The following is a 72,089-nucleotide window of genomic DNA, read 5'->3' as shown; positions in this document are numbered from 1 at the left end:
ATTATATTTCCCAAAGGAAAAATATTACAAATTATGGCTGGAGGTTGTTTCTTGATCAAGGACTTGGCATTTAAAAGGAAATGCACACAGGCGCACACACACACACACACACACACACACACACACACACACACTCTCAGCAACATGTCACAAAATAAATAAAAATTGCAACAAATCCTAGTAGCTACTTAACATAAGCATCCCCAAAATGGGATAATAATTATGTAGAAATTACACAATGAGATCCAGTGTACTCAAGTGTATACATAGCACAAAAATAAAACTCTAATGTAAACTCTAATGTATCATAAATTTTACTTAATGCTATAATGCCAGCTCTGATAAACACAAGCATATCATTAACCATAGTTTTGCTTGACTTGTTGGATTTAAAAGGGTACTTTGGGGATGACTTGATGGCATGAGTCTTTTTTAAAAATGAGCTGATGCATTCTTTTTCTCTAGATAAATTTCCCTGCAGAGCATCTGAGCACTCAGAATTTCTCACTGACCTTACAGCTGACTTAGAGGACCATGGCAGGTGTTTAATAAATGTCTGCTCCTGATGATGATGGTGACATTAGTATGTCTCTCCTCTTTTACAGGGACTGACTTAACATTTGTTCCCTCTGATCGCTCCACTCTCTTGAAATTCTTAAAGTGACAGTTTCTGAACAACAAAAACAAAAAAGATGAGGAAAATGTATATATCAAATAAATGTAGAGTATCTATAAATAGGTATCTAAGAATTTAATTGGGAAACCCTACCTCCACCAGCAATTATTAGATAAGGGTGTTCTTTGAAAGATGATTCCAATGATTATGTGTCAACCAGAACAGTCTACAAGCACATCCTTCATCCGCTCCACACTGAATCAATAAGTTTGGTGCTCATAAGGACATCTGTGTCTTAGTGCATGTTTGTCTTTACGCATTCCTTAAAATTTTACCCCTTTTTACTTCCTTCTTAGGCTTCAAAATCTTCTAGAAATAGGAGATTAGTATACATGTCTTAGTATACAAGTTTGTATACTAAGCAACGTTTTCCTCATCCCCTGGCGAGTTAACATGGTTATCTTCCATGAAGGACTGTTATATTGTCTACTAATAAATCCTAATTAAATTGCCTTTTACTTACCCATATCTTGCTCAATTTCCAAAGGCTGATATTCCAATTTCAACTTTATTTCAGAACTATTCTTTTTGGCAAAATGTTATACATTTCAATCTTTTCCAGTTTATGTGTAGTCCAAAATTACCCATTTTGCTTGTCTAAATCTTCTGTAGTTATTTTGGCAGCTTTAAAATAGAGAATCAAAATGGTAGGATCATGGGAACTTTGCCAATCCATTCTTGGCTTCTCTAATATACTAAGATTCTTCTTTTAATCATCACAATAAAAAGAGACTGGAAAATGTCCATTGGATTTGACAACTGAGAAGCAATTCATGACTTTGGCAAGAACCTTTTCAATTGGAGCAGTCGAGGCAGAGTCCAGGCTGGGGGATTTGAAGAGCAAATGCACAGTGAAGACAGCAGATTCTAGCAGTTTCGGAAGATAGAATGGGGAAGGCAAGAGATTAGGAGATAACTGGGAAGGGAATCAAGAGTACATTCATAACTTCAGAAAGACTGAATTGGAAAGACTTGGGCTTGCATATACTACATATGAACTTCCGACGGGATGTTATAGATAGAACTAAATGTTGCTATATCTCACTGCCTTATTTCTCTCCCATTTGTTTCTGCTCTTCTTCATGCATCTCTAGATCCGAAAGAATGCATAATCTGACTGGGGTGTACGGATTTCTCCTACCTTTGCCACAGGCCCAGCCTCTGCTGCAGTATGCTTGCTTTCTGAAAGCTTTTCCTCTCTCCCTTCAAACCGACTCATCTGCTAGCTTCAACTGAATGATATTTCTGAACACATGTCTAGTTCCAACAAGTGACAGTGCTCTTCCCCTTCCAGTGGAAGTTTTTGCCTCCTCTTTCCCATGTCATTCTCATCTTGTATTTGCTATCACTCCCTTATCAAATACATGTATGCTTTCTTTGGTGTGAACGTGTAATATGTGTGTGTGCATGCTCACACATGTGCCCTACCAAATTCCCATCATCTTAAAAGCTCACTTCCTATAGTCTTCACACCATAAATGATTTGATAATATTTTGAGCATCCCTTAGCTTTCAGTTCTTGGGGCTGATCGACTACTTTGCTATTTCAAATGCTTTTAACTTGTAGGCTTTTACCAAACATCTACACTTGCCAAACTTGTTGCCAAATCAATGGATAATTCTATCCCTGTGCACATTTTCCTGCCACACACTGCCACACACCAGGACAAAACTGTTTACCTTAGATTATAAGGATTTGGGTCTCACTTTATTTAGACTGCGAGCATCACAAGTTTTCAAAACACAGAGTTGGAGAATGCGATCAAGTTCTATGCAGACCAGTAAACCAGGGATAAGCCATTCTGCCCACATTGCCAGGCTGTGGAGGAGTGTATTGTTGTTCTTGTTGTTTTTAATGAATCTTGAAGAGGTTTCTTAAGCCACTGACTTCAAAACACTATATAAAATAAGATTTCATATTAAAGAAAATATAAATAACCAGTCTTAGAGACTAGAGTATATGACCCAGAACTAGAAATAATGTTGAGAAAACTATGTGAAAAACAAATAGGTTGACAGACATCTCACTTTTTTCCTTCCCACACTGAATCTACTAATCTATAAAACTGCACAGAAGTATTTTTTAATCTTTGAAGCATCCTTCCTTTATTCCTCCTATCTTTTAACTCCATGAAAATTCCTTAAGGATGGCCAATTCTTGAGTATGGCCATACAATCCCAAAACATAGTGAACGGCACATCAAAGTAGCACAGTGTTTCTATTGGTTAATATTTTCTTCAAGGAATCCTGTAGTCTGGAAAGAATTCTTTTAACCTATCAAAATATATTAAAACCCTGGCATGTAAAATGCTAAAGAAATGTTTTCCTGATGATACAATGCCCAGTTTATACCATTTTTTCTGCAAGCAGTTCAGATAGCCAAACTAGCAGTGCAGCATAATCTATGCACTTAATGGGATATTCCAAGGGGGCTCCACCTCTGGAGGTTATATAGCCTTGCTAATTTTTAGCTGATTCCGTTTTGTTCACAAATACTAAGTGGTCAACCTGGTATTATTTAGCACTATATTCTCTTTTTATAATTTAACATATTTTATTTCCCCAATATATCCAAACTATTACCATTTCAACATATGACCAGTATAAAAAATTGAGGTATTTAACTTTCATTTATCATACTGTTTGAAATCCAGCATGCATTTTACACTTAAAGTATATTTCAGCTTGGAGTAGCCACATTTTAAGAGATCACTAGTCACACACATCTAATAACTATCACATTTATTGATCCGCATGTGTCTAAACCAAAAATCCTAGAAGGGCAGGGGCCTTGTCTCTTTCATTTACTGCTTTGCAAGATCCTGGCATGTGATAAATAGTCAAGAAAAATTTGCTGAATTAATTTAATATCATCACATTATTAATTAAAGTTAAAATATATATATGTATATATTCATTCCGTATATAGTCTTTTCAAAAGATCTTGATGATTTTCTAGATTTTTTTTTTTACGAGCTACTACACACAATGCCAAAACTCTTCATAAAAAAAAAAAAAAAAAGTCTTTGGAACTTTGTTACTTGTTAGTCTGGTATTCAATCTGAAAAAATCTAAGTCACTTTATCTTCTGTATCTGTGTTTTCATCACTAAATCCTGCATACACTTCTAAAGTTCAAAACAACCTAGACCCATACCTGTCCCCAATCCCTCTGCATTGCCCCTTTCACCAACCCCAAGCCTACCCTATTGCTCCTGGTCACTCCAGGACTATCATATTCTGGACTTGAGGGCTCTGTAGCAGAAGAGCACCTTGGAGCTCCTAATGAGCAGGATGGCCAGAAGACAAATCCTCTGTTCATCTCTTTGAGCATCTACCTCCTTCAAGAATAGTTCCAACACACTGAAAGAAGCTCCTGAATTATTCTTGGGATTTTTTTTTTTTATTCTTCAGAATGAAAGAATTTCTTAGATATAGAGAGTCTGAAAACACTGATGACATGAAAGGAAAAAACAGCAGAACTCAGCTAAGCAAACCACAGATTTAAAAATACTATCTAGAAGCTGGAGAACTAGTAATTCTAACTGATGATTTGAGGCCTGGGTTTTTTTCCACTTTTATTTTGAAATAATTGATGTCCTATCATGTATAAGTCTAACACATACAGCATGATAGTTTTGTTTGGTTTGTTTTTTTTTACATCTCTTGTGAAATGATTATCCAGTAGATTCCACTGGCAAACATCTTTTCATATAGATACAATAAAAAGAAGTGAAAGAAAAAAAAGGAAAAACATGTTTTCCTCATAGCGTGAACTCTTAGGATTTCCTCTCTTAACTTTCCTGTATATTCTACAACAGTCTCAGCTATCATCACCATGTGGTACATTACATTTCTAGGATTTGGTTTATCTTATAACTTGAATTATATACCTTCTGACCGCATTCCTCCAATCCCCTTTCCCTCATCCTCCACTTCTGGTAACCAAGAGACTGACCTCTTTTTCTATGAGCTTTGTTTTCTTCTGTTTTTAGAATCCACATGTAAGATCATACAGTATTTGTCTTTCTCTGTCTGACTTATTACACTTAGCATAATACCTTCTAGGTCTGTCAATGTCTCAAACAGTAGGATTTCCTTGTTTTTCTATGGCTGAATAAAATTCCACTGTGTGTATATGTATCACAATTCCTTTATCCATTCATCCCTCAATGGACACTTAGGTTGTTTCCATGTCTTAGCTACTATAAATAATGGGGGTGTAGGTATCTTTTTGAGTCAATGTTTTCATTTTCTTTGGATATAGTCCCAGAAGTGGAATTGCTGGATCATACAGTAGTTCTATTTTTGATTTTTTGAGAATCCTCCATCTATTTTCCATAGAAGCTATACCAATTTTCTTTTTTTTTTAAAGATTTTATTTATTCATGTGAGAGAGAGAGAGAGAGAGAGAGGCAGGCAGACACACAGGCAGAGGGAGAAGCAGGCTCCATGCAGGGAGCCCAACATGGGACTAGATCCCAGGTCTCCAAGATCACACCCTGGGCTGAAGGCGGCGCTAAACCACTGGGCCACTGGGGCTGCCCTATACCAATTTTCAATCCCACCCGCAGTGTCCAAGGTTCCCTTTTCTCCACATCCATGCCAGCATTTGTCTCTTATTCTTTTGATGATGGCCATTCTAACAAGTGTGAGGTAATAGCCCATTGTGGTCTTAATTTGCATTTTCCTAATGGCTGGTGATGTTGAGCATCCTTCATGTACCTGTTGGCCTTTCATAAATCCTCTTATGAGAGATGCCTATTTAGGTCATTTGCTTATTTTTTATTTGGGTTTTTTTTTTTTCTTTTCTCACTATTGGGTTATATGAGTTCTTTATACATTTTAGATCTCAATCTTTATCAGATGTATGGTTTGCAAATATTTTTTACAATTCCATAGGCTGTCTTCATTTTGTTGATGGTTTCTTTTGCTGTGCAGAAGCTTTTTAACTTGAGGTAGTCCCATTTGTTCATTTTTTATTTTGTTGCTTTTTCTTTAGATGTCATATCCAAAAAATCATTATCAAGACCCACATCAAGGAGATTTATTTCTTAGGAGCTTCATGATTTGGGGGTCTTATATTTAAGTCTTTAATCCATTTTGATTTTTTTTTTTCAAATGGTGCAAGATATGGGTCCAGCTTCACCCTTTACACATGAAAATCCAATTATCCCAGCACTGATTACTGACGAAACTGTCTTTTCTGCATTGACTATTCTTGGCTTCCTTGTCAAATATTAGTTGACTGCATATGCTTGGGTTTATTTCTGGGCTTGTGATTCTGTTTCATTGCTGCATTTGTCTGTTTTTACGCCAGTACCATATTGTTTGATGACTATAGCTTTATAGTAGAGCTTGAAATCAGGAAGTGTGATACCTCCTGCTGCATTCTTCTTTCTCACAATCTTTGTTGGTTTGGGGTCTTTTATAGCACTATTTTATTCAGTAGTCATCTGAAACCTTATACAGGCATATGTAAACATAATTTTTATCCTACTCAACCCCCCATCTCTCATATCCACATTTCTGAGAATTTTTAATGTGATTAAATATCAAGTTTTTTCATCTCCAGAACAAAATATTATTATATATATATAAAATATTATATTTTCTACACTGAAGGAGTCCATACCTAAGGTTAAATCCTACTATGACACTGGCATTCCAAGAAAAGAGGCCCACATTTCCTTCAAGTTAACACCATCTTTTTCAACTGTAGCTGAACTGTCAGAAGTCACCAACTGGAGTCAGCAGAGGAGTGAGCACAGTAAGCACAGTAGCAAAGACACTGAGACTAGACTTTATTCATCTTCATTATTTATATATAGGTGGTCTCATTATAAATATGGTGTATTGGCTATTTTTTAATTCACATGTATAAACAAAATTAATGTACCACTTCCCCTTCTCTAACACATACCCATAGTTTTTTTCTGTAAGGTGAAAAAGATCCAAATATAAGTAAGATGCATTCCCTGATTTTCTGGAACTCATACTTAGTAAGAAAGGTAGACATATAAAGTAAGGTAATTTGGCTTTGCTAATGGCAGAAGATGTGCATGTCACATCTCCTCAGTTAGACTGCAAATTCCTGAAAATTAGGGCTGGTATCCTATACTTATATTCATACTCTATGCCATGGACACAAAAGGGACTCGATAAATTACCTTTAAATTTATTCATATAGCTCACAAACAATTGCATCTTGCGCTTTCCATTGGTTTGTCTTGCTCTGTGAAAACTGTTTAGTTATTTAAAAAAAAATACTGAAAGATGTGCCTCACTGGGGATATTTTATGTCCACAAGCATTATGTTTTAATTCCACCAACTCTATAATCCAAATGAAATATCTAATATTCATGCACATATTAGATGACACATCCTTAGAGTCTGTCCCCACAAGGAAATTCTTCCCTATGAAGTTTAGAATTTTTCTCTCTTCCAACTGAAGCCTTGTTCCTAATATTTTTCTTTTAATAAGCAACTGAAGTCAGATTTAAGGTACCCACGTAATATGCCCCCCCAAAGAGACTTGGAATTATTAAAATGTTTCACATTATCATGTATAGCTGAATAGTGGCTGCACTAACAAAGGAGACACAGGACTTTTTTGTGTGTTCCACGCAATGAAAGGCATGTCACATTCTGCTTTTTCAATTGAAGCATGCCGCAGCCCAGAGGGTCGGTTACTGTCAGAAATCCGACTTGAGAAAGGCGCTCAGATCACTGGGAAGAATGCTACCTGCCAGGAAATGAATCAAACCTACCAAAAAAATTACTACAATTTGGTCAGAAATATCACTTTGGTGGGCCGCATGTAATTTCTGACTGCAGTAATCATAATAAGGGTATAGTAAAAGAGAACAGAGAAATACGCATGAAGTATAAATGAGAAAAAATTGGTTAAGTTCACTCTTAGGTAAAGGTTATTTTTTCCTTCTCATTCTCACTAGAAATAAGCAGATTCTCAGCTGTGCCCATTTCCTATGCATCAGCCTACACAGCTACCCTAGCAAACCAATAAAAAACAAGCAAAAATAATAAACCACAAAAGAAACTGTGTTCTTTAGCCTGGAAATGAGAAGGGCGAGGCAATTTCATAATGTGTATGAATAGTTGTAAAGTGGAAGCAATCCAGATACGCTCCATCTTCACAAATGAAAGACATATGGGATTCATTTTGTAACAGATGAGATACAGAGAGATCTTCCTATTTTACAGGTTTTTAAAGTAAATATGTTCCTGAGAGAAGTCATGGAAAGTGTTTTAAGGTTTTTTGTTTTTTTTTTTTTAAGAGATAATTCATGCTGGTATTTAGGGGCAAAATTAATACATAGATGAATGGCCTCACACACACAGACTGATGTGATGCCCTGGAAGGAAACTTGGCAGTCAATACAGAGAGGTAGAGTAGAAATGTTCCTAGTATGGGTTCTAGCCATGTCCCATATGGTGGCCACCCCCTGCACAGGTGGCCATTAAGCACTCGAAACATGGCTAGTCTGAACAGAGATGTGCTTGTAAGTGAAAAATAACTTTTTCATAATTGATACATGCTGAGATAATATTCTAGATATATTAGGTTAATAAAACACACTCTTCTTCAACTTCAATCCCTAGACTACTAGGGAATTTAGAATTGCACATGTGAATTGTATTTGCAGCTTGCATTCGATTTCTATTGAGGAGTTCTGCTCGTAAGCTCAGACTGCCTGAGCGCAGATCCTGACCAGAAGCAAGGCATTTACCATTTCTGCAACTCTAAAGTGGGAGGAAGAATAATCCAATCAGATTTAAGCTTTTTTAGAGGATTTCATAAATTAATATATGTAGAATAATATCTGGCATGTAGTAAATGCTCAATAAATCTGTCATTAATGTCCAATGCAGAATAAATACCCTGGGATGTCTTTGCTTCTCTGGTTTGAAAACCTTCAAAGATAGGGAAGTCATATTTCCTTGATACAGTCTATGGCATTTCTAGGCATCTCTGAATGTGAAAAAGTTCAATCGTGGAATAAGTAAAAATCTCTCTTTACAACTTTGAATCTTCTGAGCTTCTTTATATATGATTGTGCCAGAGGCAAAGAGAGAAACTGGTCCAATTCCAACACTGTATTTCTATGAAAATTGTTAAGAGACTTGGGTATTGGAAATGGGATATTATATATTCCCATGGAAGTTCACGTCAAGAGACTTTATGCTGACCCAACAAAATGCTGTTAAGGAACCGATCTTCAGAAATATGATTTGTCCGTACATGCTTACCCAAAGAACCAGCCTCCTCTTCTTAGCAGTATTGCCTCCTTGCAACCAAGGATGCATATGGACCAAGGAGAGTAGACACAGGCTCTCACCTGACCAGACTGCTCAGGCTGATCACAGGAGTGGCCAAGGCTACTGCCAGTCCACCCACACTTTTTTTTTTAATTTTTATTTATTTATGATAGTTAGAGAGAGAGAGGCAGAGACACAGGCAGAGAGAGGGAGAAGCAGGCTCCATGCACCAGGAGCCCGACGTGGGACTCGATCCCGGGTCTCCGGGATCACGCCTTGGGCCAAAGGCAGGCGCCAAACCGCTGCGCCACCCAGGGATCCCCACCCACACTTCTACGTGAAAACTAGTCGTCCCTCTTTCCTGCTCTCTGTGCTAATTTTAAGAGCCAATATTTTGCACATTTGGCAGAACAATTCTGTCGTAATGATAAGCCATTAATGAAAAGGAATATGATGTGGATGTCCTAAATATGCCTGGATCTTCTGAATCTTCCAGTGGCTCCTCAGGAAGCCCACACTTTTACATATGAATGTCTTGAGTTCTTTACAATTCTGAGACATTACCATCTTCATGCAGAAGATCTGTGTCAAATCAAAATGCAGCCTTTCCCAATATTTCCAAGTGACACTTTCACCTCCAGGTAGAAGTAATTCAGCAATACTCTTCCTGTGAGTCACCTCTGTTGTGTGTGGCAACTGGCAGTATGAGTGTGCTCTTGCCTTGGGAGAAATATCAGCTGAGGTGAAAGCTACATTTGTTGACCTGAACTTCAGGCTCTAGGGCAATGTAGTGTATGAGGAGCAGAATAGGCCATGTAGTCCAACAGATTGGGATGGGAATCTTGGCTTGGCGGTTTTACCAGCTGCATTAGCCTCACACCAGGTACAAAGGTCCCTCAGCCCTGTTTCCTAGTATGAACAAATGATACTAAATAAAAAAACCCATGCTGCAGCATTATCATGAAGATTAGACCTACTGAATCTAATGCACCTAGTCTGGTACACAGTAAGTTGTAAATAATCAATAATTAGGAGTCCCTCTTGTTGCCTACCAGTATATTATTAAGCCGTGCCTCAGGGATGCTCAAAGGGCTGTTACTATGGACAGCCCTACCTTCTATCACACCCTGCTCTCCAACAGTTTCTAGAATTCTCAAAAAAAACAGTGCCCTTTCTCATTCAAATCCTTTACCATCAGACCTCCACGAGTAGATGCTAATAAGAAAACTGATTCAATCAAACATTAAAATTAGAATTTACCACCTGAGTTGCTCGGACAGGGAGAGGGCTTTGTGAATTGGCAATCAGAGAAAGCTCAGTGGAAGTATAATTAAAACTGGGTCCTGATTGATAGGTAGAATCTGGATAACTGGAGTTTGGGAGTGGAGAAGGCAGCATTTGGGGTCTTTTTAAGCAGGTGTGGGTCTTGTAGGTGACTTAAAGTGGGCAGACCTTATAGAGGAAAGTGGGTGGGAGGAAGTTAATGGCTGGCCTGAGTATATTTGTCGTACTACCTCAACACTATTTTTTCTGTTCAAGAAGGAAGCCTAGTTTGAGTCGTGTTTTTTAAGGGCCCAACTAGCAGTGTTTGTTTTTACTTTTAGCTAGAAGAGATCTAGAAGAAAGTCCCCCAAATTTTTCCTTATGGAGTTTGTGAAGTCGACAACAGCCTATTCCTCTCTGTGATTGGCCAGAAGACATTCCAGTTTATGGAATGGGTCAAGTCAGGTGAGATTAAGCTGATTAACAATTCTGAATCACAAAAATGAATGGAAGTCAATATGAAATAAATTGAGTTAATTCTGAGGACTAGAAATGGAGATGGAAAAAAATAATTACTTTTTCTCCAAAAGAAAAAAAGCCTGTTGAACTACTCCCACATACATACTTTTTTTTTTTTCCACATACATACTTTTTAATTAAAAAGACTGAGACGGTTGTGTGGTAGCAGAAAGTACAGCTGTAGCAGACAAGCTGGGTTGAAAATCTAGTTTGGCCCCCTTAACTAAGCTACAGTATGACTTAGAATGTGTGGTTTATGTTTTGGTGGGAAACAAATTAAATTGAAGGCACAGTGGCTTTATATGCCATGGCAACTCAATTAAAAGGGATCTGGGTACCTTTGAGCTCTTTGGCAATCTAAATATACGCAGATAATACTTAAGTGTTTTTAACAAGTATAAATGTTAGACATAAAAAAATTAAAACGTAAATTTAAACAGAGTTGAACTTCAGCTACTTGATAGTGCCAATGGTTACATTTATTCATGTTATAAGAAAAAATATCAAAGGATGATAAAGAATGTCTGCTAAGTGCTAGGGCTCAAGCACCAACTGATTACAATAAGCTCGGACAACAGCCCTGGAGCTGGACCCAAGGCCTCCCTGCCATACGTACTAAGTGGTGACTCTCTTAGTGACTAAAACAAGAGATAACTTAAGAGGTGTTAGGGGAGTGGCCTATAGGCCTTCAGGGAGCTTAGAACAGTAACCATTTACCAAGTGGTACAGAGGTACTTCAATATTTTTACTACCAGTAAGGCTGTCTCAGTGTACACTGACTAAATCACCTTGAATACATCTAATGTAAGCATACAGGGTAGAAATCAATAGAGGAGAGCCCAGAAGGAAACTCTGCAAGGAGAGATTAATGCAAGCTTTAGTCTTATTATAATTAAAATCTTCCATTTATATGTGCTACTTGGTATGGTTTTTAAAACACCCACTTGAAAAAAATCCTTAAATACACATTACTACAAAACGATAGTCTAAGACAAGGAGATGGTGCCTAACTGCTATGAAGCTGAGAGCTTTTCTCAACATTATGATTCTTCCAGAAGTAATGAGCTGTTCGCTAATATAACACTACGGTACAAATCTGCACCCAACCTTCATGCAGGCAGGTGGAACATGGCAGAGTTTCTCTCCAGTCCAGGCACTGAAGAGTCATTTGTACATTAGTTACTTAGGATTCTGTTTTTAGCTACAACATATTTAATTACAAGAGGCTCATAATTAAAATATGTCTAGAGAGGCAAAATCAAAAGCAAGCATCGTGTCCCTTGCTACAAAATACCTACATTCTACAATCACAGCCTTTTGTTCTTCATAGGAAACAGTTCCGCATTTTACAGATCCTTAAGTGTAGGTCAAATATCCAAACTTTCCTGATATGGGAACCTCTCCTTTTTTTAACTTCAAAAAATTCTACAGATTACCCCATCACAGCAAAAAGTTGTACTTTTAGAATCCACAAATTGCAAACATACCTAATGACCAAAACCTAGGATGGATAGTGACGCCTTTAAATGTGCTAGGTTTTACTTATCACCAGAGCAGACACACACTCTTAAAATACAGTAGTTCTTATATATCCTGGATAACTTAACTGTCAGATTACAAACCAAGACTTGGACTGAACTCTCTACCTTGCAAGAACTCTGAGTTCCTACCAGCACTGAAACTCTATTCTGCAGCACCTCCAGATCTGGTTTCAGAAGCCTAGCAAAGGACATGGAGAAAGATTTCACGAATATTCTATTTTCCCTTACAAATGAATTCCTTGATCTAGTAGCTATGGAATGCTAATAATAAATCATGGGTGGGTCAACTGAAAAAACTAAGTATTTCTATCTTGTATAACTGGTCCACTCCAGGTAAGATGGCTTAGAATGAAGGCATCATCCTAGGAATTCAATGACTGTAATCCCTACTTGCTCCATAGCCCAGAGCTACATACAAGCTGACCGGGAACTGCACCTAATCCCCTTTGACTTGCTTTCATCAATAGCCATTGTTAACTATTGTAAGTAACCACCCATGAGAATACTAGTAAAAACATCAACAAAATAATCCCAATTAATGGAGAAATTTTAACAGGTGAATAAAATGTTTATCACTGAAGCAAGCATGCCACAGATTTAACATCTGCTAAAACACTGATCCCACTCAAACTCACAATCTCCAAAATTTCTAGAATTAAGAGTTTAAAATCTTTCTACTTTCACAGGTTTAACGTGTTAATTATCACTTAGATATTAATCTTGTTAACAGCTCTATATTAAGGAACTGTGTTATATTTAGGAAGCTGCCTGGTGTTCAAAGTCAATGCAGCTGCTTCTTTTATAGCTATAGACTGGAAAAGTGTCTCCTTTTAAAAATGTAAAGCATTTATGTGTAGTTCATATTCAATAATCCAGAAGTATATCTAAACAGCTCACATAAATAGTTCTGAATACTGTAATACCCGCTAGTTAGTCGGAGACCAATCCTTCACCCTTTGTCTGTAGAGTATCTCTGAAGCTGTGCTGTTAATGGTGCTGTTCTTTTCTCCACCAAGTGGTATAGCTGTTACTACTTAGGATCCTTTAATCTGTTTGTCTTGATCGTGTACTTAATACATTGTACCATTTGTCATTTTGACTCTTAATTCAATAGGACCAGTCAACTATTCTTCATCGTTCTATTCAAACTTCTGAAGCAATGTTATTACTTTCACGCCTAATCTTTATAAAGGTGTGCAGAACAGTGAAACTGCAGTTTGGGCAAGATTGTTTTCCTTTGAAGAAATCACACGACTTCAGCTTCAGTTTGTGAAATGTAATTAAAATGCGCTGATGTGCTTTGGAATTTTTCATGTTTGAACACTCCCTTCCACTAACTTAGCTCCTTTTCATGCTGCTTTGTCAGTCTGTTATTTAAGGACAAACTTTTCTTTTATGGGTATTAATAAAAGAATCATTGCTTCCAAAACAAGAGCTGCAGCAAAGTAGACAAGGTTCTTAATAGCTTTTCTGATAAGGTACATTATAGGAGTAACATCTTTCTTTAATTCTTTGCTTTCTTTCTCTTGAAAGGCACACTAAGCAGAGACCAGAAAGGTGCTTTATTTGCCAATTTATTAACATTAATACTCCAAGGGTGGAATCTGTGTTCGTACTTTTATTGTGATCAGTAATTTTGTTCACCTGCCTCAAACTTCCTGTTTCTTAGCCCTTCAAACTCTTTAACAACCAACCAACTTTGACTAAAACAATGGGGGGGGGGGAGTGGTGGCACAGAGGAATAAGAAACCTTGTAAAGATCATTTCTCAAGTATTGATATAAATAAGGTAGATATGAAGTCTACTTGTTCTGAACCCTCAAAATCTGGACTACCAGACTCCATCAGCAGTAGGCAGTCCTTTCCTAGATGATACATCTCCAAGCACTTGTCATGGATTAATCTCAAAACTTCAGAACTCTGAATGGTTTGCAGGTGTTCAGCAATGCGAGAACTGGTTGGTGCTAACGTGCGAGACTATGCCACAATTTTTAAGTCAGCAGTTATATTTGTGTGTGTTGTTACATGTCAGGGAGATTATCTTCACAATTATTTTTTTACTTAAATTTGAATGAAGAAGAGTCCTTAACTTACAGCAGTTAGGTGGGAAAAAAACCATAATGCTCGGGCATAAGAAGTCAATTACAGGGAATCTGCCCAGTAGGCTCATCTACCCAGAGAAAGCTGAAAAAACTGGTCACATTAAGTTTTAAAAGAAGATTACTGGTATTAATAGCATTGAGGTTTAAAAACAGCAGTCCTTGAAAGTGAAGTCTCAAGACAAGGACTTTATATAGCATTCAACCCACAAATACATGAGCTTTTCACTCACTACTATATAGGACTTCTTGATTTGGTTAGTAATTCTAAGGGGCTTTCAGGAAGCCTTAACCAATGGCTGTAGTATAGACCAGAGTGCAAAAAGGCTTCCCTGGAGATCACTGCCTCCCAGTTACCTAACAAACGCAGACTGTCCTGACAGTGCCTGAAAGATAAATGTATCATCTTGACATCCAAAGACTGTCAAAAGGAAATCCCAGATGCACATGTGCACAACTATACACACACACACACACACCACAGCCTAGCTGACATGCACCCTACCATTTGCACGATGACAGACACCCACAGGTGCAGTCCTGAAAAACACCAACAAGACTCCTCCAGCCAGGCTGTCATTGCAAGAGCACAAATGCACTTAAAGCAGACCACCTGGCAATGAACAGCACACCGAATAATGCTAGCATCTTCCACAGAACACACCCAAGTACTATAATCTTAAACCAAACTCCGCCTTGACCATAGGGAACCAAATAAAATTGTAATTGCTCTTAAGACATACTCAGAATATTTCCAAGAAAACATACCAGACACATCACACACTTTTCCCCTGAAATAAAGTGTTTTTCCCCTTGTATTTAAAAAGATTGAGAGAGCTTAAAGCTCCCTTCCCCAAACATGCACACCCCAAGCTTTCCAACTTCTAGACTCCAAACTCTGCAGACTTGGAAAAAAGGGGAGGTTCATTTGCATATCCGAATAACTTTAATACCTTTCCTTTCGAAAGGAAAGAGGACGGAACACACGGGTGATGCTTTAGGAATTACTTGAGTCCTCTTTCTTGTCCCTCATTCTCACTGTCTGTTCCCAGTTTTGTCTTGGTAAACTGCGAGATGACACCGGCGGACCCGGGAGTCCCATTCTCCCCGGCTCGCCCCCGGCCCCCAACAGGGGCAGTGAAAATGTAAACTGTTGCTGCAGCCTCCTGACACTCCCCTGAGACATCAGAGGAAACTGCAAAACTTCTGGCCTCGCTCAGCCGGTCCCCGGGCACCTGAGCGCCCCCGCCGACCTCCCGGTCAGCACCATGGAGAGGGACCCGCAGCCCACCTGCTCCCGATCAGCACCACGGAGAGCGACCCGCAGTCCACCTGCTCCCGGTCAGCACCACGGAGAGCGACCCGCAGCCCACCTGCTCGCAAAGCCCGCAGGACTCCCCGCGCTCCGAGGCTCCCGGCGCAGGACGGGGACCCCCGGTTCCCTTCACCCGTCAACCCTACAGCAAGCTGGAGAGGGGCGTCCACGGACCCTGCCGGCCCAATCCGACGGCTCGGTCCTGTGGTCGAGGTCTGTGCCCGGCTCTGCTCTCCGCGCGGGGCATCTCCGACCGCCCCGCACCCTTCCCGCAGCCCCGACCCGGCCGGAGGCGACGCAGAAGCTCCGCTTCCAAGTTCCCGCGTCTGGCGGGGAGAAGGGGCGGGAGGCTGCCCCCCGCCCCCCGCGCCCCGCGGCCACCCCTCCCGCGCCGCCTGGAGGGCCACCCCGCCCGGGGCGCAGCGCAGCCGCACTCACCCGCCTCGCCCGCGCCACCGCCGCAGCCGCCGGGAGCCGCCGAGCCCCGAGCTTCCCGAGCGCAGGAAAGATGGTGCTGCGCGTCGGGAGACCACCCATTCCAGCGTCTGGCAACCTCAGCACTGAAGGAAGAGGAGGAGGACGAGGAGGAGGAGGAGGAAGGAACGGCGCAGTCGGACGCCATCTGCTGTACACCTCTGCGCAGCCATTGGCTGGCGGGTGCGTCCCCGGGAGCCGCGGGCGCGGGGCGCGCGGAGCCACCTTGCGCCTCGCCTCCCCCCCCCCCCCGCCCTGCTCCCCCGCCCGCCTCCTCCCCCTGCTCCCCCGCCCGCCTCCCCCTCCCCGCCCGCGCCCCCGCCCGCCCGACCCTCCGCTCCCTCCTCTGCCCCCGGCCGGAGCCGCCAGCGCGCCGGCCTCGACCTCAGCAGCCCCCGGCTCCCCGCGACTGTTCCCCGCAACTTTGAAGCTCCGGGGTGCAGGTGAAGCCGGGTGACGGGGACCTCCCCGCGGGCCTGAGCCCGGGGTCCCCACGTCGCTGATCGCCTTGGACAGGGGCGAGCGCTTTGTGCCTCGGGATCCACGAAGTAATGGGGGGGGGGGAGGAAGAAAGAGTGGGGAGGGGGGGGAGGCGTTACTCATCATTTATAGCCCCCCCCCCCCAGTACCGAGACGCGTGCGAACACGGACACACACACCGTACAGCGCGCGCACGGAGAGCCAGGCCGCCCGGTCCGATGGCCCGGGTTCCTCCGCAGTCCCGGGCACGACACGGCTTTAGTGTTACGGGCAAAAAGACAAAGAAGACCCCAGCGGGATATGCAGAAAAGAGAGACAGGAAGAAATTGGGGTGACTCCCGGGGAACGCCTGAACCCGGGTCCGCACCTGCCTGGACGTCCCCTCGTGGTGGGGCTGTCAGAGGCTGTCAGCTCCTGCAGACTGGAGTCTGGAAGAACCAGCCTCTGTTTTAAAGGGTTTTTTTTTTTTTTTTTTTTTACGCCTGGAGCTTGGGAGGAGGGAGGGCGGGTGCCTCGGAGGCAGGAGGATCTCGGAGGGCAGGTGGGAGAGTTGAGTGGGTCCAGGTGAGCGGGGCGCAGAGCACGTGGGCAGGCCAGGCGCACAGGCTCCTAGTCATTTGCTTACTCTCCGACACTTGTTCCAAACCCTACTGGTTTTTGACACCTTTGATCTAAGAAACTTCTTAGGCTCCTTCGGAGAGAGGAACAAGTTTCTTCAAAAGGGAGAAAGGGGGGAAAGCACGAGGACCACCTATTGCCAATTACAGGATATTTTGCCTGTCATACCTCTTTAAACGTGTGAGCCCAGGGACAGCAGGGATTGTATCTTTCCGATTTTATCCAATGCTTGGCACACCATGGGTGCTTAAAAAGAAGCAAAATAATCATGAGAAAATTAAGGCTTGGTGTCATTGCGCAAATTAGATTAAAGAGATAAATAGAGGAGCTAGGGTTGTCACAGGAAAAGAATCAAAAGAATGTAAGTGCCACTGATAAGGGAACCGTGAATGTTATGGATGTAATGGTGAGGGGTTCTGATCCATCTTGCTGGAATGCATCAGATCCCTTCAGAAAGTGGAAGAGGGAACCCACCCTACTTAATATTTTAAACAGCGATCTCTATTCTCCCAGTGAGCACTGCCGTCACACTCTGGGTTATGCTTTTCTTTTTGACATCACTGTCTTAAAAATAAATCAGCTGCCATCCAGATCCTAGAATATTTCCTCAAATCCAAGACTGTGATTTATTACTCTCAAGAAATAAAATGCCAATTCTGTGAGCCAGGGGAAAGAGAAACGGGTCCATTATGTTTTATTGTAATCTCAATATATACAGATCAATAGCCAATGAGTCTCATTTAAGTAACTTCAGGAACAACAGCCAAAGAAAAACATTTCTGTTTTCCTGAACTGTTACATCCAGCCTTCCCAGATTTCGGTCTTCCCAGAATCAACGAAGCGTTTTCAGACCACATCCCATGTACGCACAGCCATATGGTGGAAAGATCTGTGTTTGCAATCCTTCTGGAAAGAGGCCATCAAGGATGACTTCTGAATATGTCATTTATGGACATCTTTATAGCTATGTATCCCCCTCCCTCTTCGGAAGTAGTGATATGTATATTTTTCTTTAGGCTGGCAATTTGGTTTCAACATGCATTCTAATTTAATGTTAGCCGATTCTCACTAGACCTGCCTGCTCTAAGTCAGTGATCACTTGCAGTACTCATAAGAATACTTTGATTCCTAAGATATGACTTTCCTCCTCTGTCATTAGTGCTTGCCTGTGGTCCCCTGTGTTTTGAATCTAGATATAAGAGATAATAGCTACAAGGCAACTATGTCTTAGACATTGGGCTTCTTAAAATCAAAACCAAGTAATTCAAGAATGAAATCTAAATGATTTCTAAAATACAAACAGCTATGAGCTTTAAACATCGCTAGATTTTGCTAGCTTACTGACTCCTTTCAACTACTAAATACTTTTTATTAAGGTGCTATGCCAACAACAGGTTATTTCAGTATAGTCAAATAATACAAGGTGCCCGAACATTCTCTAACATTCAATTGCATACAAATCTAGTAAAAAGAAAAGGCTGGCATTTCTAACCCAAACTCCCAATTTATGTCTTATATACATATATTACTAATAATATGAGTTTCTTGCCAAGGTAGTCAACTTTAGTCCTTACTAAAAGCACTGCCCTTTAAATCTAGATCAGGTTATAAACATTAAGAGAATAACATAGGCAGGAAAAGAAACATTGTCAGTGAAGACTGATGGGGGCTGAGAGGGAATTTTACAATATAATTGACCAAAGACAAGATTTGGAAGAAGTGGCCATGAAAAATAGGTGACATTATTATATGTAAGGAATAGATCAGTGTTTTAATGTAGAAAAATAAGCTAGAGATTATTAATACCCACAACCCCACACACAGAGATTCCAAAAGCTCCAATCACCTCCAGCTTCCAGTGAATAGGGAACAAAGCAATAGAACAATGGAAGAGGAAAGGGGGTGGGAGGAGAAGGTCTCTTGGGACCAAGTCACTAGTGAGAACCAAGAGGGAGCCACAGAGGAAAGTAACCCTGTACTATCCAAATACTGCTGGGGTTTAAATGTTCATTTTTGTTGTTGTGTGTGTATTTGTCATTATTCTTTCTGAACATGATATTCTCCATACAGCCTAACAAGCTTAGGATGGGAAAGTGCTGTGTAAATAAAAGAGAGAGGCATTGGCATTAAATAACTAAGAGATAAAGAAGGCATATAGATAAAGAAGCCCAAAGTAAAATAGGAGCAAGAAATGCAAGCCTGAACCAACATCTTGGGCCAACTAGCCAGAAGTCCTTGGATCTACACTCACCCAACCATTGAAGCAATGAATTGAGTCAAAAGTTCAGTCACTTTGGTAGGCAACACCAGAGTGGGGTGAGGGGGAGTATCCATGATTGTCAAAATGTACACAATTCATTCAGGCCAATTCCAGGTTGGGTGAGATGCCATGGCAAATCTGAACATTTTTTCAGCCAAAAAAGAGCATTTAATCCTGGCATACAAATGTAAGTTTTGAGCTTGGTCCAGTAATTTGATTTTGATGTGTCAACATCTTAAAATACAATGTAAAGATAATGTATTGAAAAGTAGTGTAGTGGAACTCCACTGGCTTCTGGCCCAGCCCAGTCCTTCTGAGGTGCCAATGCTTTCCCAGCAGACACTCAGCATTCACAAACTTAGTCCTGAACCATTAGCTTTAGTCGTTCATTTAGCAAGATATTTGTTGAATGTCTGCAGCACAACATTCATTATACAGTGATCTAGTAGGCTGGGTCCTTGCCCTCATGGAGTTTATAATCTAATGGGGGGAATCAGACAATAAATAGACACACAAACAATTATAAGCATATAAAATGAGAGTGACAAATTTTATGAAAAAGAAATACAGTAGAAAGGAATTGAAAAAGAAGTATCAGACTCAGTTGAGTTCTCTCAGAGGAAATGATGTTTAGGCTGAGACCCAAAAGATAGTAAGAAGTAATATTATTTATTGAAATTTTTCTAGCTATTAGGCATTGGGTTAAGTCCTTTACATGTATCATTTAAACCTCACAACTAGCCCATGAGGCAGGCATTATTATCAACTCCAGTTTACAAGAGAGGCAGCGGGAGTATAAGCAACTTCTTCATCACACAGCTGGTAAGTAGAAAAGGTAGAATTTGGCCATGCAATCTGTCACATGTACATGTTTAACTGCTAAGATGCATTGAATCTCATATAAGTAGACATCAGCCAAGAAAAGGAGAAGGGGAGAACATGACCAAAGACCTGTGGCTAGAAGACTTTGGTACATAAAGAACCTATGAGGGCCCAAAGCAGATAGAGACTAGTGAGCCTGGGGGGCGGGGGGGAGGGCAGTGATATGATGTGGGGCAGGAGGGAAGCGAAGACCAGAACTTGCAGGTCCTTGCAAGCCAATGGCTGGTTTTAACTCTGTGGAGCAATATGATCTAATTTATTTATTTATTTTTTTTTTTTTATAAATGAAACTCTGTCCATTTTTTTTTTAATTTTATTTATTTATGATAGTCACATAGAGAGAGAGAGAGAGAGAGAGGCAGAGACACAGGGAGAGGGAGAAGCAGGCTCCATGCACCGGGATCCCGACGTGGGATTCGATCCCGGGTCTCCAGGATCGTGCCCTGGGCCAAAGGCAGGCGCCAAACCGCTGCGCCACCCAGGGATCCCCAATATGATCTAATTTAGACTTTTAAAAGATCATCAGCATGCTGTACAGAGACAACAAACAGCAAGACTGGAATAGTTGTGCAGGTAAGAGATGATGGGGTTCTTAATGGAAAGGGAGAGAACAGGCTGATGGATATTTGGAAGACTTTGTTCATCTCCTCATTTCTACTTCTGCCTTCCCAGATCTCCCCAAGTCTGACATGCAGTTTTACCTCAGGATCCAAAATCCTAAATTCTTTATATCAGGTGCTGGATCTTAGGTCTGTTTTATTGTCGTGTGTATTTGTATTGTAGATAGGATGAGTGGCAACGAGCCCCCTCATTTGCCCAGCTCTGGGACCTTTGCTTCTGAGCACTATCATAGAATGCCCCTTCCAGACCCAGTATTATCTGAGTTCTTTGTTCTACTGTTTATCCGCCAACAATATTTATTGACCAAGAAATCAAGAGTATGATGGCCTCTTTATGATGGCATCTTCTTCCCCACTGCTCCCTAACATCACCAAGCCATAGCAGAATCAGGGGAGGCAGTCACACAATCCACACTAAACAAGAGAACTGGGGCAGGCAACTTCAATATATATAAGAAACAACTCCGACTAATTTGAAAATAATAAAACCCCTGGAGTGACAACTTGGATCACATTCATAATGACTTGGTTTGTAAAGACCAGGTGTTATGTAGATTGGAGCTTGTTATTATCCAAAGATTTGGCAACCCTAATCCTCTTCTACTGGGCACAAAGCCATGCAATACTCACAGGCCTAAGTTTGACAAGATGGGCATGAGAGCCTATATCTTCTATTTTGCTGTTTTTCAAGGACACCAGTATATCTAATGGGCAGCAGGTCCCTCTGTAATTAGGAAGGATAGAAAACACTGGAAAATGACCAGATTGTTAATAGATCGCAAGCTACTGTGTTTGTGAGTGTGAGACGTGGTGTAGAACAAATAGAAGAGGTTTTTCTCATTTCTTAATCATGTAAGCTATAATATCCACTTACTTAGATTACAAAAAGTCCCCAATACAATGTAGAAAACAAAATTTATATAAGAGAAAATTTCTTAACTAAAGCTTTCTAGCATGTTCTTCATAGATTCTGAATTATGCGATTTTTCTTGCTGCTTCTACATTGACTTTCCACCTTTCTCTGTATGATATGTTATCTTCCTGAAATACCTTTTGCCACATCACTGTGATTCCCAGGAATCTACTATTCTTTTCATCTTCTCAGTTGGTCTCTTCATAAATATCAGCTCCTCAGAAAAGCCTTCCCTGACCCTCCCCTATAGAAAACGGCATGTTCTATCTCTCTGTATCTCCTTAATCTGCCCGACTGTGCTTCATAGTGTTTATCACAATCTGAAATATAGCTAAATAGTTGTTTCAATGTTTTTATCATCCTCTCATCAACAAATGTCATCTCCATGAGGTCAGAGACTACCCATGGAAACACACACACACACACACACGCACGCACGCACGCACACCATACTTACAATAGTGGCTGATACATGGTAGGGACTTAAAAAACGTTTCACAAGTGAATGAATATGTTAATAAATGAATTACCAGTTTGCTGATTTTGAAATCCTGCCTAATCTGACCCCACTCTATCTTTCCAACCATGGTTGTGGCCACTGCCTGCCTGATAAACACCCTTTCTCTGGTTTCAGGGGTCTCCTCACTTGCCCCTTCACAGTCATCATCTCTGATTCAGCACCTCTGTGTCCCTCCCCAGCCTTGCGGATCTGACCTGCCCTCAAAGTCCCACCTTCTCTATGATATTTTCCTAGATCTAATTTCATTTCACATTCATTTATTTCTTCCCCTTATCAAACTCCTATAATGCTCATTGCCTGTGGCATTCACTTTTTCAATTAACTCTATATCATCTCTTACTATTCTCTGTTGGGTTCATAGCCATTAGCCTCATCCTCTCAACTGCACTGTTACTTCTTTGAGAGTAGAAGCTAAGATAGATACTTTCTATCTTCCCTTTAATGCATAATTTTTGGTACCCACCAGGCACTTGGTAAATACTTGTTGATGGACTAGGTATGTGAAGAATCTGAACAAGAAAGTTAGGTTTCCTTTGGTCATAGGACATTAACAAAAATACTGCCTTACGTTTGTGACAACCAGCACCCTTACTTATCACCTCATGTTTGTAGGAGATGACCTTGCCAGGTGCCAGGAAAGACTGTCCATGCATTGAACAAACACTGACTGAGAATCTGCTTCTTGACAGATACCTTCATGAGTGCTAGGGGGAGTCCTAGAGGAAATGATTATCTGAAAAAACAAGACACCTAAATTGTAATATAACAAGCCTCAGAGACCTCCTGTGGACCTGGTGGAAACCTCAGGAAGGAGCTTCTAGCATCACCTAGTGTGGGATGAGTCAGGAAAAGCTGTCCATGTTGGATCTATCTGCATCTGCCCAAATCCAGAGCCAAGAAAAAAAAAATCCTCCAATCTTGTGACCTGCTGGCTTGAAATAGTGTACCAAGGTAGCCTTTTACAGTATGCTGTGCCCCACTTGGATTGCATTCCAAGCAATCACAGCCCAGGCTCTCTCCTACAACCAACAAAGTAGAGAAGACACAACTCCCATTGCAATGTCTATGCATACTGCAAAATCATTCCTTATGCTCACATGCTCAGGATTCAGACTCCTATTTTTACACTTCATCTTCTCTTAGCTCTTGAGATACCACACAACTCTGGCTTCTCTGCTCTTGTTCAAGCTCATTGCGTTAGAGTACATTAGAGTTTTAGATTGGACTCCCTTTTCCTCTTCATCTGTACTTTCTCCTTACATGAAATATATATATGTTTTTATATATATATAATATATATATATTTTTTTTTTTTTAACTGGGCAGCTCGGGTGGCTCAGTGGTTTAGCGCCACCTTCAGCCCAGGGCTGAAGAAGGTGATCCTGGAGACTTGGGATTGAGTCCCACATCGGGCTCCCTGCATGGAACCTGCTTCTCCCTCGGCCTGTGTCTCTGCCTCTCTCTCTCTCTCTCTCTCTCTCTCTCTGGCTCATGAATAAATAAATAAAATATTAAAAATATATATATATTATTTTTACTGAAAATGCCTAATGCATTTATCTGGCTGTCCTAGTCAGTACAGGCTCAGCTGTGCTAGAATAACAAATGAACCCCCAAACCCAGTGCCTTAACACAAGAAGGTCACCCCTTGTGACCAATACAGATTAGCAGAGAGAATAGTGATTCTGCTTCAACATTCATCAGGGACCCAGACTGAAAAGCACTCTTCCATCTGGAACACTGCTGGTTACTCCGGCAGAAGTAGAGATCACAGAGAACTTAAAATTCCCTCTTCAGTGCTTCAGCCCAAGGTGACATAGCCGGTTGACCAGAGTAGTTACATGACCCTCACCGAAATGCAAAGTAGTCAAAAATATAGAAACGCACATGCATATAGAGTGAACAATAACTCTTCCTGCCATACTAAAACTGAGCATCCTTGGTGCTCCAACTGTACATCCAAGTACTTGCTTTATATCTTTTTTGACATCACCGGTATACTTCAAACTGAGCATTGGTTTTTCCCCCAAAACCTGCTTCTGTTCCAGTCTTAGTATATACAACCATCTGTTAAGCTGTTCAACCCAAGCCCTAAGAATTACTCTTCATTCCTTCTTTCTCTTTATCCACATGGAAATAACTAATTATGTTATTTCTATCCTCAAAATAAACTCTACATGCATCCACTTCTCCTCATCTCCACTACCAAAATAGTGAGCTAAACCATCAGAGTCTTTCAGGGTGGGTGACAGTAACCACTTCCTAACTCGCCTGCTTTCTTACAGTCTTGTCCTTATGCATTTCATTTTCTACAGAGCAGCCAGGGTGATCTTTAAACAGTACATTGATAAAATCTTTTCCTGGCTTAAAAACTTCCAATAATTTCCCAATACTGTTAGGACGAATTCTGAATTTCTTGTCTGGCTCCTACTTTTCCCTTAGAAGCCATCTCTTACTTCTCTGTCATCACTAAGCCACAGCCTTTAATGCCAATTTCAGTGCTGCCTTGGGGCCTTTGAGCCAACTCCGTGCTGTGCCTGGAATGCTCACTCCTGGACCTGCATGGGCTGCTCCTCTCTTGTCATTCAGATCTCAGAATTAATGTCATTTCTTCCAGGAGGCTTTTCTGGGCATCTAAGTAAAGTAACCTCTAGTCATTCTCCATCGCACCCACCTACCTCGTTCGTTGTGTAGTGTTTGTCACTATTTGATATTTTTCTATTTCCATATTTGTTTCTGCATAGGAATATAGGCTTGATGGGAGCCAAACTCTCCCTTCCCATTTACCCTTGTACCCCTCAGTGCCTAGAGGCATCCACAACAGGTGTTCAATAGACATGGACTACAGAAACGCATTCATCAATGCCCTTAGAAACTCTGGCGCCATTGCTAAGTCTCACCTTCATCTTAAGAGTGAGCACTGGCTTCTTTTCCATGTATCCTTTTGATACAAAAGACTCAGGCTGAAATCCTTATTTGAACTGATGGAAACAAATCTAAAGGAATAAAATAGTGAAGTGATCATCTATGCGTTGGTGATTTGCAGTCTTCTCCTTGCCAATCAGAAGGTGGAAGTTAACTACAGAGCCAGCTACTTGTCACATCTAGAGGTCCTTTTGACCCCAGTGATTAAGATGATGTGCCTGATGTGGTGAACTTATATATTACCTTGCCAGAGAACTGTGAAACAGCCCTTTTGTCACACTGAGTTCTCAATTTTGGTGATGGCTTGTCACTGTTCTGGAAGGAGATGGCTCACCTAGAATAGGGGGTGGGAAGTGGGGACAGTGACGGGACAGGAGATAGGACCCATCTGAGGGTCTGTTTCCAAGCCCACTGAAATAAATAGAAAATGAAAGTGCCATAACACACAGGCACACCTTAATTTAATACCACAACATTATAGAACTTTGGTCCAATTTCTAAAGCCCTCAAGGAAAGAAAGATAACCCCTTCCTTAGTTAGTAGTGTCCTCTCACTAAAATAAGGATGCCCAGAGACCAAAAGCAGTTTATCTTCTAGTGTCTGGTTCTTTTTTTTTTTAAGATTTTATTTATTTAGTCATGAGAGACACAGAGAGAGGCAGAGGCAAAGGCAGAGGGAGAAGCAGGCTCCCCATAGGGAGCCAGGGAGGCCCAGGACTTGGGGATCCTGACGGAGCCCAAGGCAGATGCTCAACCACTGAACCACCCAGGCGCCCCCTAGTGTCCAGTTCTACCTGGATAATAGATATCTATGGGTAAATCCACCTAGACTATGGTGTTCTGTTATAGCAGCCTGAGCTAAAACGATATTCATCTTTCCTAAAAGTCTGTGCATTAAAAAAAAAAATTCTATTATCTTGAAACCTTTAGAGTCAGTCAGGGAGAAAGGAGGTCTTCCATATTTCCAGTCTAAATTTCTCAGGATTTAATTTAATTAGAGCTCATACCAAAATGAAGATTTTGACCTCATGAAAAAAAAAAAGCTTCTTATTTCATTCCTATAAAGAGAACTTTTTCAATCTTTAAGGAACCTTATTTCAATGGTATTTGATCTATCCCTGATTATACAATTATTAGCCTTTTGGTGATCTAACCAATGACATTTAAATGGCATTTATGTGCAGGGCTTGAATTATAGAATCCCAAAACTTTTGAGCTGAAAGATACCTCAGAGAAAATATAGTCCAATTCCTGAATTTAAAAGATAAGGGAAGTTGAGCCCTAGATAACTGAGGTGTCTTGTACAAGGTCACAGCTTGTCAAGAAATAGAAGAGGAGAAAACATGTGAGATGGCCTTCTTACCACTCCACCTGTAGTGGAAGAAAAGTATTTAAAAAGATAAAAAGGAAAAGAAATGGTTTTAGATTCTTATACAAAAAAAATAAAAAATAAAATAAAAAACCCACACTGAACGGATGTCTTCCCAACATACTTTATCACACTTCAAGGATGGTATGTCATTAACACAGAAATTCTTCTGAACATAATTTTGAAAAGAGGCTAATTCCCAGATCACTGGGGTGGAGGGGCAGGGGAGGAGGTAGGAGAGAGGTCTTAAGAATACCAGCTTAAATCAGAGGCCCTGGAACCGGTTTCCCCTGCTCCTATCCTATTGGGAGCCTGTTGTAAGAGAAAACTGGAAATTTTCAGCTGCACACAAATTGCTTTATTTAGCAGACAATCTCAAAAAAACAACATGTTCTCTTGTGATTTGAGGCTTTATTATCTAGTTTTCTCTTTGTGGTGTTCCTCCACCAGCAAACACCTGCTAAATGGCCAGAACAGACATGACTACTCTGTTCATGGTCCTGGGCTCTCTAGGTTTCTCGCTCTTCATATTCTCCCTGGGAGTGTCCATCCACTCCCACGGGTACCACCAGATGGGCCCAACCTCAGTCTCCAGCTCTGAGCTTCCCTTGGAACTTTAGACTCATTTCTAACTGCCCATGGTGTATCTCTGCCTTGATGTGGCACAGGCTCTGCAAACCCAGCAAGTCTAAAGATATATTACTTTCCACGCGACACCGATTCAATCTCTCTTTTATAATCTACTCAACCTATCTTGGTTAATAGTGTCTCTAGACATTTGGTTGCCTCAGAAGCTTCTCTGATTCTTCCTTCCACCTCACCCACTACATCCAGCCAATCACCAGTCCCTCCTGTCCATCTCTGGGATCTGCCTCCTATTCTCTATCCCTTCATCATGTGCCCAAAGTCCAACTCCATAATCTTTTGCCTAGACTCTTATAATAATCTTCTCACAAGATAATCTTATTTTCTTTGCCTTCTCCAATTTCAGTACATTCCTGCTGAAAACCCTTCTGTGGCTCCCTACTACCCAAAGAATAAATTCCAGACTCTTTAGCATGGAAAAATAGATGATTTTAAATTTACTTACTTTACATTTAGTTATACTAAGCCATATAAATATGCCATACAGAAAATTTTATCCATTAGAAATACATCTGTTCTTAAGGGCCAAATGTGGCATAAGAATATCCAAGCCCTCACTCACAAAGAAAACTATGTATGAGAGAAAGGGCACCAAAAGAAGATAGAACTAGATGAAGTCGTGACTATGCCATGAACCTCACTGTGATCTATTTCCTTATTTGTAAAATGGGGGTGATAATAATTCTTCATGCTTTGGGTTGCTGTGGGAATTACATACAATGTGACTAACACCTAGAGGTATCAATATCATTATTATTACTAATATTATTAGTCGGTATTGTTACTAATGTCATCGTTACTACAAACATAGCATCTCTTTAAATATTTTAGGATAATTATGATAGGCTCCTCATTATTCTCTTCTTCAAATGAAACATCGCACTTCTTACAAAACAGTCCCAAAATCATGTTGTTTTGAGAATGGCTCTCATTCTGGTCACCTCCTCTGGGCCATTAAGAAACTTAATGACCTTACCCTAAGGCTTGAAGATAAAAAGGAAATCATCCTTCTGAACAGGTGAAAGGTAATTAATAAATACAAAGTCTCTTTTCCAAAGGTGTTTTCTCTTTTAATCATTATGATTCTAGAGGCTTAAGCTCCTCTATACTTTAGTGTATACTTTTGCTTCCTAATTGAGGCTTTCAAGGAAATTTTAGAGTGACTACCTCAGACCACGAATTAGTCTCTCCTTCCTAAAAATGCACCCTCCAGGTTTTGGTCAAAGATTATTGGCAGGAAGTGAGGGGAAGGTTTGCACTTCCTTTCTGTGGCTTCCTAGAGCAGTACTATCAATCTCACACTTTTCATCCGCTCTGAATTTACAGTTATCTTCATAAGTAAAAGAGGATAGTTGGTAGAGCAGCAAATTGGTCTTCCCTTGCTGTGAAAATGAAAACAGATAGCAAACACAATATCCTATGAAAGTAAGAGAAGTACTCCCAAGAAGTCAAGATATTGTTAGAGATGTCTTCAAAATATCCACAGATAATGAGATTGGGCAATGAGCCAACGATATCCAACCAGAATATATTTATTTGTTTTTTATGTGAATTAAATGATATTTCAAAAGTACCAGGGAATTTCCATTTAACACATTCACAGAGTAGTTATTGTCATCCTGGGTGTGAATATTGAAGTCTTACAGCAAAATCAGTGCAATAAAGCTTGATGGAGGTAGCATCATGGGAGAGAGTTCTTAAGTCTAAATATTTCAGTCTTAAAGCCATTACTTACTAGCCCTGTGACCTTGGGCAAGATACTTAATCTCTCTAGACCTCTTTTTACTTACCTATAGAATGAAGAGGGGGAAAAAAGAGGACCCCAACACATTGTTTTAGAATGTGGACCAAGTCAGATAATGCACATCATGTACTAATACAGAGAGTACCACACAGTAAGTACTCAGCTGTTGGTCAAACATGACTGTGATTGGATAGAACTGCTATTTGGATAAAACTGCTATGAATCTCACTTCATTTTTGCTTAGAGAACCAATGCAATGATACCAAGTGAAAAATTCAGTCAACAGTTTTAACTTTTTTCCTCTTCATCCAATTGTTTTCAATCTACATAAAATCAAATACCGGTGGCTCTTATTCCCACTAAAATGACCAGCTATGGGATCCCTGGGTGGCACAGTGGTTTAGCGCCTGCCTTTGGCCCAGGGCGCGATCCTGGAGACCCGGGATTGAATCTCATGTCGGGCTCCCGGTGCATGGAGCCTGCTTCTCCCTCTGCCTGTGTCTCTGCTTCTCTCTCTCTCTCTCTCTCTATCATAAATAAATAAAAATTAAAAAAAACACAACAAATAAAATAAAATAAAATGACCACCAGGTAGAAATGCCCTAAGTGAATTTTTCCTCTGACACACTGCACTTTCTTGTTCTGTAAATTTAGGTGCTTCATAGAAACCGATAAAGTCTACGAAATTTTATTCCTAAAGTTCTGTGCAAGGTCAGGGAGTAGCATTTGATTAAGAAAAAAATCTTTCAAATATCTTGATTGAGAGTATTCTGCAAAGTAAACTATTATCTTGGTGTTGATAATGAAAGATTCAAAAAAATTATAATAAAAAGTCCACCAAGCACACCAGTGGCTTTAATTAGGGTTGAATATAGCAACATGAGTAAACTGAATCAAGTCATACTCCTGTCAGCCTGGAAAATATTATTATATTTATTGCAGCCAGGAGAGGTGTGGGCAACAAGTTTTAAGAGATGTTTGAACAACTGCAGGACCATTATACAAGTCTCAGATTTCCTTGGATTCCATGGTGATTAGGTAAGCTGCTGCTCTGTTAGGAGTCCGATACAGAGGCACTCTATATACACTCCTTCTTGTTAGATAGTGTTCAAGTGATATTCCTAGGTGCCAAATATGAGATCACAATTAATTACATTAAATCAACATAAAATACCACAATGTATGTTTAATAAGCTGTTTTCCCAGTATTAATCTAGTTAAGTAAACAAACCACATTGTCTTAACTCAAGAATATGTAAATTTTTTTATTTTTTTTTGATTGAACAAAATATGTTCATAGATAGTAAAATAGCATCCCTTAATGAAAATTCCAGTGCAGAGCAAAATGTGAATAATATTTGCTGACATTTATTGATTTCTAGACATACACATGCATAGAGTTCTAAGCACTTCATAGATATTTAATCTTTTAATCCCCATAGTAATTATATGAATATTTAATGTAGACACTATTATTAGCCCCATTTTATAGAGTGGAAAACTGAGACACAAAAAATATTAGCTAAATTGCCCATTGAAGCTCATCTAGTAAATTGGTAAGCCAGAATTTGTTTTTTTGTTTGATTTTTTTTGTTTTATTTAAATTCAATTTGCTAACGTATAGTATAACACCCAGTGCTCATCCCATCAAGTGCCCTCCTTAGTGTCTGTCACCCAGTCATCCCATCCTCCCACCCTCCTCCTCCACAACCCTTTGTTTCCTAGAGTTAGTTGTCTCTCATGGTCTGTCTTCCTCTCATATTTTTCCCCACTCAGTTTCCCTCCTTTCCCTTATAATCCCTTTCACTGTTTCTTATATTCCACATATGAGTGAAACCATATGAGGATTGTCTTTCTCCGACTGACTTATTTAACCCAGCATAACTCTCCAATCCCATCCACATTGAAGTACATGGTAGGTATTCATCCTTTCTGATGGCTGAGTAATATTCCATTGTATATATAGACCACATCTTCTTTATCCATCATCCATCTGTTGAAGGACATTGTGGTAAGCCAGAATTTGAATGCAAACAGTCTGGTCTAGAGTCCTTAGTAATAACCTCTATATCAGTGAATCTCTGACCCAGGGGTGATTTTTACCCCAAGGGATATTTAACAGTACCTGAAGATAGTTTTGACTGTTACAACTAGGAAGGGAGAACTACTTGGCATCCAGTAGAGAGAATCCAGGTATATTGCTAAACACCTATAATGTACAGAACAGCCCTACAACAAAGAAGTGTCTGGTCCAAACAGTCAACAGAGGAGAGGTTGAATACACTGTTCTATATCATACTGCCTCTGGGGTTAGTTATACCCTTCCTACAAAAAATACCGTCTGCAGACCAGCAGCATTTCGTCACCTAGCAGCTTGTTAGAAAAGCCTCAGATATACTGAATTAGAATCTGCATTTTAATAAGATTCCCAGGTGATTAATCTGTACATCGAAGTTTGAGAAGCCATGAGTTATTACTATTAGCTACCGTACTGCAGTCTTTAATAAGACAAATACACATTTGTCCTATACAACAACCTCATTTCTGTGCACAGGCATAGAGTGGGAATGCTAGGAAGATGACGGAGCAAGAGAAGAAGGGAGGAGGATGGACAGACTCAACAGGGATGTAATTTTAGGGGCTGGAATTCAGCAGATGTTTACCTGAAATAGCAATCCGAAGACAAGAAGTACAATCTGAGTTTATAAAAGATGGACAAAAACAACACTCAGAATCTAACTTCGTCCTCAGGACTAAGAGTAGAAGACATAGGCAGATGGCCAGGAACCATCTGGAGGGAAAAGTGGGACATGGGGGTGAGCTGCAGGAGAACTGTCACAAATACACAAGCCAGCCAGGATGCCATCAAGCTGCCATCAAGCCAGCCAGGATGGCAAAGTTCTTCACATCTGGATACCAACTATGTGGACTGAGGATTGGCCTGGTTTAAAGGCAGTAGGACAAAGAAGGCCCATTCACCTGATGAGATTTGGATGTATTTCCACCATGAAAATTAATTCAAGGAAACCCCACAAAGTGAAGCCGGGAGGACAGAAGAGAAGGCTACAATGAGGAGCTGTACCACTCAACATCTACTACAGGAAGAATTATCATTTATAGACCACAACAGAACAGTCAGCAGGGAAGTATTATCAATCAGAAGCCTGAACAGGGCAAGATGGAGGTTGCACCTCCTATAGGAAATTAACCAGCCCCACAACTAAGCCAATGGAAAACTGTCATCACCCAGAACTCCTCCTTTCTTCTAATGGACTTCCATTTAAAACAAACTGTCCCTACTTCCTCCCCCCTATCCATAAAATATCATTCCTCACTTTTGTTATTGGTCTTGCCTGTGCTTTTGCCATAGCTTGCATGTCTCGAATTGCAATTTTCTGTTATTCCCACATAAACTCATTTTTACTGGTAAAAGACGGTTTTATTTTTAAGATTAACACCACAGAGTGAGACTTTCCCAGAGTATGTTTTTAACAGTCAATAAGGTAAAAGCGCTGCCGAAACACAAAGCTCCAGCAATAATGCATCATTCTTTTAGGAAAAGCAAAGACTCCTGTCCTTTTAAGAAATACATGCACCGCAGCTAATGAAGAAGAGATGCAGAGAGAGCTCCTGCTCCCAAGTGGCCCGCAGAGTTGACCACAAAGTCTTTTAGAAGGACATTGATGCATAAACCCTTACACAGTTTCACATTTGGAGATTTAAGACGATACTTTTGTCAAAATATGTTTCCTCCCCCACAGGCTTCTCAAAAACAATAAGCAAAATAACAATGTTTTGTGAACTTTATCAAATGTTAACTGGGAAACCCTACTGTTTTTAATTGTGCTTGAATGAATACAGACCAGGATCTGTGAATGCAAAGAAAGTGGTTTCTTACCCCCTGCCCCTGCCCTCGCCCCCACCCCCTCCACTGCCCAGCCTCTAGAATCAGCTTTGTACTGATGGGTGGCTATTCCCAAAGGCAAAGGTGAGGTAAAGGCAAGATTGAAGTAGAATCCTCAGAGCCCAACCACTGTGAAAACCATTTCACGGTAAACCGAGAATTTAAAAATACTATTATTGTGGTTATCCAAATAATTTCCCTTGCCATCATTCTCTATTCTGAAATCAGCACTCTCGCTATTGCATTAAAATCAGAGGATTTGGAGATGAATGGATTGGAAAAGATTTTCTAGCAAATTGGGTTCCAAAAGTGGGGTCTTCATACTTGGGGAGAGAGGGCTACATGAGCATCAGCCAAGATCCTTTCCAAAGTCCACAGTTGCTGGGCCCCACCCCCAAGAGCTCTCCTTCAGCAGGTTTCAACACAGCCTAAGGAATTTGTGCATCTAACTCCTCTTATCATTCTGATGCTCAGCAGGTTTAGGGAGCACTGTCAAGTTTAACTTCCCCATTTCACAAATCAAGAAAGTGAGAACCAGACAATGAATTCATTATAATGCCAGAACTAGCATCTTGATCTCCAGGCTTAATGTATTTTGATGACCTAATCCTATCTTTTTTTTTTCATTTGATCAACACTGCATCATAGTAAAATACAATGATTCAGAGTATGATCCACCAAATGCAGAAGAATCCAGAATTTGGAGCTAGGATCTCTTCTATTTTTTTCTACTTCCCATTCCTACTCATTTTAATCCAGATGAAGATGAAGCAACCTCCCTGATACTACTAAACACCAGCCTCCGGGACTTCACAGGATGAGGAAAGGAATGCTTCTTAAGAAAGTCTGCAAATTTGTTGTGTAATCAATGATGTTCCATAACTGTATTTTCTCCCTTTTGATCTCTTATGGCTTTATTGTTCTTGAATTCTCAAGGAATCTCCAGTTATACCCCAAAGGAAAAAACCGGCATCATTATAACTTGGGGACAAAGTTACCTCCATGGCCATATTGACTGGTCAGCTCCAACTATCCTAATTGCCTTTTTACCTACATATATACATACTTTTCAAAGAGAAAGTTGATTTTAAGAACATATCCACTGTTTTCTTTCATTTCCCTTCATGATTTAAGAAGCGACTCATCTAACTTATTCACAAAACAAATAGCATTAAGAAGGAAAAGGTGCAAAAGTTAAGATAGTGGTATTGTTTTGTCTTCTTTGAGAAGCAAAGGATAAAACAAAGAAAAACCCTAAAGAGGTTGTGTGTGTGTGTGTGTGTGTGTGTGTGTGTGTGTGTGTGTGTGTGTTTAAGAAAAGGCTCACTCCTGTTTGTGAAAATATGTCCAAATTCTGGCTGAATTATTTTAGCTCACTGCTTTGCTCTGGGATACAGGTGCACTGTCATTATGTCTATTTCTTTTTCGGGCATTAAGATTTAAAGAAGGGCAGGTAACCCTATGAGCCATGGCTTCCCTGCACAATATGCCTGCTGTTTAGTCCAGAAACTTTATACTCTCTTTTGGTATCTTAATCGCCACATTATTTTCCCTGGTATTATCACGTTAAAAATGTGTTTATAAAACATTCAAAGCATGTAATACCTTGTTTTCTCCATCTAGCAAAACTGTATAAGCTGTAGGGGCTACACGGTGTCCTGCCACCTCTGGGAAGCACTCTAGAATCTTCCAGATTCTATTCTTCCTACATATCTGACATCAAACTTATCTATGCCTTTTCTACACAAAGTGTAGCATCAGCCTCACCTGGACACTTGTTAGAAATGCAGAATTTGGGCCCCACCTTGGACCTACTATATCAAATTCTACATTTTACTAAGATCCCCAAGTGATTCATATGTTCATTCAAGTTTGAGAAGCAGTGCTCTATGCCATGTAAGTCTTTGTTAGAGTCTGCTTCAAATCTTTTGTCTCCTCCAACTCAATTCATATACCTTACAGAGAGCAACTTTTGTGTTCTCTCAGCATTTGGTACCATGTAAGTCTATGATGGAGTTTCAGATAATACTTGTGTAGCAGATACAGGTGGGGGGCCTCTCCAGTAGCTCTTTCTCACCTCAAATCTTGTTAATAGTACCTAGACTTCAATCAGGTAAGCATGTTCAGGTGCCCCTAAAGTAAGTGGGGTCCAGCCCCAGGCCCACTGACAAATCACAATTCATTAATGCTGATCATGGTAATCCCACTTCTTTTCCCAGGGACTGGGGAGCAGAGAGTATGGGAATGAAGTGTAATTCTAGCCAAGGTACTTTTGAAGAATAGGCCCTGGGAAAGGTTTTATAACAATGACAAGGGATAAAGTATTAAAAAGCCCCATTTTCTGATTCGGGATATTTCTTGATGAAGATGTGCTTAAAATTAAAGAAACCATCTTGTGAAGAGGGTTAGCCCAAGAGAATACTCACAATTGTTGAGTGGGAAGTTGGAAGGACCTGGATTTCTACTGCATCACCATGCCACTCAATTCATCAACCTTAGACTTGCTTTACCTCCAGACCTCCTGTCATGTGACCTATAAATCATCTTATTAAGCCATCTGAATTGGATTTTCATTACCTGGAATGCTAAATATTCTAACTCATAAAGCTATTAACTAAAATAATGACCAATAATTAGGCATGTACAGTAACCCTTTACAATATTATCTCATGTGATTATTATGTCAGTTTATGCTAAAGACACCATTGTCCCCAACATACTGACATGGAAACTAAAATTCAGAGAGATGAAGAATTCCAAGGTTTAGAATTTGAACCCAGGTTTGCCAGATCTAAGAGCTCAGGCATCTTTTTCCATTCTCCTTCCATGGTTTGACTGGTTAATAGCCATGATAATGTACCATGATCTTTGGGAGGATTATGTGCCAGCTTGGATGGGAAGGGGAGTCCTTTATAGGTTTTCTTGAGAGTGGTTTATTATTTGCTTTACTGATGACGCTGCATGGGTTATTTAAAATGGGAATAGTCTCATTCTACAAAACTCTATTCCCAAAGAATCCTGCAGCATGCCAAGCAGGTTCAAGATGAATAAAATGAAGCTCCTAGTTTGCAGAACTATTCATTGCAAAGAGATGTTGTGTTATAAAATTAATGAATCCTTCCAAGAGAGTTGATAACAATGAACTGATAGCCAATTCCTGACATGTACACATGGGTCTGAAGGGAGATGAAACCTCTGCAAGTAGAGCCAGAGGGAACCATAAATACTGTACTTCTTTTAATCTTCCAGTTCACTTTGAAAGTATGTGGCTCAGCTTTCAAATTTGCCCAATTTAGGAGAGCATCTGCATTCATTTGTTCAGATGTTTTGTCAGAAAGAGGAGATAAAAAATATCCAAATATGTGGAAGCTTCCAAAAACACTTCCTAAATATTTCATTCACCATTCCCACATGATGGAGTGGTAAAGACACAGTCCTTGAAATGAGGCCAACAGTTTACTCAGGCTAGACTCCAAAATTATAAAAGATGAAAGGCCTTTTGACCATTCCTTAGCTCCCAAGGTAGTATCTTATTCTTAGAAATGTCATTTCCTGGGTAAATACAGATACATTATGAGCAGCAATGTTTTTGAAATAAAAGGAGAATACATGCTTAGACACAATTACCAACATTAAAGGGAAGCAGCTACCTTTCCACCAGAACAAGGCCCTGTCCTCACACAAAATGAATGTCTTGGGACACTGGCCCTCTACTCTCCATGCGCAAGCTATCCTTGGAAGGTCACCCTATGTGAACAGAACACTAAACCTAGCTCTTAATTAGGTTATTTAGTCAATACAGTGGAAAATTCAGTCCCTGTGGTTACATAATGCATGTAAACAATGTTTGTCTTTTTTTTTTTTATTTTGATGTTAAAATCTCTCAAATTTGTTGTTAGAAGTGACCAATTATTTCAGTTAAAAGAAACGAACTAATAATTCTGTGCAGACACAGGCATTGCTAATTAACTCTGGAAATGGTGTTAATTCACTCAGCATTTTATCCAAAAATATTCTACTTGAGCTTCTTAAAATAAGGATTCCAACTCATTATTGTGAGAATCAGAAAACTGTGTCTCTATCTCAAGTCAATAGAAAAGAATGAGAAGGACTTATTTCAGTATTTCATCTTCTGATTGAATTTCTGAGTTTCACACAGGCATTTCTAGTAATTAGGAGGAAGACAAAAGATGTCCAGGAATAGAGGAAAATGAACCACCCTAATTGCTAAAGTTGATCATGGACTACCAGTTTGTTGTTAATGCAACTAAGGAATTTTAATTTTTCTTCCTAATTAAAAGTTGATTTAAACCCATCTTTTTTGATAGGTCAATCTGTCCAGTTTGTTAAAGAAAACCTATGATATGATTGATGATTTTTATATATTTTTAGAAGAGAATCTCCAAAATATTAAGCAATCATATCATGGTCAATTCTTTTAAACTATAGACATTTAATGAAGTTAAAATCTTGAATTTATAGTCATTTTTTAAAAATACTTATTCATTACTGTACTGAAATCATACTAATAGACATTTTTACTTAAATAGAATATAAAAATGTATATTTTTTATAAATGCATATACTGCATTTATTTTAAGTATAAAATAAAAGTATTTTAAGTATAAATGCATCTTATTGAAAGTAAAGCATGTTATCTTTAACATACACATACCTATGACATTATAATAAAAATGTAACTGTATGGGAATTAAGGAGTACACTTGTTGTGATGAGCACTGGGTGATGTATGGAATTGTTGAATCATTACATAGTACACTTGAAACTAATTTAACACTGTATGTTAAATGGAATTTAAAATAAAATATAATTCTAAATATAATTCTAAATACGTTATATGTAAGACACAAAGCAACCAAAGAATTAGAAATCCTAAAATCATAATTTCTGTTCCTTTTGCACAGATTATATCATAACAACAAAAAAATTTCAACGGTGGCACAGCATTAAAAAAAGAGACAAAAGTTTTTACATGCTATTTTCAACCAATCTTTAGCTCTTATTCTCATGAAATAATGACAGCCTATCACCTTAAAATTTTTCACTAAGTAGTATAAGATCATGACTTTTTCATTATTTAGGTAATATATGCTGCTTTCTCAGACATATGTAATTATATGTTTGCAAAGATTTTTTTTAATGGTGAGCCTATCATATTAGAGTGAATCTTTATTCTCTTGATACAATGGTCAAAGCAAAGCTGAAAGGCAGTTGGGTAACAGTCTCAAATTTTCCCTCATTGTGAATGTTGCTTCCAATGCCTACAGCTTCTGGCAGCACACACTTACAGACTTTATAGAAATACAGAAGTCCTTTATAGCAGCTTACCAGAAAACCTGTGAAGGCTAATATTACATTGACTATTCTTATAGGTGAATAAAGGTTATCTTCTGGAGAAGACAAAAAGTGGCTATAAATGTGAATTCTAATAGCTATGGAGGTAGGAGAATGGAAAGCATCTCTCTCTCCTTTTAAAATCATTTTCCATCAGTCAGTAAAGATTAAACAATCTTTTGGTTCAAAAAAATTTGTAAAGAGGGCTCTTTTCTGAAGAGACCTACAATTCAAGACATCTATATTTCATTTTCCTCCTCTAGTTAAAGATTTGCTGACCAACCTAAACCCAAGAAGCTCTGTTCTTGGAGTTCTGCTTTAGGAGAATGGTTTACACAATATTAAAAAGTGAGAAGAGACAGCAAACATGATCTACTCCAGTAGTTTTTATTACATTTCAAGGTTGGGAACCTTCTGGGTTCTTTTTATTTCCCCAAACCCTGACAGCTGATGTAATATGAGAACAAGGTTCAAAGGATGTGCAGCAGGAACAAGTGAAACATGCCTGCTATGACCAACAGATCCTTGAATTCTCACATGAAATTCAGTTTATTGTCTTTTAAGTACATTTTATACTTTACTGATGTGCGTCTCTTCCCAACTCAGCACATGGTGTGACCACCTTATTCAGCTCTCATGGACATCCTCCAGCCTCTCAGACCCCCCTGTGTGCCAATGCACTCTCTGGTGACCCTATCCCATGCCTGAGCCACTGTAACATCTAGTTTTCTGAACCATCAGCTTCACTAGAATGCAACCTGACAGTGCTGCACACCCCAAGCCTAAGCCCAAGCCCCACACCCCTCCCTTCCTGCCCACCACAGCCTGTGAGCCATTAGTGGTGATGTCAACCACATATATATCAATTTGACTGGCCAAGAAGTGTCTGGATTAAACATATTTATGGGTGTGTCTGTGAGGGTGTTTTTGGATGAGATTAGCATTTAAATCCATGGACTCAGTAAAGTAGATTACCCTCCCCAGCATGGGTAGGCATCATCCAATCCCTTGAGGACTGCACAGAACAAAATGCAGAGGAAGGAGAGTCATCTCTTTTTTTCCTGTTTCAGTGTTGAGCTGGGGCATCTCATATTTTCTCATACCCTCAGACTTGGAATTCCATTATCATTGCCCTGTTGTCAGGCCTTCAGATACTTACCAAATTATACCACTAGCTTTCCTGAGTCTCTAGCTTATAGATAGCAGACTGTGGGACTTCTCAATCTCCATAATCATATGAGCCAATCCCTCATGCTAAATCTCTTTTATAACCTATTGGTTCTGTTTCTCTGGAGACTCCTGATAGCATGCTTCCCTTCTTAGACAAATTTGAAACACATTTCATAAGGCTCTCCAGAAGGTCCTGACAAGACTGACTATGTCACCTGTAGCAATGGCCCACTCAGCCACTGATATTAGTTTTCCTCCTTCCCTTTTTCATTTTCCCAGTCCCGAGTGCATTCCCTAGACTCACTTCCCAAATCATCTACCCATACCCAAAGGCTCTGACTCAGGCTCCATTTTGAGGAGGACTCAGTCTAAGACATGGAGAACTTCATGATCATACCATGGTTACCTGTGAACAGCAGCTCGCCATGAACTAGTTTATTTACTCAAAAAGCTGACAGACTGAAATAAGAAAATTACATGAGTAATAGAGTGGGGATGTACATAGGATTCAAATCCAGATCTGCTAGAGACTCAACATTGCCTTTCATGCAATACTGTTTAGAACAATATTCTGCAGACAAAGAGAATGTGGCATCAACTAGACATTACAGTTCAACGTGCTCCAAAGTTGTTGAGGTATTTCCTAATATAGACAAAAATAACTACTATCTATTGAGGGATTTCTATATGCCAAGTTCTGTGCACATCTGTGATTTCATTTCATCTTTACAACAAACATGTGAAATAAGCCATTTTTCCTCATTTTTGAGTTACAATGCCTGCCAAATAAATAGATAGTTAGTACTTGTTTACTGAATTAAATAGAACTGAAATAAAGTTTGGAAACTATAGATATGTTGCATCTTTTCACTTTCTTTCAGAAAAATGAAGTGGACCTCATGCTCACAAATTTCCTGAAAGTTTCCACTTTGTTCTTTGACAACATATTCTGGTGCCTCCAGAACAAAGAGAGACATATTTTCAAAGCACAGGCTAGTAGTATCTTCAAAGGAGGAATAAAAATGTTGGATTCACTCAAGGAGATTAGTATCGTAGAATTATGGAGTCATGGTGAACCTCAGGAGGTTATCTAGTTTATAACCTTGCCTCCAGGCAGAACTACAACAAAGCTAACAAGAACACATTTCTGTCTGTGTTTGCAGGTCAAATCTTATTATAACCAGGATAATCCCAATCTCCAAATGATTAAAAGATCCCTCTGATCCAACAATTGGCCAGTTTATTTCACACAGTGCTCGATAAGGCAAAATTTTAACAAGAAACACTGCAATGGGCCAGAAAATGAAAACTTAAATGGGAAGAGAATTTCAAAAAGCTACATGAAGGCAAAAGATTCATTCTGGGCACCTAGATTTGCATCCACATGTTCATTTTACATTTTTGAAACTGCAAACCCTGGACTCTAAGAGAAATTAAAGAGCAAAGAAATCCTGAAACTATAAAACTTCATTACACCAATAAAATAAATATCTATTTCTTATAGGTCAGGAGTAAACGATCATCATTACATGTACTCCTTTATTGGATTAATAAACATGGTCTTGTTCAAGAGCCTCTGGGCAAATGTACAATAAAAATGTGAACAAGAAAAGGAAGAGAAGGATAATATCTTTGAGCACCTTCTAACCCAGCAAGTGAGTTATTTTGTACACTTTTTCCATTAAAAAAAAAAGCAAAGATCATTTATGAAAATAGGATGATAACAACAGGGCCTGAAGTGCATGTGTCAGAATTCCATTATACTCTAGCTCATTATTAGATGCTTTCTGCATACAGCAGGGGTCAAGATATCTCAACTGCATCCAGCAAAGCACAGCATCAGGTTTTCTCACAGTATCAGGCTTATGAAAACACAGAGTCAAATCTCTTCATTCACTACAAACGAAGGAAAATAATGAATTAACTTAATTAGCTAATTTATTAAATAAAGATATCCTAAACTACTGCTATGTTGTCCATCGAGGATGAAGATGCTGATTTTGTGGAGAGTCAGCTATACAGTGATAGTAGAGATGGCTTTTCCATAATGAACTGGCAGAAAAATAGCATTAGTTTTCCCATTCCCCCTCATGCTTGGATCCCATGGGCACTTATAGTGCCGCCTCTCTGTTATACAAGACACTGGTGTATCCAATATCATATATTCCATGTGTCCTTAGCCTCTGCCCTTTCTATTTGTGACCATCCCTGCTTGAGCCACATACCCAATTAAGGATCAGTGCAGGCTACAGGGCTATTCTGGCTTTCGGAAACCCCTAGGACATGTGTCCTCTGGAAAACTAAACATAGTTGTTATTGCTGGTGTTATTGTTTTAATTTTAATAATTTCATTTGGACATCTTCCTTAAAAATGTGTTTCTACTTTAATATAAGATATAGTATAGCATTAGTATTATAGTACAGTACAGTATTAGTATTATAGTATAATATAATGCAGTATAGTATTAGCATAGTACAGCATATTAACATCTTCTAGAAGAATATACTGAATATATTTCTGTATTAGTGGGGTAAATAATGCTAGCTGCTGTGACAAATACCAGCAGACAAATCCTGGAAGCTCAATATAAAAACTGTTTAGGGCAGCCCGGGTAGCTCAGCAGTTTAGCGCCACCTTCAGCCCAGGGCCTGATCCTGGAGACCCGGGATCGGGTCCCACATCGGGCTCGCCGCATGGAGCCTGCTTCTCCCTCTGCCTGTGTCTCTGCCTCTCTCTCTCTCTCTCATAAATAAATAAAAAATTTTTAAAACCTTTATTTTTCAGGACTATCCCATCTAATTCACGACTGCAGCAGGTAGGTTCCCAGACTCATTGCATGTTGTGCCATGTGTTGTCAGCTCCAGTCAGTGGAAAGGGAAAGAGAAGGTAGAAGGGGTACAACAGCTTCTAAAAGTTTTGAATATATCATCAGTTAAGCCTCCAACTCTTAATTTCAGCTCAGGCCATGATTTCAGGGTCATGGGATTGAGCCCCACATGGGTCTCTGTGCTCAGCATGGAGTCTGCTTGAGATTCTTTCTCCCTCTCCTTCTTTTCCTAACCTTGATTGATTGATAAATAAATAAATAAATAAATAAATAAATAAATAAATAAATCTTTTTAGAAAATCCTGAATAGAAGTGCCATTCACCACTGGGAATCAGGATGTGACTGGTATAACCAAGGCCATATCTAGATGCCAGGAGGGTTGGAAATTCAGCCCCTGATTACACAGTCATTTCCAGCTAAAATTCTATCATTTGGATGATGCAAATGAACTGCATTAGGCAAATAGCCATCTCTCTTACATTGTTCTAGAGCATACCTGTAAAAGACTTTCCCTCTTGGTGTTTTTGTTTTGTTTTGTTTTGTATATTTCCCTCTTGTTTTTTTTTGGCTGGGTTTCAGATAGGTGAAATTTGCTATGTGGCTGATATTTAATGAAAGGGTAATCTCTCTACTTACTATGTTTGCTTTATTCACAGACACACATTCATGTCTCAAGTTCTTGTCTACCTGGTAAAATTTTTAGCCAATATCTTAGTGGCTACTCTTCTTTCTGCTCCTAGATCCCTAGCTACATAATACCAAATGATTAATATTGAAATTTCCAAAGAAAGTTGATCACTCAAATGTGGGCTTATATGTAGACCCACCCTGTCTCTAATAAGATCTATGTCTTTTATCCCCCTGAATCTATCATAGCTTCCAAGGTTGAGACAATTAACTTATTTATTTAACAAATATTTATTGAGCACCTACTATGCATAGGATACGGTGCTAGGCTGTGGGATTCCTAAACCTATGTAAAATGCAGTCCCTACTCCCAAAGCATTTATTAGTAACATAAAGAATAAATACAGTCCTTCCTAAATTTTCTTTCTCCTTTCTCTTTTCCCTCAAAGAAACAAAAAACAAAAAACCCTCCCAAATACTTATTTAGAAATCAGGTCCAGTAGAGGGCAGCACACACACATATACCCACGTCCACTAGCAGCCCTGCACCCCAATAAATCTAGCTAAGTAGATAGAACAAAGTGAAGTTCCTTACATAGTACCCAGTGCATGGTAGGTATGCAATTGATTCTCAAGGAAAAAAAAAATGGACATAGAGTAGCAAGGAAAAGAGCATTTACAAACAAGGAGACGCACCTTAAATAAAATTAGTATTCTAAAAGATAACAAAGAACAACCTAATTTATTCCTCATGTCTTAGTAATTGTTGCAAAAACACAGGAAACATAGAATGCAGTAAAAATCCACTTATAGTGAAAATGCTCTATAATTCAGCTCTATTATCATATTACTGTTTGATTTGTTTTCTCTGAACTCTGATACAGCTATGAAAATGAGAAAATCAAGTGTAACATTTTTTCATCAGTGAAAATAGAGATAGATGCAACCTAATTATTAAAACTGTCATGTACCTTAGTCACCCACATGCTTAGATAAATTGTCCAGTTCTCCAGTACATTTTAAGCATAAAACAGAGCAAGAGATAAGCACTAACTCATTAACATTGTATGAAATTATTCAGTTTATTAATAAAAGAGTCACTGTAAGAGAGCCTTGTGAGTACATAAGGGAGATTTACAACTGACATTTGCAGAAAAAAAATGTGTAAATTTGCTGTTTATAAGTTGAGAGCAAATTTTTTTCTCCCTGTAAAGAGTCTATATACATAGGTTATGTATTGTGATGTAATTATGGTCTTCAAACCAGAGAATTGCTAAATTAGCACATCTAATGAAATCAATATGTTCTGAGGCTCAAAGAACCTTTGTGAGGAGGTCTGCAAGGAAAAGTACTGAGCATGGCATAGCTGCCTTTTGTATCCATAGATTGCTGATTCATCACCTCTAAGTAGATGCCTACTGATTGAACATCTATTACTGAGAGAGTAAGTATGGTATAATATTAACAAGTTTACTCATTCCTACTTTAATTAAAAGGAAAAAATCCCTTTCATTTGAGAGTAGCAAAGTTTTGCTGGCAACATTAGTGGTAGAGATGGCTTTTCCCTCCTCTTTCCTAGATGAGTGCAACTGAGAGGAACAAACAAAAATTAGAAAGACAAAAATGTCGGACAGAGAAAAATAAGGCAACTCTGGGTCATATAAGATATTTTATCCTTCTTCCACTAAGGTTGTAGCCCACCAGATTTTCACCCTGACATTTGGGTTTTTTAATACTGTATTGGGTGTCAGAGTAAACATTTGTCATGCTTTCAGATCAATTGAGAAAAAAAAAATCAATACTTTAAAAGAGTACGTGTCAAAATGCCCCTACTCCTTTCCCACTTTGAACTTTCTCAAGCTCTAAAAAGTTTGTCAATTTCTCCCTTCTGAAATCTAAGTGCTCCTCCCACTCTGCCCACAAGCCTTGCATTTCATCAATTCTTGAAAATGAAAAAAAACAAAAACAAAAAACACACACATACACAAAACAACAAAAACCACTAGTCACTGTAAGTTGGTTGGTAAAGGGAAGAAGAGAAGTTCTAACAGATTGTTTTCCCTGGTAATGATAATTTCCTGAGGTGTAATTCTTGTAAATATATGCATTTTGGAAGTAGGTGCCCTGCACAGGGAGGTCTGAGCTGGGCCAGGAGGACACATTCATAACTACACTCATTTGTATGCTAGAAGGGAGAAAATAACTAGGAAGTGCTGCTCCCATAGCACTTTTCCTTACCAGACTTAGTTTAAACAGTGGAATCTACGGAGTTTGATTTTATGAATGTCCTATAAAGAGTGCATTTCCCCAAAAGTGATTCAAGAAAAGGGTGGATTCTCACTGGCTCCTGAATTTGCCATGTTCTCACTTGTGTTGGAAGTCTGAGGAAGTTAAGTTTATTGCCCTTGCTAAAGATCTTCATATTAAGGATTCTCAAGCTTTATGGCTTTCTCACTGGAAGCACAGATCAATTCTGTAGAGTTGCCTACCCTTGCCCTGCTTCCAGATAGTGATAGTAAATGAGTATCAGTCTATAGTATGCACACTACTTCCTTATATGAATGCTTGTGTGAGGCACAGAAGTACTGTGACACAGGCATGTTATCTTTGCCAAGTGGTGAATTGTAAAACATACCAAAAACAGATCAACCTTCACTCTGCCAGTCGTTAGGCATGTCGTTACATGCTGCCTTGTGCTTCTGCTGGCTGCTTTGTGTGTGTTTTTTCTCTCCAACTGGCTTGTAGAATCTTTCAAAGATCATATCTTTGATATATTTTTGTATCACCCTCAGCTCTAGCACAATGTCGAATAAAAATAAATGTTCAATAAATGAGAGAATGAGGAAAAAATGAAAAGATGCATGAACAAAGAATGACTCATTAGGGAAGAAGCCATTACAATTTATCCTGAGAACTATAAAGCCAGAACTTTTGACTATAAAGTAATGTGGTTCCATGTCTAGGCTGAATCCCTGCCCATTCAATTTTGGGCCTTAATGGCTTTCACAATATGAAGTAGGGATGGAGCATAACTGATATCTTTTTCCTCTGTTGGGCTTCTCTCCTTAACTTCAGGATACCTATTTGGCAACTTTCTCCACTCTCTGTAAAAAGTCCTCCTTGCCCAAGCTTGAAGATCAGTCCTTCCTCTGAATTTCCATAATATCTGTAGTCACGCCAGCACTCATTCACTAGATTATTTTCTTAATTCATTTTTGGACAATTTTGTTTCTCAACTTAGACTGCCTTCTATTTCCTTTTCAATCTCCCAGGGTAGTTAACATAGTAGTAGAGTCATGTAATGGACATTTAATAATATTTTTATTTGGATAATGGTTTTATTCATTCATGCATTCAACAAAGATTGTCAAATACCTACCCTGTACCAAGGATTGTTCTGAGCATAGAGATACAGCGGTAAACAATACAAAGCCATTGCCTTCATGAAGCTTATTTTCTAGTGGTAGGAGATGTACATAAACAGATAAGCAAATATCTAGTAGGACAAATGGTGAGAAATGCTTACTTACTTAGAAATCAGATGTGGAATGGGAGGAGCAGGAAAGGAGTGAAGGAAGATGCGGAGGTTTTGGTCTGGATGACTAGCAGATGGGATTGATTTTAGCTAAACTGGAGAAGACTGTGGAAGCAATAGCATCAAGGAAAAAAAAAACACCAGTGAATTTTTATTCATATTTCATTTTAGGTGCTTACTAAATGTAAAGGACAGCATCCTACTGTGTTTCCGTATCGAACTTCAGACTATAAATACAAATATGAGGATCCACAGTCTATAATGTTATTTTAAGCCATTAAGAGTAGATGAGATCATTTAGGGAATCAGTGTAGCTAAAAAGCAGAACTGAAAAGACTGAGCCTTGAGGACATATTTATTTTGATGTCAGAGAGATGAGAAACAAGGAAACAAGCAAGGAAGAGTAAGAAGGACAAGGAGATAGGAGAACTAAAAAAGACCAATGAAAGTTTTATCAGAGAAAGTGTTTCAAGAAGGAAGAAGTTATCAGCTGGGTCGAATCCTGCTGATAGATGGAGCAAGCTGAGGATTTAAGACTGGATCAGGCAACATGGAGGTCATTAGTGACCCTGACAAAAGCATGTTTGCTGGAGTGGTGCCACGCCTGGTCACAATGGGTTCAAGAGATAATAGGAAGAAGGGGATTGAAGTTAAGGAAGGGAAGAGGTTGCTGGATATAGACTATAATTTATGATTAATCTTTCTACAGAGATAACCAGAATGGAATAATGCTGTGTGTGTGATGTGTACTATGCAGTCAAGGAGGACTTTTTAAAAATATGTAGTACATGTTTACTCACTGATGGGAAAAATCCAGTAGAACAGGAAAAATTGATGACCCAGAATAAAATGTACATATTCTACAAATACCCATTGGCTAGAGAATGTGCAATATTTAGCCTTTTGTGTAAATAGGGCAGGGGACCTAGCATTGTGCCTTAAAAATTGTTCCTCAGTTATTTATTCTCATTTTGGTATCTGGGTTTTGTTATTGGTTTCCATTTGTTTGGTACACTTGATAGAATCAGGACATTCCTTTTCATCACTTTTGTTCCTTTTTGTGCTTTTATTTTGTGTCATGCTGTCTCAAAACATTGCTTTTCATAAGAAGGAGAATCAACAGGGTAAAACACAGGCACCAGCTCTATAAGACTGTTGATCGAACTGCTTCCTAGACTACTGAGGCTCTCACAGACTAGTTTCAGTTTGAACAAACTTTGTTCCGGGTTGCCAATAAAACTTTTCTGTGTCCTAAGAGCCAGGCTTTGAGAGATTGTGTTCTTCCTGGGTTTATGGATTGTTGGGTTTGCATTTGGAGAAGGACAAATATCAGGGTGGGTGCACAAGTTGCCACTCCTCTTGGGGGTGTCTAAGTCTCAAGGTTCTCCTCTAAGAAAAACTCTCATTGTAATCTGAATTCTTATGTCTATTTTTCTAGATGGCATAACTTTTCCAAGGATGATTTGGGCCTTCGGGGGCAGCTCTAGGAAACACTTCAAATGGACAAAATTGTTCATATGAGAAGCATTTTAGGAAAGAAAGAGAACAAAGTCTCAAATGGCAGCGATTTTTTTTATTGGTAGACAGAGGCCTCCAAATTCTGATCAAACGTAGCTTCACTAAAATATCTTTGGCCAAGCTAAGGAGCAATTTGACAGACTTAAGCAACAAAAACTAGACTCATTTCCTAGTAGTTCCTCCCTCTACTTGCCTCCCTACATCCAGCTCTCCCCTCCCCCCTGGCCTCCATTCTCTCTCCCCTACCTCTATGAACGCCTCTCTTCTTCCCCTTGCCCAGACTTCCTACTTTTTCCCAGTGTTTCTCCTAAGATTCCAAAATGCTGACTGCCTCTGAAGATCCATCTTCCTGGGATCCCTGGGTGGCGCAGCGGTTTGGCACCTGCCTTTGGCCCAGGGCGCGATCCTGGAGACCCGGGATCGAATCCCACATCGGGCTCCCGGTGCATGGGGCCTGCTTCTCCCCCTGCCTGTGTCTCTGCCTCTAAAGATCCATCTTCCTATGAGCTAGGTATACAGGCCAAGTACAGAACTTAAACTTTGTACCCAAGCCAAACTAAGAGTTATAATTAAGGATTTCTCTATACTCAGAGAAGTCCAGAAACTATCCAGAAGAGAACTTAGAATTTTAGGGAATACATGAGACTCAGGGTTGCCTGATGTATATTGAATTGTACATTTATTAGACAGACCCTCAGAGACTAAGCCTTGAATAGCAAAAGCCTATTGAACTGACTCAGAGAGGGACCTACTGAAACTCTCTTCCCATAAGCTTAAGAATCAAAAGAAAACAAAATAAAGTCAGAATGTAAGTCAAAGTTTCCTAAAACTCACACCTAAAACTTTCCAAAAAAAAATTGGTTGGACCATAATATAAATCATGTAACCAGATAAAAGATGAAATATGATTTTTTCAAGATACACCAGAAAACACCATCAAACAACACTTGGGATCTAACATAGGTTTTGAGGTAAGAGCAGCTGTTTTAATTCATTTTGTCATTGAGATTAAATCTGATGTTAGAGACCTAATTAAAGAACAGAAATTAGGATGTGAAATAGCCCTTTTCCTGACAGAACATGTTGAAAGACCTTAAGAACAAAAACCAGATAATACCCCAAATAAATTAATGGCCCTGCAGACCAGACAGCTAGATGACCCACTTCCTTACTAATCACCTATTGACAAGGACAGTTATAGATATCAGAAACAGAAAGGACTCTGGAAAAAAGATTGTCCAGTCTTGCAAAATAGAAACCAAGATGTAAATAAAAAGCAGAAAATTCACATCAGTGAACATGGTCTAAGGAAGGAAAAAGTATCCAGGACCTTGTCTCGTCTTTAAACACTGAAGGTAAATTAATTGAAAACATAGATGGTCAACTTTATCAATTCCTGGTAGATATGAAGGTTACTCTTTCTACATGAAACTCTGCCACCTTTTCTCAGCTTCTTCTTTAGAATAATCATACCACACAGGTGTTAGGTATTTCAAATAACCCACAGATTTCTCTATGTCCAATGCCTTAACTTGAGCCCTTAACTGAAAAACATTCCTTCTGCCTTCTGATATCACCCCCGAAATTTAACAAGGAGAGTCAATGGCTTTACTACAGAGATTTCTGCATTGTTCAGTGTGCTTCTAGGCCAAGACAGTAACCATCTATTTGCCTTCACCCAGGAATAAAAACAATATTCCTGGACAGGCATGCACAGCTAGTCACTGAAAGCCTCTCCTATCTCCCAGTTCCTCAATCAGACTTAAATTATCTAAAGTCCCTTTGTGATTCAGTATCAATACAATATGTAGATGACCTTTGTTAATCCTTGTTCAGTCAACAAGGAATCCTGTAAAGAGGATTCTGTTTTCTTGTTCGCAGCCTTAGCAAGAAAGGCACATACAATTTTTGTCAAAACACAGTCCATTATTTAGGGCATGATCCATCCCAGGAGGGAGAAACACTCCCATGATATATTTAAGAGTATCTTAACTTATCCTAGATACCTTACAAAATGACAGCTGAGAAGATTTCCAGGTTTAACAGGATATTACAGGTAAGGAGTGCTGAATTTTTCTGAGATTGTGACATTTCCATATGAGGTGACAGTGTCCTGAGTAAGAGATCCTCTCCTCTGGAAGCCCAAACGTAAACAGACCTTCTGTAACTTGGTGAAGGCTCTTCCTCTGCTTCCTTCCCTAGACATCCTTAACTACAAAAGATCCCTCTGTCTATTTGTACATAAGTGTTCTAGATAAGCTCTTGGGATTTTAATTTAACTTCACGTGAACCATCAAAAACCCATCACCTACAATATCCCCATCCTTGACCCTGTTGCAAAGGCTTATCACCCTTGTCTTAGGGCAATGGAACCTCATGGTGCCTCATGCAACACAACCATATTAGTACTGGGAGAACACATTTTTCAGCCAGCCAATTAATCTCTTAGGACACTGTTATTCTCTCCTTCACATTACTATTCACTGCAGCCACACCCTGAATTCTGACACTTACTTGCCACCACCAGAAGGGGAACCTCATGATTGCCTTACCTCAGAGAACTTTTCTGTACCTTACTCAGATTAGTTACAAACTCCACTGAGAATCCTGACCTAATATTATTTGTTGATGGAAAACGGAAACCAGATATTATGAAGTAGGATCTGACATCACTAACTTAAGTTCTATTTTAGAATATAGTACCCCTACTGAGATAAAATCAGCCCAGATAGCCAAAGATTCGAGAGTAAACAAATATACAATAGCAGGTATGCTCTTGGAATCATTTGGGGACATTTTGGAAACAAAGAATAATTCTGCTGCTGGAAACTCCATCAAAAATAGGGATCATATGGAAGGTAAAGAAAATGTCTTAAACTCATTATATCAAACAAGTAGCCTTAACCAAAGTTGCAAGAGTCTATGCAAATCCTCAAAGCATAAATGTCTGAAATGATTCAAAGAATTCATAAAATATTAATATTTAGCCCTTAACCTCAAAAAAGAAAGAATGGGAAAAATCTAGTTTCACCTTTCACTCAATCTCGGGTGCTCTCAAGGAAACCACATGATGGCATCAAATGATTTCAAATGGATGGATATTTGCTAAATTTCTCCACAAAATTACTCATCCTGGTGTAGACAAATTGGTTACTATCTTAAATCAGGATTGATGAGAAAACTTTAAAAAGAGAGTTGAAGTTATTTTCAGGTCATGTGTGAACTGTCAACAACATAATCCTGGAAAAACTATTAAGGTGGAACATAACCAAGAACCAAGAGTTCTAGGGGTCTTTTGAACATCTTCAGATGGTTTTTACTCAACTTCTACTCTCCATGAGATTTGAATATATTTTAGTTATTGTAGATCTACTTTCAGGATGAGCTGGAGCATTTCCTTGCAAAAAGCTACATTCCTTACAGTTGCATAAAGAAAGCTGTTTGATTTTGGTTTCTGATCCAGAATAGACCAACTTTTATGCCAAGTGACTAAGGAATACATTTTATGGGAACCATTATCGATGAACTCTGTAAGGTATTACCCTCTTATTCAAAAACTATATTGCCCTTATCACTACAATCTTCTGGAGAAGTTGAAAGAATCACTGTAATATTTAAATTAAAATCACCAAAACTCTCAGAAACCCTTAAACTCCTCTGGCCAAAGGAAATCCACAAATGCTTATAGCTATATAGTCCATTCCCTTGAGGACACATCAGTTATCATCCTATAAAGTGTTAACTAGTCCAGGCATTTTAGGATTTCACCTCTGATACTAGGCTTGCCCTACTGTGGGCAATTACGGCAAAATATTGTAAGGGACTCATATATTCTATCCAGTCCTATCACTGAAAGTTTAAGGCTGCCTTTCCACATCTTCTTATACCCATCTTCATGATTGTGAGCCAGAAGTTTTTATCTACTGGAAAAGACTTCAAAGAAAAACTGCTCTTTACACATTGGAAAGAACCTTATGAAGTTCTGTTAATAAATTCAGTAGAGAAACTCCAGGTAATCCATCATTGAGCTTATATTTCACAACTTAAAGAAGCAATTTCAAATTTGACCCAACTGGAAGGCTACTCCAATACACACTTTCAAATTGAGGATTCTCAGAGATCCACTAATAGCAGCCAGTCTTTGGTAGTAGTCAGCTCACCAAAGATCTTCAAAACAAGCTAACAACCTCATATAGTAGACAGCTCTCACCCAGTACAGACTAAGACCCCTAATTTCCGTTTTGGCCTTTGCTTGCTTATAATAATTTCTCTTCTCATTTTCTATAAACATCTAGTTGTTATTCCTATAATGACCTTTTGCTCTTTTCTTTCCTCCTTCTTAAAATTGTTAGTTCAGAACATACTCATTTTAAAGCCATCTTACATTATCCCAAATAGCAGCCTCTGCCTTCATTCTTACTGACTGCTGGATATGTCATCAATTGCCAGACCCCCATGGTAAAAACCTCTGGCAAATTCTAGTCTCATCAAATGAGACCATAGGGAATTATATCTGATGGCATTTACACCTCACCTGCATGGACAAATGACCTTAAACAAATCAATCTGACTATGCTAGTGTCCCTCTCTCCCAGAAAAAAAAATAACCAATTATTACAATCTATTGATCAGACTCTAGGTAATTCTAAAATTGAATTCAGCAACCTTCATATTGATGGGTCAAATAATTGCCACCTCTAAGAATCTAGGTAACACAGTTAAGGTAAAGTTTGTTCTTGTTTTTTGTTTTAAAGATTTTATTTATTTATTCATGAAAGACACAGAGAGAGAGGCAGAGACAGGAGCAGGCTCCCGACAGGGAGCCTGATGAGGGTTTCCATCCCAGGACTCTGGGATCACACCCTGAGCGGAAGGCAGATGCTCAACCACTGAGCCACCTTGGTGTCCCAGTAAGGTTGTAGTAAGGTTGTAGTTTCGACCTTGTCTCATAAACCACTTCTTCATTCCTGATGCCAGGATTACTAGAAGATACCACTTCTTTTGTGGCTAGGATATCCGATCTTGTTTGCCTCATACTAAAACCTCATGTACTTTAGGAAGAGTATGCCGATACTTTTTATACACAGAGATCTCAATTCTATAAATCACCAAGGCTCAAAATTTCGACTCAGACAAGAACTCCAAAATGAAGTCCATCCTTGATTATTCAGGCATTCTACCTGGGTGTTCACAAAACTCATTCTTTATGTCAAAAATCAAAGTCATATTCTCATTGGTGGGAATTATACAAATAGAAAGGACTGTAATGAACTTATCAGTGGCTCTGGAAGAAGTCATTAACAATACCATCTCTGCCCTAAATGAAACAGAAAGCAATCTAATCTCAATGTCACAGGTATTGATGAGCATTTGGACTGCTCTAGATTTCTTGTCCAACTATGGTAGTGTCTGCACTGTTCGTAATACTTCTACCTATATTTGGATCAATGAAACAGGTAACATAGAATGGCCTATATATATTGCAGCCTATCAGACTTGAACTCTTGGCCTGGGTTGAGCAGTTGGGATTCCCAGTTTCAAAGAATCTTACAGGGATTAATTCTTCTTATTCTTATCATAGTGATAATGATGCTGGACAGCTGTATTCTATCCAGTGCCTTAAAAGCTTCTGCATAAGTGCTCTCTCCACAGATGATCTCCATCATGATATAACAGCAAAAAGCTAGTAGACAATAGTGGATAGAGTCAAGCAAACCTCATGATACTGTTGTCTATGGAGATAAGAGCACAATATTCAAAGGAGAAGATCTGAATCTAGAGCTTGGTGACACAGTCATCCTCACAACTGAGAGAATGATCAAAAGGGGGAATGAAGAAATGAATATACATTGGACATGGCCTATATATATATATAATATATATTGGATGGACAATGGCCAGACCACAGATGACAATAGGTCTCTGGCCCACAACTTTGCAACAACCACCCTGAAAGTGAAACCACAGACTCTGCAGCAATTGGCCTATAATGGCCAGGAGTTTGTCACTGACTGCCAGCTTCCTTATTGTTTTGTCCCCTCTTCCAACATAAGAACAACCAGAGAAAACCAAATACACTCCTCAAACCAATCACATATGACTGCACTCACCCTCTAGTTAGCCTACCACAGGCTTCCTGAACAACTTCCCATCAGAGCGTAGACAAAACCATCTCCTTTAGGCACCATAAAGCTATCCCATCATTCCACCAGCCTTTGAGTCTCTGCCAAACACAAAATGATGGTGGGTGACTTCTTGCTTTAGCAAGCTCTGGACAAATGGCCTCTATCCTTATTTGGATGATTGTTTATTTAAACCCAGGATAGCTGAGAGGCCAGACCCTCGCTGACCCCTGAGAGAAAAAGCCATGATCTGATTTAAAGGGTTATTAGAAATCAAGATTTGTCCCTGAATATCAGACCCTTCAAAACAAATTCATACATTCCAAAGTGCCTATGTTCAGGTTCTTTAAGAAGAAAACCTATTCAATAATTGTATATCTTTTAATTAAAATACACACACACACACACACACACAATGTCCATTATCCAGTTGTCTTCAGCAATATAGAAACTATTAAATGGTACCTCTGTAAGCAACATCCCAGTGAAAACGTTGGTTTGTTTAATTGGTGGCTAATATGACATTGAAGCCTGAGAATATACAAATATTGTGTTTTTACTATCTATAAAGGTGATAAATCGTATTTCATTTGGGACTGGTGTCTAATTTACAGTTCCTGTGCTTTTTATGTTACCTGTTGGAATACTAAAAGAGGATGCAATAGAAAGCTAAATAAACCATACAAATTGTTAAAAATTTAAATATTCACTTAGCAGGATCCACTAACTACTGAGTTTGGTGAATATAAGCAATAGATATGCAGATTCTTTAAGGGAAAGTGCTATCTGGGGGACGTATGCTTCTATTGTGTTTTGAATTCTCTTTTCAAAAATATTCATTATCCAATTATGTCTACAACTGCAACGCAACTTGATGCTCTTGCTGTACAAAAAGAAAAATGCAATCCTAATTTAAATTTTTTGTTTTAGGCAAGTGTATCTAGAACGAAAGAAACCCTAGAACAATTCCGAGGACTTGGTCTGTCTCCAGATGGATGGAAGAAAGAAAATTCTGCAATCTTTCAGTCTTTCAGGGCTCAGAAGCCAAGCAGCCCAACACAGAGACTGCAGAGAAAGGCCTGCTGAGCTGGGAAAGTGGTTGGTATGATAAGTATTTTGATGAAGCTATGTACATCTGAAGTGACTATTTAAAATTCAGGATAAATTTTAAGCCATTCCATTCAAAAATATAGCTTGTAAGATCACCATAAGTTGGGGGTAACCTGTAAGAAAACTAGAGAGAAACACATTTATTAATGGCCCCTTAAACTGGAGCTGATGACCAATAAAGGTTTTGGCAGAATCGATATCTAAAGCCAGAAAAATCTCCTGTTAGACCTTTGATCTCCCAGCAACTGGAGGGATAAAGGTTTGACTCACCCACAAGTTTTACAAGGCTGAATTCTATGTTAAGAAACTCAATAGAAATGATTCAGGGATTCCCTCACTATTACTTCCACTTGGCAATAAAACTGTTAATATCAGCCCGGTTTTATAACTTTGATCTGTGACCCTGTTTTCAAGGGCATTGGGTTCCTCTGAGACATATTTGGGCATTTTTTTCTAGCCCATCATGGAGTGGCTTAGGAAATGGTGGGTGGCAAGTTTCTCCTCTAAGTCCGCTAATCCATTCCTGTAGTGAAATCAAACAGAATAACCTCATTACTTCCTCAGAATAATGATTACACTTCAGAGAATTTTCACATGTATTAGGGTACTGGCTTTGAAAGTGTGTTCCAAAGGCCACCTGGGGTATGAGCAAATGGAGGTGTAGGGGGATCTCACGCCAGACCTACTGAGTCAGACTCTCTGGGAATGAGATCCTATAATTTGCATTTTAACAAGCTCACCATGTGAATCTTATACATACAAATGTTTCAAAACCATTGCTTGCGATCTTCAAGCCGCTCTTGGAGAGCTAGAAGCCAAGAATCTGGTCTTACTTGTCCTCAGCAACAAATAAATAAATATGAAATGGATAAATGAGTGAGTGAATTGCTAAATAATAGAAATTATTTGAAGTATGAGGCAAATAAGTATCAAAGATCACACACACACACACACACACGTCATATATCTACTACATTTTGGTGAAATCTTAAATTTTATGACCCACTTAGTTTTATATTACAGCTTCCTGGAGTGCCTGTTAGATTCCCTAGCCCCATTCTAGACCTACACTTCCTACTCCCATAACAATGAGGCATTATTTGGTATTCTGAATACCAGCCACTTTTCATTATTGACAAAACATAGTCAAAATACTGATGGCAATTAAATAAAATGTAATATCATTTATTATCACAAATGCCTGGAATAAAAGGTTCTGTTGTCCTTATTTTACATATGGAGAAACAGAAGGTAAAGAAGATGATTTCTTCATTACCCAGTAAGAAGGAGATCCATTAGCTTAATTTGTATCACAAGTCCTCAGTGTTTCTAACACCGTGGAAAAGAAAGCCTACACATAACGAGTGCATTCACCTCCAAATCTTAAATGTTGAGATTAAAGGATAGTATGCAAAGTTATCATTTCATAGCATTTCTTTCTATAAATTTTTTTTTATTTTTTATTGGTGTTCAATTTACTAACATACAGAATAACCCCCAGTGCCCGTCACCCATTGACTCCCACCCCCCGTCCTCCTCCCCTTCCAACACCCCTAGTTCGTTTCCCAGAGTTAGCAGTCTTTACGTTCTGTCTCCCTTTCTGATATTTCCCACACATTTCTTCCCCCTTCCCTTATATTCCCTTTCACTATTATTTATATTCCCCAAATGAATGAGAACATATAATGTTTGTCCTTCTCTGACTGGCTTACTTCACTCAGCATAATACCCTCCAGTTCCATCCACGTTGAAGCAAATGGTGGGTATTTGTCATTTCTAATAGCTGAGTAATATTCCATTGTATACATAAACCACATCTTCTTTATCCATTCATCTTTCGTTGGACACCGAGGCTCCTTCCACAGTTTGGCTATCGTGGCCATTGCTGCTATAAACATCGGGGTGCAGGTGTCCCGGCGTTTCACTGCATCTGTATCTTTGGGGTAAATCCCCAGCAGTGCAATTGCTGGGTCGTAGGGCAGGTCTATTTTTAACTGTTTGAGGAACCTCCACACAGTTTTCCAGAGTGGCTGCACCAGTTCACATTCTCACCAACAGTGTATGAGGGTTCCCTTTTCTCCACATCCTCTCCAACATTTGTTGTTTCCTGCCTTGTTAATTTTCCCCATTCTCACTGGTGTGAGGTGGTATCTCATTGTGGTTTTGATTTGTATTTCCCTGATGGCAAGTGATGCAGAGCATTTTCTCATGTGCGTGTTGGCCATGTCTATGTCTTCCTTTGTGAGATTTCTGTTCATGTCTTTTGCCCATTTCATGATTGGATTGTTTGTTTCTTTGGTGTTGAGTTTAATAAGTTCTTTATAGATCTTGGAAACTAGCCCTTTATCTGATATGTCATTTGCAAATATCTTCTCCCATTCTGTAGGTTGTCTTTGAGTTTTGTTGACTGTATCCTTTGCTGTGCAAAAGCTTCTTATCTTGATGAAGTCCCAATAGTTCATTTTTGCTTTTGTTTCTTTTGCCTTCGTGGATGTATCTTGCAAGAAGTTACTATGGCCGAGTTCAAAAAGGGTGTTGCCTGTGTTCTTCTCTAGGATTTTGATGGAATCTTGTCTCACATTTAGATTAAATAAAATCTGTAAGTATTTAGTGATAGTTTCATAAGTATATCAAAAGTTAAATTGTAATGCTGGAGTTCAGATATCACAGCAAGTTAATATAGAAAAGCGTCAAACAATGTTCTAAAATGAATGCTCCCCTCACCCCACCCAAGATCAACTATGAATCCAATGGTGTAAAAGCAGATCATGGTTGCAAGGAACTGTTAGGGTATCTGGGAAAAGGGATTCACACTAGACTCTAAAAGGGAGACAAGATTTAATAACCAAATGGATGAAGAGGTATTCATCTTTTCATTTAACATTTACTGGATTATCTTTTAGATATAAAAACTTATGTTAAATTAGCAGGGTGACTGTTTTCCCGAAATCTAATCCTTTTAGGAATCATCAATCTCCCAATTCCTGTGGTTTGAGTGGGCTTACCACATCCATTTGCCTCAGGAGTACACACATGTCTCAAGCATGGGCAATGAAGTCCTCCATTCTCTCTGCCACCAAGGAATAAGCATGGCACCCAAGATGAACTGTTAAGAGCCCTCTGTGAAAGTATTCTATCAGAGAAATTTTAAGATACTAACTTTCCATCACAAGGTACATGTTCCAAGTATGCAACAGCTGCGTGAGGCCATCTTCTCTGGTTAATATGGGGGAGCCTTATAGGAGAGAAAATGTGGCTAATATGCCATCTGCAGGAGAGGCAGAGAGATTGCTAATAAAAATCATGTGGCTCCCTGAGCCCAGGCCTGACTGGAGCCTCGATCTTTTCGATCTTTGAGCCAATAAATTTCTTTTTATGGTTAAAATGGTCTGAGTTGGGTTGCTCTCTTTTGCAGCCAAAAGATATTCCAACATTGAAAGCAATGACACAAAGTAAAAAATATTCTCTGTCATCAAGAAGCACAGCTAACCAAACAAGAATACTAATAATTATAAGGCAGTGTGATAAAATCTTATAATAAATGCAAACACTAGATGCTTTGCTGGCATAAAAAAGGGCCACCTTATTCCTTATCTGGAGTTAGAAGTACCAAACTTCTGCCACTGAAAGATATCAGGGATTTATTAGCCTTTATTAGCCTCTCTAACTAATCTTTTCCCTCTGTTCAAACCAATCGGTAGATATTTTCTTCTAAATACAGAGCATATAAGCATTTAAAAATGGCACAGAAATCATTGAAAAGAACTGCACACATCTCCCGGGCTTATTAATAAAGTTAGAGTTTACAAAGAATTTTAAATATGACCTCTCTTAACTAGGGAAACTGTCTCAAATTCAACATCAAAGGACATTATTTACATACTCTTAAAATCCCTTATTTTCTAGCTCAGTAGCAAATGCCCAGTTCAAAGATGATCTTCAGGAGTTAGATAAATATCCACTGAAAAGTGTTCTGATTTATGTTTAGTTTCAAAGGGGTATACTTAAGGACAGAGGTAACACAAAATTAGGGAAGGTAAGACCCGGAAGGCAGCTAACTCTACGTGTGTGGTTAATCACATATATGTTATGTTAACTACAGTGACAGAGAGAAGGTAGTCATCAGTCATGTCAACGATAGTTTGACGTTAAGTTAGAGCCAATATTAGTCAATGGCAGAAAAGAAAAAGCAAATTTTGCATAGGATTGTCACAGGGAAGAAGCATCAAGGTTTGGTAGATTTCACTGTAATTCCAGAAAAGGGATAAGTCCCAGCTCCAAGAAACACAAGAAAGTCAGTGTTAATCCATACATCGAAAGGTAAACGATGCTGGGAGGTAGAAGGAAAGAGGGCTTTAGAAATACGTGGAGTAGTGGGACACCTGGGTAGCTCAGTCAGTTCAGCATCTGACTCTTGATTTCAGATCAGGTCATTATCTCAGGGTTGTGAGATCGAGCCCTGTGTCAGGCTCTGTGCTGAACACAGAGTCTGCTTAAGATTCTCTCTCCCCCTCTCCCTCTGCTCCTCCCTTCCTGTTTCATGTGTTCTTTCTCTCTCTAAAAATAGAATAAATAAATAAATAAATAAATAAATAAATAAATAAATAAAAAGAAATACATGGAATAATGAAATAAATTAAGTTCTGTCTCATGGACTAATTGAGATAATCTTCTATGTAGAGAAAAGAAGAGGGATAATAACCCCCTATGATTGTTTTCTGTTTGCTAATTCCATGAAGTCTGAAGACTTTTGGAGAACCTGAAAGTTAGCCTTAGTTGGTGCAAGAGAGCATCAACCACTTATAGGCAAATTCCTAGCAAACTCTAGAAACAAAACTCTTATACTAAAGTTGCTCCTCCAGAAGGAAGGGGGAGGGAGGGGAGAGGAAAAACACTTTTATTTAGAGTGTATAACTTGCTATTTCTAAAAGAGGGCTTACAGTAAAGCTTACAGTAAACAGTAGACAGTAAATTTCTTAAGGATGGGCAACCCCCTCATCTCCATCTGTGTATCTCCGCCAACACCTCTCTCAAAGCTCTGCATGTGGGAGAAGAGTAATATGAATCTAATGGATGTAGATGGATTAACTAATATTCAGCAAAAAGGACAAAGCTGAGAGCCAATATTTGATTTGTTCTATTAAAATAACTGAGATCCTTCTAGCCAAATCTATTTAAGAGAATTTCAGGGCCTAGCATGTGCTTGCCTCACAATTAGATGTTCTAAATAACTGACGTTTTAATAAATGAACAAATGCAATGGATTCCAATTGCTATATTGAGTTTTCAGATACACCCCCAAATCACTACTGCAGCACTCAATGCAGACAACCACTAACTGAGGCAGAATGGCAGGAAGGCCAGCTTCTCCTGCTGTGGTCTCACAGTTTTGACAGTGTTAGATGAATTTTGGATACAGCAGTCAGAAACTCATCCTTCTCTAAGGAAAAATGCCCCAATTACCAAGATAGTTTCTTCAGGCCCCCAAAATGAGTTCACAGAGACAAAGATGGTGACCTTGAGGAAAGGCTATTTTTTCTCTAACTGCTCTTATTCAAATGCTGTGCCCAAGCCTGTAACTTTGTAGTTTATTTGCAGAAAGGCTTTCACGTACAGGTATGCTGGCTGTTTAGAGAACACATTGGGTGCCTGGCTCAGGAAGACTGCACACCGTTTAACCAAAGGATCTAAACCCATGGTTACATTTCATCTCTACTTCTTCACTCTTAATGGAAGAGGCAAGACTTAGATTTTTCCCCAAGCAACTGATCTCTGGTTTTCACCAAGAGACCCTTTTGGTGTGGATTGCACTGGGTAGGATTAGACAACCACCTTCTCAGGGGCAGGGGAAGCATACTTGCAAGTGGGATAAAATGGCTTATTTGAAATTTTTCTTCAGGGCAGGTGGTAAAACTAAGTGACACTTCAGAGTGCCCTATCAGTTCTAAAAGAATGTAAAATCCCATATAAATGACTGTGTTTAAGCCACCCTGATCCTGATGTTCCACTTGTTTACTAGAAGAGTGTTAGAATCACATTCCCCACTGCCCATATGGAAGAAATATCAGCCGAGACCACCATTCCAAGGAAGTTGCCTCCTCAAACTGCCTATTAAGCAAGAACAGAAATAATTTTTTCCTTTAGGTGCAAATGTGACAAAAGCTTCCAAAACAGAAATATATATATAATGTATATATAATACATTATATATATATATATACATATAATGTGTATATATATACACACACATATATACATATATGTGTGTGTATATATATATACTATTACATTTCAGGTGGTCTGCAAGGCCCCCATGAAGCTCATTCATGGAATTTCTAGGAGGTCCTTGTGCTCCAGATTAAAAATTCATACTCCAAACTTTGCTCTTTTTTCCCCTATAATTCCTTGCATTGTTCAAACTAGGGGAAATATACTGTGGGGATATCAGAAGAATTAGGAATCTCTGATTCCCTCAAAAGTGTTAAAAAAGAATCACTGTACCTTCCAAATACCTGAGCCAAATTCTTGACTCCTAATCTAGGCTGCAGGGCTTTCACAGACAATAAGAATACGGCACATCCTTTCATTCAACAAGTGCTTCTTAAGTGCTTCCTATGTGCCAGCCAGCTGCAAGAGTAGTCATCGGGGTTAAGGATGAAAGGTAAACTGTTGGTCTATAAAAAGCTCATAAAAATATAGACAGGTGGGCAGCCCGGGTGGCTCCATGGTTTAGCACCACCTTCAGCCCAGGGCATGATCCTGGAGACCCGGAATCAAGTCCCACGTCGGGCTCCCTGCATGGAGCCTGCTTCTCCATCTGCCTGTGTCTCTGCCTCTCTCTCTCTTTGTGTCTCTCATGAATAAATGAATAAAATCTTTAAAAAATATATATAGACAGGTAATGCAGCCTAACAGTATGAGAGATGCTCCTGTGGTTGTGAAGGTAAGTGGAGAGAGTATTGGGAATGTCTGGAGAGTGACAGGATGTCTTCTTAGAGAGGAAGGTGTCTGTGCTGTCACGAATGAATCGGAGTAGGCATGGAGAGAAGAGGCTCCCGGCTCACGAGCGAAGGTGATTGCTGGATTGCCAAGCAGTTCCCAGACTTTGTAGAAGTGTCAGTTACTTCCACTCTAATTATTCCAAAATAAATAGCAATCAGGGCATTTAGACAGTCACACTTCCTAGAGACACACTTAGCTTTACATGGATAGACTGTATTTGACTTTGCTGCAAGTCTCTTATAGAACCACCATATTCTCAATAAATATGAAAAACATTTTCATAAACATATTTATTTTCACTGTATTCTCTAAAAAACAGTATATTCATTTTTTTTGTTGTTGCTGTAACAAATTACCACACAGCAGCTTAAACACAAACTCATTATTTTACAGTATGTCAGGAGTACAACGTGGGTCTCACTGGACTGTAACCAAGGTGTCGACAAGGCTGCATTCCATTCTGGAAGTTCTAGTGGAAAGTATGTTTCCTTGCCTTTTCTAACTTCCAGGGGCCATCCAAATTCCTTGACCTGTGGTCATCTTTCTCCGAATTCAAAGCCAGCAAGCTGAATCTCTGACTCTTGTTGCATAGTAACGCTGCCTGCCCTCTGACCACAGCTGGGAAAGGTTCTCCAATAAACACTTGTGTAATTAGGTTGAGCCCATCTAGATAATCTGAGATAATCTCCCCATCTAAAGGTCTGCACTTTTAATTACATCTTTAATGTAAATTAACATTGTCAAAGGTTTGGAGGGTTAGGACATAGGCATTTCCCGGGGAGGGGAGCATTGCTGCCTACCACAAAGGGACTCGACAATTTCTCCTGCCTTTAGTTGTTATTGTTTGACGCGTGAAAGACAACAACAAAATGTAATGTGATTGTTCTACCTTTTTCTTTCATTTTTAGCTCACTTAAGGTATTTAATAAGATGCATATTCATGTCTAAGGATGTTTAAGACCTTGACTGTGTTCTCAATATCATCAACCACTGCACAAAAAAGAAATCAATAAAGGAATCAGTGCTGATAGATCAGACCAACAGAGGAGCTTCACACCCGGATCTCAAGCAAGTAGAAGCTGGAGAAGTGGCTGATAAAGGCCTTTGAAGAGCCACCTGAGTAACAGTGCTCCCTTGAGATGGAGACAAGCTATAAAGATGAAAATAATATCAAAGCAATGAAACACTGTAAAACAGGACTATCTGTATGCTTAAAATAATCTAATCAACTTTGTCAATGGGCATTCCACATCTATAGTGTATGTCCCAAAAGCAAAGCTAATGTATGTGTGTATTTTACACAGCAACAAGCCTATTGTCAATACTGCACCAATAAATTATAATAGCTTAGTCTTATTAAGTCTTCCAGTGCCTAGAAAAGAAGGCTACTTTTCAAAGGACAGAAGTTCTCTGCCCTCCAGCCTTTAACCATTTTAGAATGCTAACATTTTCCAGAACAAGTCCATCTATTTCAAAGGACATTACCTTTCAACATTCACATGAGGAGAAATTAGCCAAACATGCATATTAAACAAATGTTAAACCTCCATAATCTAGCTCTATTCAATGTATGTTTCCAGAGCACCCAAACAGTCTGATCACATGCTAAATTCATCACTAGTTCAACTTTTTTTTTTTTTTTTTTTTTTTTTTTTTTACTTTTTGCTGTGTTGTCTTGAAATTCAGGCTGGGCTCTATGACGTCAATTCTAAAATAAATGAAAGATATTCTCTGCTTTGGGGAATGAGATGGCTAGAGAGATAGTGAAGTCACCACCATTGGGTGATGTTCTAATATAAGGATATATGTACTGTGATGCTCAGAGAGGACTCACACACTGGGTATAGATAGGAGAAAAACTCTTTTTCAAACCTGAGATCAGGGGTTCCATGATGTATGAGACATGGTCATGTTCAGAATGGATCTGGATATTGCAGACCAGTGCCAGAAAGAAAGACACCTTAAAAAGGTCCCCTGAAAACTTCACTCCAAATCAAGTAGCGCTGCGTGAAGACATATGATGCAGGTCTACAGAGTAGACAGCCAGTTCTGGGGTATTCTTTGAGATGCACCAAAGGTTGCCTCTTTCTCTGGTCTAGAAGAGTCTTCAAGAAAGGAAACATTTGAGAGTCCTAGGGAGCCAAATAGGATTTGTCCCAGCTGAGAGCACTGGGAGACGACTCTAGGGAGAGGCCATGAGCAAATGAGCTAGATGTGTTCAGAAAATGGTAGAGAAGAGTCTCCTGGGAGATAGGGACAGAGAAAATTGGAGGAGATAATTTTTTTTTAAGATTTTATTTATTTATTCATGAGAGACAGATGAGAGACAGAGAGAGAGAGAGAGAGAGGCAGAGACACAGGCAGAGGGAGAAGCAGGCTCCATGCAGGGAGCCTGACGTGGGACTTGGTGCTGGGTCCCCAGGATCACATCCTGGGCTGAAGGCGGTGCTAAACCACTGAGCCACCCAGGCTGCCCCTGGAGGAGATAATTAAGGTCTTTCAGGGCAATCCTGTGCATGAACCCTTAAGGTAGAGTCAGAATATGGAAGAAACTAAGTGAAAGTTTAAAAAATCTGGACTGACTTGACAACTGGAAAACAGACTCTGGGGACACATAGATGATCCAATCTGAAGCCATCTTGGTGGGAGTTTTCTCAAGCAGATTGAGAAAAAATATGGAGGAATGTTTATTAAATGATATCTGGAAAGAAATACTGGACATTCTCATTTCAATCATTTGGTGCTGTGTTTATTCCTTTTCATGTCCTTCTCAGTAATGCTGCTTTTGAAAAAAAAAAATCAGTCTCACCTAGCTGTACTGCGTGGAAAAGGGAAGAACTGTGTTTATAAATATATTCGTCTGCATGGCCTGGATACGTCTGGCTCTGAGGAGCATTGATGCTCATGAGCAGAGGCCCTTGAGAAGAGGCCCTTGGGCAGAAGGTCAGGTGCCAGAGGGAAAGAACACAAGGAGCAGGGGAGCAGGACAGCTCCTCAGTAGTTTGTTATTCCAAAGTAGCACATTTCCAAATACTTTGTCATGTCATATCTTGGTGTGACAGACATGAGGACCAGAAAAATAAGATATGAAAGTGACATACCTTAGAATAAAGCGACAATTAGGTCAGAATGTTTAATGTACAGAAGAGATATGGAGAAAAGATTGTCAAAGAGTGATGTCTTTGCCGTTATACCCAGGCCCCGCCATCCAGGAGCACAGGCTCTGCCCCCAGGCCCAGCGAAGGCTGATGTGCATAACTACTGATACTCCCAGAGGTCTGGGAAAATTTTAGGAGTGCCAGTATCTCCTGGAAAGTCAACTATGGATCTTTTACTTGCTCACCCTTACTTGCCACAATGCTTGAGCACGTACCACCAGTATCAGTGTGTTTATTTACAAATTTAATAAAGTCCACCCATATATAAAAAATAGAAATCTATAAAAGAGAAACAAAATAGGATAAACTATGTTTAAACTAATATTTGTATTACTTGCACCATATGCAGGCATTTGGCTAAGCACATTACACCCATTAACTTATTTAAGCCTCATAATAGCCCCCCAAGGTAGTATTATTATTATTCTCCATTTTACAAATGGGGAAACGAAGTCATCCATGGTCATACAGCTGGTAAGCACCAGAACGTGACTTCAAACCAGGAGTCTGGCTGTAGTATCTGGAACCTACCCTCTGCACCATAGGCTTCTAATTCTTCTGATGTTTTCCCTAATCGCTTTTCTGCTCTCCTGGTCCGGATGGCATAAATTAATCCCTCAAGACATGATGGGCATTTGGGAAGAAGCTTATTATTAACGATAGTGTCTGTAAACCCATATTCAAATAGTCTTCTTGGTAGTCATATCCAGTTAGATTGTCACTGTCTCTTACTCTTGATGTAGCTAAACAGGAGCTTTGAAAGAGCAGAACAATTGCCAGCATGGCCCTTTTCTTTTGCTACCTTGTGGATGTTTTTTAGCATTATTATCAACTCACAGGTTCTTTGTAGAAATCTGTTTTAAGGCATTCACCCATATTGAAAGGGGTATGTTAATCAAGCAAGATCACTGACCCTTAAATCCACTTGCCAAGGCATTATAAATCTTACTATATCACAATAAGCAAAACTTAACTTCACTCCTACTCAGCTCATTCTGCACATTTTATCCAGGACCTGATCAGCTGATTGTCAGACAGGTTCAATGAAAATGCCAATGACAATCAGCAGCAAAGTTTAAGAACTTTCTTTATAAACATAAGTTCTAAAATTTTGTTCTCAGACCATAAATGATTCTCGCCTATAGCAAGAGTGTACGAACCCTACTTTGGAGACCACTACTCTAATAGCATGTTTCTCAAAGTGGGGCCCTTACACTATCTATAGCAGAATCAACAGGGTTTGGTTAAGTTTTTTTTATTTTTTCAAATTTTATTTATTTATTTGAGAAAGATAGAGAGAGAGAGACCACGAGCAAGGGGGAAGGGAAGAGGGAGAAGCAGACTCCCCACTGAGTGCAGACCCTAACCTGTGGCTCAAATCCCAGACCCCAGGGATCATGACCTGGCCTGAAGGCAGAAGCTTAACTGACTGGGCCACCCAGGCACCCCAGAATCAACAGTTTTTTTAAGAAAATCTCAATTCCTGGGCTTAAGTCTATACTTATAGAAGGAGCATCTTCAGGTAAGATCCAGGAAATCTGTACTTTAAATGAGTTATTCACATGATTCTTTTACATATTAATATTGATAGCCAGTGCTGTGGTACTCCCAGGTCCCTGATACAGCAGTAGCTCCCAAAGTTTCAAAAGCCCTTCAATGACATCTACTCCAACCCTCTAGCCAATACTTGAATATTAAAGAATCAAATATAGTGACTCTGGTTCTCCTTCCCCCGCAGTGAGCAGAGTTGAATATAGCCTTTCAATTACTCAGAAAGATTTTGTCCCTTCAATTTAATTATAACAACCTGGGAAATAAATGTGCTTGATTTTTTCATAATATCTGTAGCTCCTGACTCAGCACTAGAATACAGTAGGCCACAACCAGCAAAGAGCTTTTAGCAATTCCCAGGGGCTACCAGGAGTTCTGTGTGGACAGGATTCTGAGACTGAATTGGAGCACAGTGACCAGTGCAGGATGCGTTGCCATCTCTGCGACGGAAACCATGTGGAGAAGTGGCAACTCAGGATAAGCACGTGGCAAACAATTAATAGTACATGCCCCAAATGAATGAATATAGGATGAGAACCCAAACAGTGCGTATATGAGCACATCGTCTCTCACTTAGGAAACTACATGCCTTTTTTCAGGTCTTCCTTATACTTATCCTGGCAGGTCATTCCAAAAATAAGGTAGCTAGATCTTCCAGGACTGAGGCAGTGGCCATTTCAAAAGGATATTTCTGTCATGTCTTTCATGCCCATCACATATGTGAGGCCTTAAGTCAGGAGCAGGTTAGGAGCTATTAGAGTCAGATCAAGACAGCTTAAAACTACAACTTAAAACAAGAAAGCAAGCTTAACTATTTAAAAATGACAGGGGCATATGGAGCAGTCTGACGTAGACTTAGATCTCATTGCATGCCACAGCATCTCTGTGTGTATGAGAGCAATGACCTTGAATCATTAGAGCTGAGTGTGAATAATCTTTACGTATCCATGAAATAAACTTACTTGGGACCTTTAGGTATGGTGTATTTTTCCTCTGGATACCTGGAATTGCTAGACCGCCTGCTTAGGGCAGAGCAAACGCTAGTGTGGTAGGGAACCATGCAAAGATATGGGCTTATGTACCTGCTACAGCTGCAGCCTTGCAGGGAACTTGGTCTTTGGGGCGAGCCACAGAGCATGAAGCAGACAAAACAAGAGTTAACACATCTGCTTGCTGTTTCTGTTTCTCTCTTAGTAATGTTTTGGGTAAAGATAAGCTGGTGTCAGGAAAAGGGGATGTTGAGACTTTGAATAGTAAACGGATTAAATCCACTAGATGTGTTTTACATTTTATCTTAAACCTCTCTGTAGCTCCTTCATTGTTTGTGATCTACTCTTAGCTTCCATGACAATGTGCTTACTTTGCTTCTTTAATACTTCTTTGAGCTTGCTTTCTGTCTCATCTCCATGGATTGTTTCCTTCCATCTTATCCTTAAAAGAAGGTCTTCCTCATGGTTCTGTATTCAGTACACTGTTCTCACTCTTGTCTCTCCCTTGGATAATCCAATCTGTTTACACTCGTGGTTTTAACGTCATTTAGATGTTGATGATTTCCAATAGTTTATCTCCAGACCAGACCTTCTCTCCTAAGCCTCAGACTCAATTCAACTCTCCATGGGACGTGCTGACTTGGATACCGTCAGCACCTCAACTCCAGCCTCTGTCAAACTGCATACATTGTCATCTTATCAACTACACACAAACCAACATCCAGCCAGATAGACAGATAGACAGGCTGGAAACCTGGTTGCGGGAGTGGGGGGGGGGTGTGCATTCTGGACTTTTCTCATCTCCTCATCCCCTGTCAAATTCTGCTGGGTTTATCTCTTGAATAGGTTTTAAATTCCTATTTTTCTTACTTGTCTTTTCTTTTTCTTACAATCTAACGCTACCCTAGCTCAAATGTTATCAATTTTAACATGGCTGTTGGTAATAGCTTCCCAATAGTAGCCTGGCCTCTAGTCTAGCTAACAAGGTCCTCCAGGACCTTCAGACTCACTCCTCTCCTATGCCTGCCTCCCTAGCACTACTAGCCTGTGTACAATTCCTCCCTGCCTTTTTTTTTTTTTTCCCCTCCCTGCCTTTGATTGGATTGTTCTCCCTACCTGGAATGCCTGACATCACTCTATGTGGCTAAGTTCTAGTCTTTAAAATTTAACTCAGGGATCCTTTCCACAAAAGTTTTTCTCAGAGACCAATTTACCTACCACTCTAATCTAAGAATGTTCTCCATAACACCATGTTACTCAGTTACTACTTTTAGTATTGTTTGAATCACTGTGTGTTATGATTATCTGTTTTCCTTAAGGGTAAGGATTTGCCTTACCTGTGCTGGTCCTCCATGTCTAGCAAAGTAAAATGCTGAATCAGTGTTAGGTAACTGGAGATATAAATGACTGGATAAGAGAAATCTGAGCACAATTTTTAAATTTCAATGTGTTGAATGTTTTTTTGGGTTTTCATCTCATCTGGGCCACAAATTGGGAAAGAAAAAATAATGTCTTCAAAGAGTGAAACTTGAAGTTATTTATACTAACATTGTAGATTTAAGAAAGAATGTTCTTCCTAAAACTTTTAGAAAGAGAAAGGCTCATCATTTCATCATCATTGACGCTATCCTTGGAAAAGCCCAGAGGACACTAGGGACCAACACGACTCTCTTTTTTTCTCTAAAGAAATCATTCAAAAGGAAAACTATCTTCTTCTACTAGAAACACACTAGGTATTGTGTGTTTCATTTTTTCCCATAAGTATTTGTAGTTGAATTATAAAACTATGCAAACCAAAAATCTGGAAGTGCTGATCTAGCTTTTATCGGCTTATCTGAGTTCTATAACTACAATACAAAAAGTGCTCGAATGAGACTGAGAAAGAAGAACTCATTTCCCTCTATCATGTCTTGTCTATTTCAAAAGTGAAGCCACAAAAGAGGAACCTCCCACAGTCATCTATGGCTCTGAGCATCATCCAGGGAACAGGTACCCACACACCGTGTTTAAACTGCCTTCAAGCCCTACCCCTGAAATGTCAGTCCAAAGTTTTCCATGACACTGTGCTTTTCACCCTCCAGAGTTAATGAGTGATTTAAGTAAAAAAGCTTCCATAGGACAAGCTGTTCTTCACGAGGTCCTGACTCCCATCACTTTGAACACTTGGAAGACAACCTGCCAGAAGGAGGAAACATGAGTTGACTCACTTCTCTATATCTGTATGTTAGTTGCTGCTGTCAAAGCATACCAGGTGAAAACTGTCCCACCCATTATCTATTTAGATGGAACTATCAACTGCCATGTCTGCCAACTAGGCCCAATTCTTGATTTAAATATTAAATAGATGACAGGAATGTTGCATTTTGATCCTACTGGTAACTTGCAAATTAGGATTAAAGAACAGTAGACTCTTGTTCATATCACTTTCCCTCCTCCACCCACTCCACCTCTACTTAGTCTCCCCATTCACCCTTATTTCCTTCAACTTCCCAGAGCAGTTACTCAATGTGCGTGCCCTCCACGGTCCCTGAAGGTAGAATGTGGCTGTGGATTCTCACATCCAGTGGGGATTGGCATCTGGGCAGAGGGTTCTCAGCAGAATTTCTTTAAAGCACAGAAGTTTCTCAAAGTTCTCTGAAGATGAAAGTACATTTCCTTGAATTAGGGTTTCTTCCTGGAACAAGGGCTTACATGGCAGGCCTCTCTGTCTCTTAAGGAGAGCTAAGCAATTCATCAACGAAGAGAAGTTTTCAACAGGAAGATTTTTTAGTTTGTTCATTTATTTGTATGTGTGTATGTATGTGTGTATGTTAAGTATGTGCGTGCGTGTGTGTGTATGCACATACACATAAACTATACACTCATTTTGCCTGTGAATCCAGAAAGCAAGCTACCACTTCAGGGCCAAAGCAACATAGAAGAGTGAGAAGGAAGATGGAAAACTTTGTTCAACATTAGTAATGTTCTATCAGACAAAGACAACTTAGCCAGCTTTTTCACAGCTGGAGCAAAATGGAGCTTGTAACTACCCAGCACTTTGAGCTCAATAGAAAAAGCCTGCACAATTCTTAAGCCCAAGCATGGGATAATTTCATGCTTACTTTCCATATGCCATTGCTGTGCTGAGGGCTCCTTTGTCACACTTAGCAGGCAGCTTCCCAGTGCTGCACATGTGTTTGTATTGTGCTCTCTGACAGAGCTTGTCTGCTCTGCATGTCAGCACAGAAATTGTCAGAAGTCTTGAGGGTTGAATGTGGAATCCAGCCAGGAGGGCAAGGGAACCCAGGATGTCCAGCAATGGGGGGTCCATGGCCCTCTCCCATCCAGTTTCTGACTGTGACCACCTGTAGACACTAGCTCTTGCAAAAACAAACACTATGCAGACCTGGCCTTAGATTTTAAAGCAATACTCTAAAACATGGAGCAAGCTGTGACAGTTAAAGTCTAGTCTCTTTTGCTGACAGTCTTAACTGAAATGATCACAATTTGAAAGGACTGTTTTGTTCACAAGGAGGCGAATAGCTGCTGTTGCAACACGAATAGTCAATAAACAAGCAATCACCATTAAATTCATATAGATTTCTACTCTTGTGAAAAAATAATTTGTCCACTGTACTACCCTCTCCATATCCTTTGGAACCTGGAGAAATCTCTCATTTTTCCAAGTCTAGAATGTTTACATGATTGTATCATCTGCCCCCTCTTTCATCTAAAGAAAAAAAGGCTACCTTTAGACCTTCAGTTGACAGACAAAGCCTCACAGGCAAATGTTCATTGCTACAGGGGCATCCATTCTATCACCTTAACAATAAGGAAGTTAATTTCCCAAGATGGATTGCATTCTAAGCAGAAAAGAACTCACTTTCTCCTCTCCTCAGGTTGGAGCTGACAGAAAAGGCTTGGCATGAAACCCCATCTTGACAATCTCAGGCATAGCTGTTCTGCTCTTAATGGGATTTGAAGAGAGGCAGTTTCAACTCCATGTGCTATCTGAAGGCTTGAAAGGAATCTTTAATAATTAGAATACTCATCTCTTGCCCCTTCCAGAGGTTTCCATTTTAACTTTCACTTGTCTTT

The 72,089-nt window shown here is 39.5% G+C and overlaps 2 long non-coding RNA genes across 4 annotated transcripts; one reads left to right on the top strand and one right to left on the bottom strand.

Annotated features, from left to right (window-relative positions):
• Positions 1 to 30,051: 30,051 nt before the first annotated feature.
• Positions 30,052 to 50,736, bottom strand: LOC140611929 (uncharacterized). Of its 2 annotated transcripts, XR_012013236.1 has the most exons (5): positions 50,633 to 50,736; positions 50,087 to 50,214; positions 46,558 to 46,667; positions 35,473 to 35,579; positions 30,052 to 30,263 (listed from the first exon to the last, which is right to left on the bottom strand). It is a non-coding gene; the product is annotated as an uncharacterized lncRNA (long non-coding RNA). The 2 variants fall into 2 exon arrangements; XR_012013235.1 differs by lacking the exon at positions 35,473 to 35,579.
• A 38-nt stretch (positions 50,737 to 50,774) lies between these two features.
• Positions 50,775 to 63,664, top strand: LOC140611930 (uncharacterized). Of its 2 annotated transcripts, none has more exons than XR_012013238.1 (4): positions 50,775 to 50,938; positions 55,133 to 55,304; positions 62,708 to 62,793; positions 63,223 to 63,664. It is a non-coding gene; the product is annotated as an uncharacterized lncRNA (long non-coding RNA). The 2 variants fall into 2 exon arrangements; XR_012013237.1 differs by having other exon boundaries at positions 50,776 to 50,938; positions 55,133 to 55,300.
• The last annotated feature ends 8,425 nt before the right edge of the window (positions 63,665 to 72,089 follow it).

The sequence above is a fragment of the Canis lupus genome, chromosome 20 (genome assembly GCF_048164855.1).
Source record: "Canis lupus baileyi chromosome 20, mCanLup2.hap1, whole genome shotgun sequence".
Taxonomy (NCBI): domain Eukaryota; kingdom Metazoa; phylum Chordata; class Mammalia; order Carnivora; family Canidae; genus Canis; species Canis lupus.
The sequence above is the reverse complement of the archived record's forward strand: the minus strand, read 5'-3'. Positions and strand labels throughout refer to the sequence as shown.